The sequence below is a fragment of the Thalia democratica genome, chromosome 8 (genome assembly GCF_965202585.1).
Source record: "Thalia democratica chromosome 8, ktThaDemo2.hap1.1, whole genome shotgun sequence".
Classification (NCBI taxonomy): Eukaryota; Metazoa; Chordata; class Thaliacea; order Salpida; family Salpidae; genus Thalia; species Thalia democratica.
In genome coordinates this window covers 15,850,652-15,922,740 of record NC_139172.1, presented here as the reverse complement: position 1 = coordinate 15,922,740, position 72,089 = coordinate 15,850,652, and the positions used below count along the sequence as shown (strand labels likewise).

General features: G+C 24.7%; 3 protein-coding genes across 3 annotated transcripts in view; 1 reads left to right on the top strand and 2 right to left on the bottom strand.

The window, feature by feature from the left end:
• LOC145842459 (ephrin type-B receptor 3-like) overlaps positions 1-5,265 on the bottom strand; it is a 15,748-nt gene extending 10,483 nt beyond the window's left edge. The window contains exons 1-5 of the mRNA XM_082949912.1: positions 5,171-5,265; positions 2,778-2,842; positions 1,722-1,876; positions 603-726; positions 1-53 (exon numbers count right to left, since the gene is read on the bottom strand). The exon at positions 1-53 is cut by the window's left edge and continues 76 nt beyond it. Coding sequence (XP_082806038.1) covers positions 1-53; positions 603-726; positions 1,722-1,876; positions 2,778-2,842; positions 5,171-5,237 — 464 coding nt within the window. The 5' untranslated portion in view covers positions 5,238-5,265. The remainder of the gene's footprint in view (positions 54-602; positions 727-1,721; positions 1,877-2,777; positions 2,843-5,170) is intronic.
• A 12,422-nt stretch (positions 5,266-17,687) lies between these two features.
• Positions 17,688-25,587, top strand: LOC145841942 (receptor expression-enhancing protein 1-like). Its single transcript, XM_082949255.1, has 7 exons — positions 17,688-17,830; positions 18,088-18,164; positions 18,356-18,476; positions 20,027-20,228; positions 23,165-23,320; positions 24,790-24,851; positions 25,377-25,587. Exons 1-7 carry the CDS (start codon positions 17,726-17,728, stop codon positions 25,440-25,442), a joined length of 789 nt encoding a protein of 262 aa, XP_082805381.1. The 5' UTR covers positions 17,688-17,725; the 3' UTR covers positions 25,443-25,587.
• Positions 25,588-33,270: 7,683 nt separating this feature from the next.
• Positions 33,271-61,662, bottom strand: LOC145842255 (uncharacterized). The gene is made up of 16 exons (XM_082949675.1): positions 61,481-61,662; positions 59,920-60,078; positions 59,105-59,237; positions 58,962-59,020; positions 56,703-56,812; positions 55,057-55,382; positions 53,012-53,078; positions 52,349-52,593; positions 51,583-51,738; positions 43,323-43,380; positions 42,772-42,838; positions 42,520-42,597; positions 41,924-42,038; positions 41,409-41,543; positions 39,614-39,637; positions 33,271-34,149 (listed from the first exon to the last, which is right to left on the bottom strand). The coding sequence occupies exons 1-16, from the start codon at positions 61,567-61,569 to the stop codon at positions 34,066-34,068; spliced, it is 1,905 nt and encodes a 634-aa protein (XP_082805801.1). The 5' UTR covers positions 61,570-61,662; the 3' UTR covers positions 33,271-34,065.
• Between the last annotated feature and the right edge of the window lie 10,427 nt (positions 61,663-72,089).

Genomic DNA, 72,089 nt, shown 5'->3' with positions numbered 1-72,089 from the left:
AGGCCTCTTTTGTTGTTTGCATTCCACCTTTTATCTGCTGCTATGGTGTCAACCTAAAAAATTCGGCCATATTTTGAATAAAACTTTAAAAAGTCATAATGATAGAAGATTTCTGTTTTAAATGCAAATTATTCAGTAAAAGTTTAAATAGATACTTAAATCCATATCTCAGCTAAAAGAATTAAAGAATATAATTTTACTTTAACTTTAAGTAGCGTTAAAAAAAGAATATTTTTATAGTTTTTAAAAAAGTATTAGTTTTATCTTATAGTGCTTAAAATAATTTCAATTAATTAAAAAATACTAATCAGTTTAAAAATTAACTATTTTTATGTAGTTTAATCAAATTAAACCAACAGAAAATGGCTTTGAAAAAAGTTTATATGCCTAGATATTTCAATTAAAAAAAATTGTATTACAAAAATTTTAAATAAAATTTCGTAGTTTCGCCAAGTACAGTTATCTAAACTTAAAATTTAGTATTTGATATACAATGGTTAAAGTAATTCGTGTAAATACTTATCAATAAAATAATACGCAAAAATGACCAAGGTCTTGTTAAACTTAAATGAAATTTACTCAACAATTTTATTACATCTTACTTTAATGTAAGCATTTTCACTCCAAGGTGGATGTGTTGAGGTAGCTATGTCTCTATCACTTTCAAAGTAGTATAAATTGAATGTTTCTTTGCAACTTGCTACGTTTTTAACTCCATCACAAGACCTTTAATGAAAAGTATTTAAACTATGCTTATGTAGTCTAAGTGATTTTTAATGTAAGAAATTTTACTTTCTCTGAAAGTTAAAGAACTATTTTAAATTAAACATGATAAAGTGTTGGTAACATTTAATTGGTGCGAAAAAGTATAGAAAACTTAGAGCCATACAAAAATAAAATATTTAATAAATACAAAACAAACTTTTAACTTACTAAATAAAGGATTTAGAAATAGACGAACAGAAATTAAAATGTTTAAAAAGCTTAAAAAACTGTAAATTTTAAAACTCTAAGTGTGAAAATTATATCTACTAGAATACTTTGAAATTTATAGACTTGTATTTTGTTTTATAAAAGTTAATCTCAAACAATATGTTTTAATCAATTATCAATCTAAAAAAAGGTGTTTCGATTTTATTTTTGCAGATTATTTAAAATAATACAATGTTTTATTTCTAGTTGAACAAATTTTACTTAATAACTAAATATCTCTTCTATATAGGTGTTAAACATTATATTGTTATTAATAACCGTCACTAATAAAATCTAATTCATCTCCCAAAAGCTAAATAAGTTGAGAAATTTATGCTGTTAAATTTAAAGCAAAATACACGATCCTTTAGGTGTTTCATAAAAAAGCTAAATGTTTTAGATAAGTAGTATGTTTTTTTGTAAATATTCAACTTGATTAAACAACCTTTAAAATTTTATGTGTACAAGTTTTTTTTGAGTTAAAGATGCATTTCTTTATTTTCTACTTAATTGTAATCCATTTAGTCATAGAAAAATTTAATAATGGAGTTTTAAATCTAGTTATTTACCACAAAAATTTCTCGCTGCAAAACAACCCGTGAGGACATTAAAAATTATAAATGAAAACTTTTATAGCTCGTATTAGTCGTAAAAGAATTGCATGTTGCTACAGTTCAACAAAAATTTTTGTAACAAATTGTGCATATAGCTTAATACTGTTATTAATTTATGCTGTAAAAACGCCTTACCTCATTACGAACTCTATTTCCACACTCACTCTTCGTGCTTCTTTAACGTTCACGTACTGACTTCTAATCCAGTTGTCGTTTTTCTTGTCTCTTACTTGACACACAATAAATCCCCTTACGGCTTCCCCACCTCTCTCCATCGATGTTTCTTCCCACTGGTAAAAAATGTTGATGTTTTTTAAAGCTTTTATTTGAAGTTAGTTTTTAATCTAAGGGTTTTAAGGGAATGTATTTACATAGTTATTTTTTTATAGTAATTATTTTCAATATTTCATAAAAAATGCTTTGTTGATAAAATTTTTTAGACAAATGCAGTTTAAATTTCCTTTAAATTTGTTTAATATTTAAATTTTTGTTTTATTTGAAGTAATTACTTAACTAACTTTTAAACTTTAAGTTAAGCGTATAAAAATTTTTTTTAATTTAAATTGCTATGTAAAACAACTTATTATATTTAGGTGAATTTTGCTTAATAAAAGCATTTGTTTAAGCTTTTGAATATTTTTTTAATGCGCGTATGCAAGTAAGATGAAGAACAAATTAAATAGATAACGTTTATAAAACTTTACAATGTGAAAAATTAATTAATGTGAAAAATAAACACTTGGGCATTTTTTCATTAATTTTTTTATGGTTTTTGAATAACACTAAAACAACTACCAGCGATATACCTAGTAGAATAATTTTGATTGCTGATATTTTAGATAGAATTTAGTTGTTTTAAGAATTTTTAATTTAAGAATTACTAATCTATAGATTGTTACATATAGTTTAATTGAAGTTGAATGTAGTTGACTGATACTACTTGTAGATTATTATAAAGTTAAATTAAAATACAAAACACAAATAGTTATTGAGGCACAATTAGGTATATACTGTAAGTAAAAAGTCGGTTTATTTTGTATATGCAATACAACTAAAATGATGTTTTTAAGAAGTAAGTAGTTTTAACTAAAAATTTATTACATAAAGTGTTTTACTTTTGAATCTCTTTATATAGTAGAAGTGAGTTTTTATTTTTTGATTAGTGTTTCACACTAATAGCGTTTTACTTACTTTAGAAGACTGTTTTATATGAAATCCAAGGTCTGACAGAGCTTTTCTTGTGTCCAAAAGCGTTTCTGTAAAATTGATTTATAAGAGTATAAAACTTTAAAGCAATTTTGTACTTAAAAAAAGTAGGTCATGTCAATCATTCAGTTTTATAATTTCACTTATTCATATTTAAAATCTAATTCTTGTTAGTGTCACTTTTCTAAATAATTAATTTGCTCGTGTATTTTTCAACTCTAGATAGAATTTTTTTTTAATCTAAATCTTTAAGCCTTCATTATAACATACATCACCTAATACTTTACCGCAACACGAGAAACCTTGATCCTTTGCTTATAAGTTTTACTCTTGAAAGATATGCAACTTTAAAGTTATGATCAGTGTAAAGTTTCACTAATATGATGGTGTTTTAATCTATTTACAATACTTTAGCGTTTTAATTTTTTTTAAATATTTTTATAAGTTGGTTCAAACTAGTACAGGGTCGGTAACTTTTCGTAGGTAACGGGTAAGATTACTAATAAAAAGTCTCCGTAGTCCGTAATAAAAGCAGAAGAATAAACAACCAACAACAAATATAGTATTATGTACCTAATTTTAAAGCTCGATTATTTTAAAATAGCTTAACTTTTATAAAAACGTTTGTGATACACCTTACTTATAAAAACTTGTTTAAAAACTATTCGAGTGGGTATAGCTTCTTATAACTACAAAAAAATGTTGTTTTTTATAACTAAACAGTTTTTTTTTGCATATGTTTAGTTAAAACTAGGTTTTTTAAAACAAAAATTGTTAATTTATAAGTACTAAGTTAAAATAAAAAAATTTCTAAAAATTTTTAAAACTAAATCTTTTTTTTAGAGTTGTTACGGTATAGATTCGATCTAACTTGTTTATAAAGATCCTTAATTCTAATAAAAAAAAAAGTTTTTTTTATTTTGTTACAGCTTGGTTAAAAAGCTCCAATTATTTTTATTTTTCTAGTTTTATTAGGAACTACCTTTTAAATAAATGTATGATAAATTTTCAAGTTCATATAAACAAGTTTTTAGATTTTAATTTTGAATATAATCTAAATGTTAAAATTAGTTTCAAAAGGTCAAAACAAAATCGAAAAACTTATGAAATGTTATTACACTTCGTAAAAGTACTTTATAGATGCCTATAACCGTTACAAACTAAAAAAAAACTTGTATTGTAAATTTCTATAAAATAAATACAAAATCAATACAACTGAAAATGTACTTATTAATAATTTAAATATATTTGTAAAACTTTCTTATTTAGATTTTAGTTAGAAGCCTTTTACAAATGTACAAAAGTTCATCTTAAATGCAGAGATAGTAATTGTTTCAACTTTGAATTTTTAAGTGCTTTATGTTTGATTTAAGTAACTTTTTCTTTGTTTTAAAACTAAAGAAAGTTTATTTATGATATGAAAGTTTTATTTTAGACTAAGTTGTATTTTATGAATTGAAAATGCTCAAGTATTGCAGTATTAGATTACTCACAAACTTTTTATAATTGACTAATTTTCAATCTGAAAAAATATATTTAAACTAGTTTAAAGCTTTATATAATGATTTTACTTTTTAAAATTTTGATTAAATTTGAGCAAAAAAAAAAAACTCATTATTTTACATCGTATATGCTTTCTAAAACTAACTTTATTTATTTTAAATTTAAAATTTTTTAATCAAACCACTAAAGTATTAAATTTTAAAAGTAAGCTTATTGAAAATAAAAAAACTAATTTAAAAGTTGCTGTTATGTTTTAGAAGTCGTTGACTACCGTCTGTTTATAAAAAGCAACTGTGTTATAAATTTATATTGTAATACTGCTAATAACATTTAAAATCCTTTTATACCGTTAACAATTATTTATTTTAACTACACAATAGGTTTTTCATAGAAAGTTTTTACTTTTTTATAATTTTCTGATACTGTACAAAATTTTTTATTTGAAACTAGCTGTTTTTTAGTAAGAAAACAATAAAAAACCATAGCGTTGATTTTAAGGAAACCGAATTTTTTAAATAAAAACAAATTTATTTTTAGAAGCAAGTTTAGAAATACTACTATAAAATAAAGCTAAGCTTAACTACAAACAATCTGATTTATTGCTTTGATTACCGACTGCAATAAATAAACGCAGTTTTAAAATATATAGAAACTATTAACACCTTTTTTTACTTGAGCTTTTTATCAATTTTGATTATTTTTGTGTACATTCACACAATTTTATTTTAAGATACTTTACTAATTACTTTAAAAAAAACTGTAAAATTTTGTTATACAAAGTCAATTTAAAAGTCTTACTATTAAAAAATCTTTAAATTTTTACATAAATAGTTAGCCACTTAAAAAATAGCCTGTAAAAATCTATTGAAACTAACCTTGAGCTCCATGTGTTTGTAAGATTATATTCAGTTTAAGTAAAACAATGCACGAAAACAAATTCATTTGATATTTTTCCTTAATTTTATTAAAAAAGGCTGCATTTCAAATATTTCATTATAACACTGGACTTAATCTAAAACAATTTTAAGGTTTAATAAATTTCTAACTTAAAATGGTTAAAGTTGTATTGAAACAGTTTTTGTATACACTCGGTAGTTTTTTTCAAAAAAAAAAAAAAAGATAAAGTTTAAACTGTGTGTTTAAACTTGAAACAAAAACTCAGATCTACAAATTTTCAAAGGCTTAAATGTTAAAGAAGTCTGAAAAAACCTCGAGGCATGTGAACAAAACAAAGCTTTTCTAAATATTCTTCTTGTAACAAAAATACGGTGTTCACTCGACTATGAATAAGCTTTACAATTTTTTTCCTATTCTCTCCTCAAACTTAGCTTTGTTTGATTATGCTTTTTTTTTATTCTGACTCATTTATAACCAAAATCAATAAATTATAGATCTCTTTATTAGGATAAACAAGAAAAAGATACTTATTTTTTTTTATATTTTAGAATACTGTTTTACTCTTATAAATTTAAGTACTTCATTTTTCACTTGTTATAGAACACAAGTTTGTTAACATTTTAGATGTTAATTCTTTAAATATTTTAAATTGAAATGACTAAAATCCAGCTAAATACTTTTAACAAATGGATTTAGTCCCATTTCAAAGATTAATCTGTTTACTACTAAAAAAATGCTAATTTTTTTTCTGTACTTACTTAAAGACTTTAAAAACTTAAATAAACTTTGGTACAGATAAATGAAATTTTGGGTGGTCTGCATCCAATGAAAAGTGGGTAGTAATTTGCATAGAAAATTACACGTTATAGTCAATTTTGTGTGGGTGGTACTCCTCTATATAATTGCAAATTTATGATTTAGTATAAATGTCGTCTTTCGTTATTTCTGTGGCAACAACATTTTTAGAAAAAATTTGAACATTTGAGACTTGTTCTTGAATTATTACAATTTAGACTCTGATTTGTTTTCTAATAGTGTTTTAATAACTTTAAAACTAAAGTTTTAACTCAGTACTTCAGTGTAATATCAAATTAAGACGTTATTGTTTACTAATTTTTCTTTCAAAACACAAAATATTATTTTAAGATTATACAATTTTGCTATTTTCATTTTAAAATCATAAAGCTATACAAACTGAATTTGTTTATTTTTACATGCAATAATAACAACATTAAACATAAATACATTTCCTCATTTAAAAAAACGATTGTTGTTCAATTATCCTCTATTTAAACGCTGAAAGTTTAAGAAAGCGTTTAACTATTTAGAATTTACTTTCTATATCGATATAATTTAGTTTTTAAATGTTTAGATACTTGAAAGAAAGCTTGTTTAATCTGCAATAGTTTTTGTAGTTTAGGACATAAAATTTCTAGATTTTTTATATTATGCTTATTTAGAACTTAGTAAAGAAAGGCGTGATAGATACTACTTTTTAGAAAATAGGCTTATTCTATTTATTTCGAACTTGAGACTTAACTTTTAGACAACGATTAAACTCGGTTTAAAAATAAAAAAATAATCCTAACTAAAGCTTCTTTTAAATGTCCCCTTAAATGATAAATAAAGTATTATTAACTTAAATTTATTAAAACTTAGCTGGAAAAAACTTTTTAAGAGTAAAACAAATAAAATAAAACTAATACAAACTTTAAAATAAAGATTAATCTAGATGCCGAGATTTTTTCTAAGTCGTAATAGATATTTTAGTATAAATGTCAAGTTTTAAATAACTAAATTAAAAGCTTCAGTATAGTTACTGAATTCATGATCAAGGTAAACGTAGATTTGTTCAGTCTTTTAAAAGTCTTCGGTTTAAAATAAATTGTATACTATTAGTTCTTATAAAATTTTGACTTCAATCATATTGTTATACCACGTTTTTTTTTTATAATTTAAATTAATTTTTGAATGATAGTTAACAACTATTAACAATTTAAAAATTATTTTAATGTTTATTTTCTTAAGAAAAACCTTTAGTTTCAAAGTTAGTCTACTAGAACTAACATAAAAAAGTAAAAATTGATTTTAATTCTTTAAAAATATGTATAAACAAGTAAAACTTTATTTTAAACTTTCACTTTTTTAGTTTAATAAGATAAAGAGTCTAAATTTAAAACCAAACTTATCATATTAGATATTTTTTTTATCGTTAATTTTAAGTTAGATTCTTCTGTAAAAACCCTTTATTTCATTAAAAGAACTTTGAGCTATTCTACTATTTTTCTAGTAAATTAATTAATCAACAGTATATATTTTGATTTTCCAAAAATAGACTCCAGGTTCTTTGCATAGATAGGTCAAGTATTTTTTAAGACAGCAAAATATTTATAAAACTATTATTTACATAGTTAAAAAAAAGTCGTTTGCTCAAACAATCGAAATATTTTTTTGTATTAAATGTTATACTTTGATGATATAACTATTTTTAAACCATTTTTTAAAGCTTGTAACCTGATTTTATATAATCGTATTTCTGTATTGTTCATATTTTATAATGTGTATTAAAATTATAAAATCCTCCTTAGGGAGAGTATCTGACTTTAAATGTAATTACTAATGATATTTTTATAAAATTTTTGTCTTTTCTTGCTATACTGGTTCAAAAAAGCACAACAAGCTTTTAATTTATGTAAAAACAACATTTATTTAAATTTGAATTTTAAGTAAACTTAAAGACAGAAAATTTTAAACTTTAAAAGTCTATTTTATAAAAAAAAATATAAAGTTTAAGCTTTGTTTTTTTTTTAACTTTAAACGTGAGTTCTTAATGGTATAATACACAGAAATTTAAGACACGATTCATTTAAAAAAAATTTTATTCAAACAAACAAACAAGTTAAATCGATTTTGGCTATCTCTTATTAACTACTTATGTTAGCAACTTATTTTAAGATTAAATTTTGAGTAAATAAATAGTTAGAGGTTTCATCAGAAAAACAATCAATTAAAACTAGTTAGCATAACAGAGCAAAATTAATTAGACATTCACAATTCATAACTACATATTTATAAATAGTTAATCAGTAGTTTAACTAAGATAAGCAACAATAACAAAACAAAACAAACAATAAAATAAAAACAAAACAAAATTCAAAACAACTTATTAAGATTAGAATTATAAACGTATTGTTTCTTGCACAAACTAGGTTTGAACGTTATTATAAATAAAGATTCTAAAACAGTTGGATGATAATCATTACGAGCTTTACTTATAATTAAAAAATTACTGTCACTATAACTCAGATCACAGTCAGAATTGTTTAATAAGTGTTCGGCAATCGCCGATGATCTGTTAGATAGTATTTTCAAACCCGTGTCCATCCAAATTCTGAGGGATTAAGAAAAATGTTGGTCTCTTCTAAAATGTAATCTCTGGGACGTTCTGCCGATGTACACACTATCACAGTGGCATTTGAACTTATAAATTACTTTACTTTTTTCAAGATCGGCAGTATGATCTTTATAAGTTCAATTCAAGGGTTTTCTTGTAAGATGACTAATTCTTAGTTGTACAGAACTAAAAGTGGAGTTGACTGTGTTTTTGACATTATTTTCAAGAACAATTGCTACTTTACCTAAATATGGCAGTCTTAAATATATAGGGCATTTACTAGGACCAAGTTTAACATGTTTTTCAAGTTTTGAGGTTGTATTGTTAGTTGTCTTTCTGATGATATGTGATGGATAACCAGGAGCTTCAAAAATATTTTTAACTTTATCTAATTATTCCTTAAACAACTTTTTCGAACAAATCTTGTGTGCTCTGAATACTAAACAGGAAATTAAGCCAAGTTTTTTGGATAAAGGACAAAATGACTGAAAAGGAATATATTGGCCAGCAAATATTGGTTTTCTATAAACAGTAGTAAGCAACTCAGAAGATGTACGCAACAAATGAACATCTAAGAAAGGTAAGCAATTATCCTTTTCTTTTTCAATAGTAAACTTTAAATCTTGGTGTAAATTCGAAATTTTTCTAAATAGTTCCTCAATGTCGTAATCGTCATTGTAAAACAGAAATTTTAATCAACATATTTAATATAGTTTATTGGTTTTCGAAACTAAGAAAAGAGCATTGATTCAAAGTATCCAACAAAAATGTTGGCTTAAATAGGGCCAAGTGGACTACCCATTGCCACTCCATCTACCTGTTTATAACTGTAAGAATTAATACTGAATTCAATATTTTTTACTGCCATGTTTAACAAACTTAGACAAACATCTTTTGGAATAGAAGGAGTTCTGTAAGACCAGAATTATAAAGCTCATTTAAACACATGTTCATAGTTTATAGTTTCATCTACGGGGACATTAGTAAAAAGGCTTTTTATGTCAAAAGAACATATGTTATTTGGTATTAAAACATTTTTTCTTACGACTTCAACGATGAGAAAGAGTCTTTTATACAAAAAGTGGAAAACTTACTGGAAACTGGTTCAAGGATTTTGATTATTAGCTTTGAAATTTTATATTGTACAGAATTACTCATATCCAAAATGGTTCTAGTTGGAATACCGGTCTTGTGATTTTTAGGTAGACCGTACAATTTTGGACACTAAGAACCTGGAGGTCTAACAGATTCATAAAAATCTTTAAAAATATAACCTTTGGCATGCCAACTTCTGAGTTTAAGTTGAGAGCTTGCTCTATTTTAACAGTTGAAGAAAAACTTTAAAAAGGACCTAGTTTAATAAATTTATCTTTATTTGATAAAATATCATTCATTTTCTTTAAATAACCTCTTTTATTTAACAAAACAAAAGATGAACCCTTAACAGCATTTAGAATTACTATATCAGGATTAGATTTCAGAAATCTATAGGCTTCATTGCAGTCTTTAAACACTCTAAAGTCAGAAGAGTTACATTTTATATTAGTAAAAGAATGAGATAAGCTGTATAGCTTTGCACTACAACCGTCTAAGTTCTCTTGGGATGTTGGTCGATGGTGTCTTTGTTATCCTGATAAAATTTCAAACTCAGAGAAAATGTTTTCACGTTGCAGGTTATTAAAGAGGATATAATTTTTTTTAATGGTATAAACTTAATTAAATTTAAGTAAATTGAAATAACTTTTTTGATTTGTTACATTCTTTTTTTTTCTTACTTTTTTGTTTCCCAAAGATTTTTAATTTAGTAATTGAAATTAATTTGTACTAAAAACATATAGAACTATAAAATACATAATTTCTCATAGATGGGTATTAATTTTAGTAAATTAAAAAAAGTTAAAGTTTTTATATATGTATTTACGTGGTACACAATTTGATAACCGAAGGGTTCTTTCTACATTAGGTCATTAGACCAAACGTTTCTATTATCGTTCAACAAAAAATAATGTATCAAATATTTGTTTTATCTATCATCTCAGTTTAACTACGGCAATCTTTAGAATATTTATTTTTTCTTTTTTAAGCTAAATTTTTCTTCAAATAAGTTTTTAACTTTTATCATATATCAAATAGTTAAATATATATACTTCATATTAGTATTATAAAAACTAAAAAAAAAACCAACAGCTCTCAATTTGATATTTTTTATGTAAACAATTTATGCTACCGAACATATCATATGAGTTTTTGTTTTATTCTTGATAGATCTTGCTTTACTTTATTTTAAAAGTATCGAATGTCGAGCACTTAAAATAAATTTTGATAAAACATTATATTATGTTATTGTAAGTTAAGTTTAACTTAATACTTATTTGAGTTTCTGTTAGATAACAAAAAAATTTGAAAACAGGCAAAAATAGTTATTTATTATGTTTTTTAAACATTTACTTAAAACGATTAAAAAATGTTACTAATAAAAATTTAATGTTAATAAAATCTTAATAATCTAAACTGTTTTTTTTTTCGATTGTCTAAATCAAAAATTAATTATGATCCATTAAAACTGTATTTGTTTTTTTATAAAATATCTACCAGTGATAGTCAGCCTCAGCATGTTATAAATCAAATAAAACTATATTTTAAAAGAATTATGTCACAAAAATAAACTATATTTTCAAAATAAAAAAACAACATTTGAATCAAGTTATTCAATTCAAAAAATATTATTAATACACAGTAGTTTTAATTAGTTAGACTTAAAAAATATTTCTGTTCTTTGTATAAATTAAAAGATTATTAATTATAAACGATTAACGAAAACGAAATAACTTATTCGTTTATTTACTTCTTCCTATTTTTGATTTAAAAATATCGTTTTATTAGAAATTTTGTTTAGAAAAAAACATTATGTTTGAAAAAGTTTGAGTTTTTTTTTCGAAGTTGCATAAGACATAGCTTACTGTTTTAGCATTCAGGGATCCAAATTTCACAAGATTTTACTACTATAATTAAATCAATTCAGCTCAAGCTTTACTATATTTTCATTAAGTTGTTTAGTTTTATGTATGCTGTCCTATTAAAAAAACACTTTTAGCACAACTCTAACTAATTTCAACTCAGTTATGAAAATATTAGGTATTGATAAAAATCAAAAAGCAATTTTGAACGACTTTTTTTGCTTACATTATTATTGTTTTATTTATATTTTGGGTAAAAGAAGTTTCAACCAGTCATTAATGTAGCTATTAGCTACCAAAAATTTTTCTTGGTCGTGTTATGCTTTTAAATAGTTTTAACAAAAACTCAAAGCTGTTGTAAAAAAATAATGTGACGCGTGTAAGTCTTTAAAATTTAAAAAATCTTATGATGCTTGACAAGAATAAGAAAAAGACGTTATGTAATTGTTCAGAGCTGTGATAAAAATTAAATAAATGAACAAAATTTTAGTAGATTCGGCAAATATATTAATAGCTTTGTTAGAGCTGTTTTTAATATAATATAGTCTCACTAAACGTCGTATTTTTTTACTAAACTTTCGGCTAGAATGTTATATTCTTCAAACGAGATTGATAAAGAATACGTTATTTAACAACTTTAGTTATATCAAACAGAAAAACAATCGATAATTATTTATTTTTAACTTAGAAAGTCTTGGAATTTTCACATATAAATAGGCAGTTTTTATTAATGTAAATATTATTGTTTTAATAAAAACATGGTTTTAAAAACAAAATAACTTGTTTGATATGAACTTTTTTTCTTCCCAATTAGGTTGTCTTGAAAAACTACAGTTTCACTTATATGCGTTATTAATTCTTTTATATAGCTTTTCCATTTGTGTACAGTACACTACCGCTTAAGTACGCAAATTGAACCCGACCAAAAAGTGCGTACTTAGCACGGGTAGTGCGTACTTTTTGACGATATAGTATAGTATGAAACTTAGTTGTTTGTTTTTTTTTCTTACAACTAGCCACCAAATAATTAAGCCAAACAAACAAGTCTTTTTATTTTAAATAACATTTAATACATAATTCTAATTTGTAAAATTTTTTAATAAATCTTAAAATGATTTATTTTTTCTATAAAAAGTTTCTACATAATTAATACATACACTTAATATAAAAAATCAATGTCAGTCAATGATTTTAAAAAAATATTAAGCTACATTTTGTTTTGTTAGAGGAAAAGTACCAAACTACATTGTGTTTACCAAACATTTTCAAAACATCAATGTAAGTACATTTAAATTAATTTATGACTTAACTATTTTGTATTTGTAGGTTTTTTTAACTTTGTCATCTATATTATTTATTTTATAGCATTACAGCTCAAATATCATTATTCTATTTACTTTTCTGGAACCACTACATAAGTTTTTTTTTTATTAACATTTAATAACAGGACTGTCACAATCTCAGGTTACTTTGGACTACTCAGGATTACTCACCCTAGTTTAAAAGTTGTGAAAGTCTCAGGCTAACTCAGCAGGTTGGCCATTCTACCTGGAAACATAAAATAATCTGGAAAAACTTGATGATTGAAAATTTAGGCAAAAAAACTGGAATTTCTTATAAGTTCTAGTATAACATCCTTTACTTTGTCTTTCTGGATAAGTGCGTACTTAAGGCGTGATGCGTACCAAAAAAAGTGCGTACTTAAGCGGTAGTATACTGTATTTTAGTTGAAAATAGTTCGCGTTAAGTAAATATTTACACAATTTTAATAAGTAAAAATTTACTATTAATAACAAAACAAATAAGAACTTGTTCTTATGAATCAAGAGACTCAAATTGTATTGTTTTATTGCCATCAAAGGTACATAAATTATTGTATTTCTATACATAAGTATAATAGATTTGAAAACAAGAACTACTATTTTGTTTTATCATAAAAAAGTTTTATTTAAAAATTTAAATATTATTAATCTAAAGTTTTGAAACTCAAAAAAGATAATATATTAGTTTAAATAACAAGAAATATTGCTCAATACTATTTTTTTTTGTTTAAAAATACAGACCAAGTACTAGTTTTCACAATTGACTAAAACAATATCTTTCAAATACTGTTATTATTTTAAAAAATTTTAAAGTTCTAAAAGCTTAATAACAGCTTATTATTAACTTTAAATCTGATTATTTCCAAAACAAGTTATTTCCCAAATGATCATTTCTAATCCGAGTATAAGGGTTTGAAAATAACACTACAGTATATAACCTATAAAAAGTTTTTACATTTGTTTATAGTAACTTTAGGGTGTTAAAGTTTACATAGGTACATCAGTCAACAATATGAGCTTACTTTGTTTTAGTTTAGGTTTTGTATGAAAACATATTGCGCGAAACAAAGAAATATGAGGGATTTCATATTCAAATAATGATAGCTTTAGTATCATGTCTTACATAAAATATGTTTAGATAAAAAAAAGAGTAAACCATTAAGAATAGTCATAATTAAGTTTATTAAAAAATCAATTATTGTTTTTTGCTACAGTTACCGTTAGAAAATTGAGGGTCTTCGAAATTTATGTATATATTATTAGAGTATTAGATATTAAAAAAAAAAAACAATCCTTTAAAACACAGCCAAGTAAGAATATTAAAAAAAAACATAATATTCTCTGGCTAAAACATCGGTAGAAGTAAAAACATCCAAAAAAACATTTTTCTCCCATTAAAAAAATTCAAACCTTAATTCAATGGATTTTTTATATATTATAGGCAAAGGAGCGTTTTGTAGAATGAAAAAAGTCTTTGTTAGCTTTAAAGACAAGGAAAATAATTGGATTTAAAGTTTGGAAATTTATTGAAAATTGCAAAAACAAATGCCAATTAAGCTAAGTTAACGCTTGTTTTTTAGAAAACGAATTTATTTGGTCTTGCCGACAAATATAAAAGCTTGTCTTAAAGTTCGATAATTAAAAAAATAAAGTTAATTATTTGTGATTTGTAATTTTAGTTCTTTATTTCGAACACAGCTAGGTATTTGCAATTGAATTTTATAATCAAGTCATAATATTTTTTTTGTCTAATTAATTTATTACATTAAAGTCAAGATGAAATAATAATCAAATAAGTACATGTGTACATTAGAACAATTTCGAATTCAATCAACTAAGGATTATGCAAAAGTATATATTAAACATTTTTAATGTTTTTTATTTATTTACGTTTTGCAATAAGTTATTAAGGAAAAAAAAGACTAGTTTAGTATTAAAAATTACTTGTACAGCTGTTTTAGCACTTTATTCCGCTTCTTTAAGCAATGTTTCAATAAATTCAACAATAATCAGTTTACTAGTAGAAGTACAAAATTTTTTAACATAAGATATTATATATCATAATTTTACAATCACATATATACTTTTTTTGTACATCTATATAAATGTTTCAATTATTTTATGGTATTTGTTGCAAGATTAAATTTTGACGTAAAGTAAAAAAAACAATTTATCGGTTAATATCTGAACAAAATGTTTTGAAAAAAAGCAACCTAGTTTTATTTGTAAGTGTACCATGTGTAGTGTACTAAATTTTTTTTGAATTTTAAGTTAATGCTTTTTTATTGTTTTTTACACATTAGCTAATGTTGAAACACATATGGTCAAAACAGGGATTCAATCCCCAGCTCGTTTGAACTCTTTAATTAAGAATTATCTTTAAATTAAAAACTTAATACTTGCAGAAGAAGAATCAATACCAAAATAATATTTTGTTAAATTTAAAATAATTTGCCTTAATTTTCATTTTGCAGCCAAAACATAGCCTAATATAAGTTTGAAGCTAGAGGAATACAAATACTTTTTTAAATTTTGTTATCTAAAAACAGAAACCTAACTCATGTGTGATTGATATCTATAGGAGTATTACCTAGGCTTAAATATAATTTTTGTTATTTATTTATTAACCAAACTTCGAAATTTATGATTTTCATTTTCTCTGATGTTAACTTGGAACTTTTTATTTATTCTAAATAACGTTTTTTTGCTTTGCATTTCACAATAAATTCCATGAGTTGGGGTTAGACTTTTGTAGTGTGACCCCTTTAAAAATTTATTTTTTTTTTGCATTTTTTAATTTATAAAGTTTTTCTCCAAAAATAACTAATATCATATATATTTTTTTAATATACTTATTTAACTTAGTTTTAGAACAAAAATTTTTTTTTATACTAATTTTTTTTTTAATAACATATGCCCAAATCAATTTTTCAAAAAAATTCAAAATTTGCATGGCTTTTGATTTTTTTACCTGGTTTAATATTTATTAAAAAACATTTAGAATTATTTTCTTTTTTAACATAAATATTTAATTAAGTTAAATGACAACATGTTTTTTTCCAATTTATTATTATTTTTTAAATATATGACCCATGTGAGTTTTACATAAATTTATAGCATCTGAGCAATAAATCCCTCAATCTCAACTACAATAAACAATTTGCTCAAGTGCTATGAATTTAGGTAAAATTGCGTTTTTAAAGTTCCAACTTAACATTTAAAAAATTAAAAATAATAGGATTTAAAATTTGGTTTAAAAAACTATACAAAAAATTCCATTTGAGCTAAAGGTAACCCTGATATCTATACACTAATACAAAAGAAAAAATGTAAATGCTTACAACTAAGCTCAATAGATTGGTGTGACCATTTGGTATTCGAGCTGCACACCATTTGCTTGAAGTTAATAATTTGAGCCAACTTTAAAAAAAAAAAAAGCTTAAAAAGTAATTATATATACTTAAATAAAAAACTACTTAAGTTTAAAAATGTTAGGCACCCTTTTTTAACCCATTACTGCCAACATTAACCATAAAACCATGGGCTCCACACCGCCTCCTCCCCTATATTTAAATTTTTATGATCATTTACATTCACATTTTTTTGTTGTTGCCCTTTCTACAAGGGCAACCAAAAAAAAATGCAACAAATAACTCAAAATTAAATAAGATGGGAGAATTGGTATAGTCACTATAAATAAAACATTAAGTATTATCATAAGACTGTAAGAGCACCATGTATTTTTAAATAGTGTCTATAAATTTTTAGTACATGTGCTTGTAGGTAGATAAAAATTTAAAATATAAAAAAAATTTGCTAAACCGCTTTTTAAATATGTGTATCATTCATGTTGACAACATAAACGAAACTTGATCAACTTTAGTGCTTCCTTCATGACTTATACTTAATTATTTTTGTAATTTTTTTTTTATAATGATCTACAATGATCAAAGATTAACGAACGAGCTTCTTTTATCTTTTAAGTTGTTTTGATTTTTCCAGAGAGACGTTTTTAAAATTAAACTAAAACTTGTCAAAAACGGGTTATTCTGATAGCCAGAATTAAGCAATCTTGGATTAGCGCTTTTTATTATTAGCAATTATTTTTATTCTCAACATAAATAGTTGCATAAAGTTAAATTTAGTTAATATTCAATCAAAAAAAAAAAAAAAAAAAAGATTTTAATCGGTTTTGAACCTGCAATGCAACCTTCTAATTACTATTGACGATAAATACTGATCAACAATCGTAGAATAATAATTGTAATAGTTATACTTTATTTACATTCCAAATAAACATCTTAAGCTAAAATATAAAGCTAAATAAAATAATAACGCAACTATTTATGTTGAGAATAAAAATAATTGCTAATAATAAAAAGCCTAATCCAAGATTGCTTAATTCTGGCTATCAGAACAACCCGTTTTTGACAAGTTTTAGTTTAGTTTTTAAAACGTCTCTCTGGAAAAATCAAAACGACTTAAAAGATAAAAGAAACTTGTTCGTTAATCTTTGATCATTGTAGATCATTATAAAAAAAAAATTACAAAAATAATGAAGTATAAGTCATGAAGGAAGCACTAAAGTTGCGTTTATGTTGACAACATGAATGATACACATTTTTTAAATTTGTCAACAATTCAGTTTTAATCAATAAAATCTAGCACTTGTAATTGATTGAAATAGTTTAAATTACATAAAAAACCTTGCTATAATAGTATTAATTAGAAAAAACCTACTTTTATATAAAGTTAACCTTAAAAGTAATTTTTTTCAAATATATTTAATAAAATTTTATTTTCTAAAAATTCGCTTTAAGTTATAGAATCATCTTCTTGATTGTTGTACATAAATTCATAATGGGAGGAGTAGTAGTTTCAAGATTAATGATTATGGGAGGTGGACTTCTATACCCAGCTTATAGCTCATACAAAGCTGTTAAAGCTGCTAAACTCAGAAGTTATGTTAGTCAAATTAAAATTATTGTTTAAAGTTTATACTGAAAATGATCCGTTAAACATTAGTTCTGTTAATACAATTTTTAGAAATATAAAACAACTAGTTCCACCTACAAAACTAGTTCCACCTAAATTATAAATCAATGAGATAAATTAAAAAAGTACTGATATTAGGTTTTGTACTGAGAAAACATAAGCTTTTACTACATCACTAACTCTATTTAAAAAGTAAACTGATTTTTATTAAGTTAAAAGTTTTTCAGGTTCGATGGATAATGTACTGGATTGTTTTTGCATTGTATACAGCTGTAGAAACATTTACAGACATTTTACTATCATGGTTAGTTAAATAATTTCACTTTCATTTTTCTTTGATAAAAATATCACTGACTTTGTTGTTTTAGCATACACACTTTAGTTATAAGTTCTACTATTTCATTATAAAATATTTAAAGTTTTACTCATTGTACCCTTCTTAGTTCTATTTTGATTTTAGTAGGAATTATAATAAAATCACTATAAAAATTTTAGGTTTCCATTTTATTATACTGTAAAAGTCTTATTTGTCCTATGGTTATCAATGCCTTATACAAAGGGATCAACTATTATTTATAGAAAGTTTATTCATCCAAATTTCAGCAGACGTGAACAGGTTTGTTAAATCAAAAACTAAATTAGAAACCATAATTATTTAATTAAAATAGTTTATTTTAGTGTTTTAGAATAATGCAAATCTAAATTTTAATTATACTGTTTTTTTGCTTGTCCACATTTTTAGGATAATAAGTTTATGGGTTTATAATTTAGGTAATAGAAAATGATAAAGTTGTTAATATAATTTTGACATGCTTTTCAGCACAGTTGAAGCTGATAAATTTTATTAAAATAAGTAAAATAGGGGTGTCAAGAGCACATTAAAAAATGTTTTTTTATATAAGCACTCAATTTTACTTGTTTTGTACAACATTTTTTTCATGCTAAAAATGCATTGCTTTTCAAGTATTTTTGCTTGGTTAGTTTGTTGTAAGTTGCCTATCCCTTGGTTGTAACATTATTTAAATACAACAGAACTAAGATTCAGTAAGTAATATTTCTTATGTGTTTAGTTTTAAAATGCATTTTGTGGATCAAGTAAAAAAAAGGCCCCAAAGTTATTATTTAATTATTATTATTTTTTACTAACACTATTACCCCTTACCCTTGGTCGGTTTTTATTTATTTATTTATTATTGTTTTCAATGTTTATATGTTTTTTTACTATCACTGTTACCCCTGACCCTTACTCAGTCAGTATTTTTTTCAACTATTTTATTTTAATTTTGTTTTTGTTTTTATTTTTTACTCTTATCTAAAATTGTCACTAATGCAAAATAAACCTAAGTTAAACTTATTTGAAAAAAGTTATTTTTTTGCAAAAATATAACTGAGGTCATTATTTTTACCTGTTCAAACTTTTGGGCCCAATTTTTTTACTTGTTAAAAACTAGGGTCATTTTTTTACTTGATCCCATTGTTTTACTTTATTAAAATAGTTTTACTATGCATTTTGATTTTAATTAAAGTGTAAACAATGAAAATCAAGTATTTAGTTTTAACATACTTGACTGATGCATAACTAAATTATTATATTGAAGTTTGTATAATAGCTATTGTGTATTTTTTATTTTAATAAAAAGCAAAGCTAGTGCCTAATAAATGACATAAATAAGTAAAAATTTTGAACAAATTCTGCATAGAAATTCCTTGTTTTACAACTTGAATTACACTTGTAGTTGTGTTTCTAAATATTTAAAAGTAAGATTCTTTTGATAAAAAATCATAATAAAGAATAAATGATGTTTTACTTCTTTTATGAGTTTTTTTACTTGTAGTTATGTTTTTTTACTACAAATACTAAATTTTATACTATTTCTAACCAAATAACAAGCATTAAAAAAGTTATATAGTTTTAATTAATATAGCCTGTAAATAAAATTAGTTACAGAAAAAGTAAAAAACCAGAAACTTAAAAGTCTATATATAAACTTCTTTATAATGTGATTACCCTCCTACAAGACTAATGACCCTATAACTTTTTTATAATTTTTTTATTTGTATACAAAGTTGTATACATATATATTTTACAATTTTTATCAATTAGCATAAACTAAAATGTTTCAAAATTGTTTTCTGATACTTTTAATTAAGTCTTTTATTATGCAGGAAATTGACATGTTTCTTGAGCATGCAAGGGATAAAGGTTATCAAGTTGTGCTTGATGTAGGTAGCAAAGGACTGCAAGTTGCAGCAAACGTTGTTGTAAATGCTGCTGTCAAGTCACAGCAGGTTGTTACTGAAAAACTTAAAAGCTACTCAACCATGGACCTTACATCACTACCTGATAATATGGATATACACTCACAAGGTTAGTAACTGCTTTATTTATTTTTTGAATATTGCTTTTAGTCTACCTTTTTTTTGTTGTGTTTAAAACTTCAAATTAAATATTATAACTTTGTATAATCATATTTAGTTTTTAGGTACTTTTAGAAATAAAATTATAATATGATTCTACGTTTTACCTTTAAGCTAGTAGATATTGTATGACAATTACTTATAAAAGTAAACAACGTTTTTCTATACTTTAGTTTTTGTTTTAAACAACTTTGTTAAACTAAGGTCTTTTTTAGTTATGTGGAGCAATAGTCAAAAAATATAAGTATTTACCCTAGAGTTGATACATAGACTTATCTAAGAGTTGTTAATAATAACATTAAAAAATATTTTTTTAAATAAAAAAAATAGTTAAGTGTATAGTAAGGTTTACACTATTTGTACAATTTAGTATTGTTTTATCTGTTTTTATATTAACTTTGAGATACTAACCACAGCTTAGAAATTCTATTTTATCACTTTGAAATTTAACTGTTCGAAAATGGTGTGCAAAAAATCGCAAACTATATTAGTTTTAAAAATACTCGTTAAAGTATATTTTTTTACAGTTTTTAAGAATTAGACTTTTAAGTTTTAACAATAACTAGTTTAAGAAATAATAATGATTAAAAATGTCAAAATTGAACTATTTTCTATGTAAATTTTTTCAAAAAATTACACCAAATAGGTTGTTATTTTACTTAATCCTTATTGATAAAAATGTTCATATCTGGTTTATATTTATAAGGTTTATAAAAAACTACTGAGTTTAAACATTTACTTTAATGTCCTTCATTCTGATTCGAATTACAAACTATCATCAAACATACTAAAATCAGTCTTTACAGTTTAATTTGATCAAAGTCTGTATTTTACCTAAAAGGAACTATAAATATTTTTTTTAGTTAGTAAAATGATTGAAAATTATCCAACAACTAAAAATATAATTCTACTCAGTTGTAGACTTGTAGCTGTATTTTTATTTGTTAATGGTTTTTGTTTTGAATTGAGTCTAAAGTTAAGTAAGTTTTATATTTTATTTATATAAGTTATGTATTAGAAACTTTCAGTCTAAGAATACTAGAAAACGTTTAGAATAACTTATTTATAAACTTTAGTTTTGTATAATTAATGTACAAACAATATTTTCAGATAAAAACAGTTGTATTAAGTTTTAGATATGGGTTTGTTGTGAAATAATAACATAAATTTTTTGTTTTATTGTTTTTTATTCTTAATTTTTTTAAACCTGTACATTTTAAAGTGAACTAATTAGTTAAAGTGTTTAAACATCAGTAAAGCCTTAGTTTGTATAGAATTATTTAAAATAGAATACAAAATACACTTTAAGTTATTGTTTTTGAAAATTATTATCGAATAAGTTGTTCTTAATGTAGGTCTTAAAAAGGATGTCAAACATTAAGGGGCAAGATATGTTTAAAAATCATCAAAACGCTGTAAAAATTATTCTTATGTAATTACAACCAAAATTTTGAAACGCTTCGATTGTTTCAAACGATGTTGTGTTTCTGGTTAAATGAAGTGGTTGTTATGCAACTAAATGTTTTCATATATCCTTTTCACAATAAGTACCTTGTTTATTGTTGAACTCGTTTTCAAATGGTATAGTAAACTAAATCCATGTTCTGAAAGCACGCATTATCGTATCTTTAACTATTGTATTGAACATTAAGTAGTGCATAATGATTATTAAAAGTATTATTTTTTTGTTTTTTGAAAGATTAATAAACACAAATAAAAGTCTCTAGTAAATAAATACAGCTTTTGATGAATATATCTGTTTCTTCAAAAATGTGTTAAAGTATGTTTTTTTTTGAATGTAAAACTAATATCAGCCATATAAAAAAATACTTAAACTTCATATATGAATTTCATTTACAAATTAAACACTGTTTTTACTTAATATTTTTCCTTGAAAATAGTTACTTAAAAGTATTTCTTAAAAAGAAATTTATTACTTACGCCACGGATTTCTTAAGTAAACAATCATGACAGCTTGAATTTTTTGTTTAGCTTTAATTTGTTTCTTAAGAAACGCATCAGGAAAAAAAAACGTTACTTTCAGGTTTTTATACAAGTAAACTAATGGATTTTAACTATTAATACAGGTTTTATCTTTTATATACCTTACGGACAAAATTTATTGAAATTTTAGTAAAAAATAGTTTTTTCCATAAACTAAGTCTAAAACTTTGGCCAATATCCATATTAAAGTTGCTTTTTTATAAGTATATGTTCTACATTGGTGTTAGATTTTTCGGTTCGTTAAAACAAGATATAATTTGTAATGCACACAAAATATACTATTGTGATAAATGTAAAAGTTTGTAATTCTTAATGGTACAAAGCAATTTAGAAGCTACACAGCTTGATTTTTTTGAAGTTTTTTATCACCATGGATCAAACAAATAAAAAGAGAATAATTTTTAACTTACTGATTAAGAAATTAATTTATGATAAATAATGAAATTGCATATATAGACTTTAAATAACTCATAGCAACCTAGTATACAAAGTGTCTTATTCAAAAAAAAAACCTTGATAAACTTAATTATCTTATTCTATTAATTAGTTACAGTAAAGTATAACAAAAGTTTTATTAAAATTTCTTTGTTTATTTAAGTTTATGGAAAAGCTATAAAGTTTTCAACAAAAGATTTTTTTCCATCAAAATTGTTTTTAATTGTTCGCTTATAGTAATTTTTATAGTTTTTTTCAAGTAGATAACAGAGCTACGATAAATTTCAAATCTTTAAAAATAAAATTTGTTTTTAATTGGCGGCTTACCGTAATTTTTTTCAGGTATGATGGTTTTAGTATAGATAACAGAGTAACGATAAAGCTTAGAATTTACTTTATTTCAAAGAACTATTATTAGTCTAACATATGACCGTTGTTGACTTTTAGGAAGACAACTACCGAGAAACCGCCTTTATACCAGTCCTAATCTTGAGTACGAGGAACAAGATTTGCTGACCGGTCAGCAGAACCGGTTAGTTGGTCAGAGGCTTCCCAGAAGTTCAACTTACTCAATGTACAACTTGCAGGATGCCGCATGCGAAGGTTTGTAATGAAGAATAACGCTTTTGTGTAGACCTTGGTTTTTACAGAAAACTATTTTCATTTAAGTGTAATTTTAATGTTAGTTTACATGTTTAGTTTTTCATTTCATTTATTGTAATTTTCAAGTTGTAATTTTAATTGATATCTTCCGCAAGTCAGGGGTCGGCAAACTTCGGGCCAAGTGCGAAAAAATCCGTAATGCAAAAAAAAAATGCGGCTTCCTTTTTTGCTGAAAACATTCTTTTTTGAAACATTGAAAAAAAAAGTTATTGTGGTAAAAACTTACAGTTAGGCTCTTAATTTATAAATTTGCAAATACTATTGCATACTTTATCACTTTTTTGTTTTAAATAGTACTTTTTACTGTTACTACAAATATTTTAAGTAACTACAGCCCATAGCAATTTTTTTTCTTAAAGTACGTCCCGCAAGTATATTTTTCTAGAAAGTTTTGCCTGTTTCTTATAAAAAGCTGCCGACTAATCTAAGTAGTGAACATATGTGCTTAATTTAAAGAGTTTTTTTAGTCAATATTTTTTTCAGTTATTTCCTTTTTTAAAGAACAAGTTAAAATTTTATTTCGGTGCTTAATTATTTTAGACTTATATAATGAAATTTAAAGTTACAGTTTTGATTGTAAAACAAAAAGTTTTACAAAATTCATATTATTTCATTCAGTTTTAAATATTTAATTGCATTAGAACCGCATATAAAAAAAAGCTTGTTTATGTATGGATTTAACTATCAATATGTTTTAAATTGAATTACAAGTTGTTACGAAAAGTTAACATAATTTGATAACATCGAAGTAGCTGGGTGATCTTGGATAACATTTAACTAATATAGTATATATGTTTTAGTGTTATACTAAGGAAGTAAAACGATATTTAAAATATTTGTAATTTAAGTTCACATATTAATGTAAGTTTATTTTATTTTAAATATATTTCTTACTACTTTTATTTAAACGTTTCATAATTCATGTTGTTATATAGTTTTAAATGATATGCACAGGCTCTTATGGTTTTTAGATGCTTAAGTAAACTTGTTTATATTAAGAAGCAGAAATTCTCCAATTCTTATAAATATGTGTACAGTAAATGTTTTTAGAAAAATCTATGCATACATACAAAAAATTTTTAATGCTTTTAAAAATATACTACTTTTATTAAAACGTAGTAGGAACTACTAAACGAATATTTATATCAAGTTTACATCTTGATATAATTTTTTATTACTTATATAAGTTTTTGTCTACAATAAAGTTATTTTTAAGCCCATTAATGTGCATTAGTGCATCGTTTGAAAAAAGCTGTCGTAAGCTATAACTTTTCATCAAAATCTATACATTTTTGAATGTAATTTTTTGTATATATCAACTTAAGCCCATAAATAATTTGTTACCACTTTTCAGTTAAGTAAAAATTTATTTTTTTATTTTTATATATATGATTTAATATTTTGTTTAGATGATGAATATAATACCTACAGTCGATCTATGCCTAAAAACACGAAGTTAAACGGAATAAAGGTAGTTATTTAGTATCTACATTTAAATAAATATTTCTTCCATCAGTTAAGCTTTTTATATGGTATATTTCAAAAATTAGTTATCGAATAAAAATAGCCCTTTCAAAACGTATTATTGTATTATTGTTGCAAAATTTGTTTACTTATAAACATGGTGCTACTTAACATCATATAAAATTAGTCATTTATAAGCCTTTATTTATGTCATAATTAATAAAACGTGTTACCTTACCGCTTTTATTACTTAACAAAATGCTGTGTGTATTTATTTATAGTCAAGTGTTATTGATCATTTTTTTGAAGTATGCGCTTAAAGTATAAAACTTTTATAACACAAAAATTTTTACCTTGGAAAATTTTAGCTTTTTAAAATTTTATCATTAAACATACTGGCGATACTGTAGTTTTAAAAATTGTATTAAATTTTGGTTCCTTTTTTTTATAAAACACTTTTAAATTTAAGATAAAAATAACAAATTATTTGATATATATATAAATTAATACTTTATTACTTTTATACTCATAGGATACTGAAATACCAGATAACCAACAGTTCAAAAGACCTACGAGAAAGAAAAGTTATGAAGATTAATTTTCATCTTTTATATCAGTCAAAGCTATTTTATTAAATAATCTGTTAAATGAAAAATTCGAACGGATTCATATAACTGTTTGAATACTAAGTCTTTTAATTTTAAAAGAAAGAGGTTATGCACAAATAAAACAATACCTTTTTATTTTCTATTGTCGACGGTAGCTTACTCTAAAAAGTGTCTTTTGCATTCTTACATTTTAGAATAACATTCTTGGAATTTGTCTGCCTTATTTTTATCTTATCGCACTATTATTTCTACGTTACTGTGCTGTTTTTAAATTTCTTTATAAGTGAAGTTAACTGTAGTGTAAACTTTAATATAAAGATTCATGTACCTTTTTTATTACTTTTTAATATCTTATACAATCCAATCGTTATTACAGTTCGATTTTATTGCTGTTTTACATTATGAATAGAATTAAAACTAACTCGACTGTTCATAATGAGAATAACATTTGAAAATAAAGTAACTTACTAATTACTGTTGTTGCAATCAATATATTAATACAAAATTGAGTTTTCTTATTTTTTGTATTTTTGGCGATAAAAGTATAACTTATAAATTTGCATTTAATATTTATTAATAACAGAAGACTGCGAAAAAAATCAATGTTGATCAGATTCTTTTACTATTTAAGTCAAAAGAAAGTTTTGTATACGTAAAGGATTTTTTTAAAGTTCTTAGATTTATAAGTTATTATCGTAATTTTTTTTTTAAATAAGACATTTATGCAAAAATCTACTTCAATGAAGTGCTCATTTCATTAGCTATCATGTACTAACTATAAAGTATTATACGCTGCTAAATTAGTTGCTATGAAGACTATACTCTCAGTGTTATTTAAAATTGTAAAGGAAAAGCTGATAAACATATAAACCCTGTGCAAAGTATATAACAGGATCAGTAACTTATTGTTTATTAATTATGTTTAATTTGGAACTTTCGTGGTGAAAAAGATATAGTTTCTTGAAAACTAAATTCGTTACAAATGTAAAGTAACGTATATGAAGTAACTATGTTCATAGTTTTAAAATAGCCTGTTTATTAAGTATTACTTCAAGCTGATTAAATCTAAACTGTGTTTTTAAATGATCACAATTAGTATAAACAAATTAAACTACTATGTTAAAATAAAACAAGCTATATTATTTTACAAAACTAAAATAGTATAAATAAAGTTTGTATCCAAAAACTGTTTCCTAATAAAGTTTTTCTTAAAAATTAAATGTTCTAAACATACGTAACACATAACAGTTACATGACAATTATGACTTACGTGGTGCCACATCTCAAAAATAATATTTTTTTAAAAATGTAGCTGGAAGTCAATTAATAAATTTCGTGAAAACTATTAGAAATTGAATTGTCCTGCATACTGGAATAAGAGCTGTGCCCCGAAGAATTTAGCTTAGTAAAGAATTTTCAGTGCGTGCAATCATATATAAAAAAAGAGTACGAAATTTAGCTTTCTAGCTATAAGGTAATAACATTTAAAATCTTTACTAAGTTATTTTAATTATGCAAAAAGTAGTTCAAAAAATTGTTTTTCACAAATTTGTTTTGTAGACTTTTAATCTTGCTTTAACTTTCTTTCTGAAGTTTTTCCAAAATAAGCTTATTTCAAAATTATAAAAATTCTAAGTCGAAAATTTCAATAGGTTTCTTATCGAAGAAGCAAAGAAATTATTTTATATTTAAAACTTTTCTTCTACAATTTAAACAATCATTTTTAATCGTTAATTGTTTAGTCTTTATTTAATAAACATTTTTTTGTCAGTTATTTAAAAAGATAAAGACAAGGCCTTTATAACCATCAACAAAAGAAAAGTTTTAAGGAGAAGTATCAACTAAATAGATAACTTCTTCATAAAACTTTACCAGGCTGTAATTGTGTTAATAACAATTGTTAATTTTTTAATTTATTTATTTACAAGGCAACAATGTTTCTCCCCTAAGGGATCTTCAGGCCTGTAAAATAAGATAAACATAAAACGATGGACAACTTAAGAAAATACAATAATGCAAAAAATTATAATTGAGTTCAAATTAAAATAAAAATGTATAGCGCTATTACTAGATAATTAGTTAACAAAATTAAAAGTTTTATAACAATGAAAAAGACTTTTTTTTTAAATTTTAAATATGATTTATACTTACAATAGATGATTTGTTCTATATAGATTTGGATTTAGCTTATAACAAAACAAAATAAAACAAAATGGCGCTTAACAAATGAGGGTACGAGTAATAACAAAAACAGAACTAAGTGATAGAAAAATTAATACGCTAAGTTTTAAAATAAAATTTCCTAAAGTGCGGGCAGGTGTAGAAGAGCTCTTGTCTTTTGTTTAAAATTCGTTTCTTATTAGCAAGTGCTATTTCTATCTTTTCCAAATTGCAAGTCTTACAGATTTTACCTATATTCTTCATTTCCCTGATCTTGTGCATTATGCTCCATCTTAAATCGTAGCTGGTGTTATTGTTTTTTAGCCTCCAAATGTACTTGGAAAGCTCTGTTCCCTTGTTATTTTCATTCTTAATATCACTAATGTGCGCATACCATCTCTTTTTGAACTGGCTTCCTGTGGATCCTATGTATTCTTTTGTTTCGTTCTGACTGGTAATCGTCGCCTTATAAACAACATTACCCTGCAAACATTTGCCTCATAAATAAATTAAAAAATTAACTTTGTCTCCAATTATTTAAATTGTCGAGACCTCTTGTGCCCAAGGAATAATCCTTGCATATATTAATAACAATTGTGTCTGTTTTGATAAATATTGGTGGTGGAAGTATAAAATCTATCAATTTATGTAAAATGCATATACGAAAGTATTTTTGCAAATAATGATCATAGTTTTTTCTATTAGGCAAAAATGAGCTGCTTTAAAAAACCTTCTGGTGCATTAGGACGACAAAATTAAAATTGGATAATTGTTTAAAGAAAAAAAGGTTGTCCGTTTTTTTTTCACAGGAATTAAAAACATAATCTATTAAGAGTTCAAGCATTTAAAATTACTTTTCAAAATCAATTATGTTTAAAAAATTTTTTAAAAAGTGATGAATCTTCTGGAGTAACAGAACTGTCTGAACAGCAATTTAAAATTAAGGTTTTTGACTGCAGTAAAGAAAACATGTCATGGAAAGCTGATCATTTCTAACCTGAGATCATTTCTAACCAGCAATAATTTTTAACCCGACTACTTCTAACCCGATAATTTCTAACCCGATTTCTTTTAACTCGATCACTTCTAACCCGTTCACTTCTAACCCAATCATTTCTAACCTGATCACTTCTAATCCGATCACTTCTAACCCGATTAGTAAAAAATTGTTTGATTTTAAATCAAGTTTTTTTTTTTAGAAACTAACTTATCTTAACTGAATTGTTCTTATATACACTTTTAGTTTATTTGTATCAATAAAACTTAATGATTAGAAAGTTTTACTATTAATACATTTTTTATACAAGTTTTATCTTAGCTAAAAATAATTTCAAGTTACTTTTATTATTTATACTCTTTGATATTAACCTCATTAAATGAAACTTTTAGTTTGACTATATAAGATTTATAAAAACAAATTATACAATAATCTTCCTTTATTCTACCAAATTATGTTTCTGTGTGTCAACGAATCAACACACTTCAACTGGGTTGCTAATAGGAAAGATAAGTTTTTTTTTAATTAATAGAAATCCAGTTAAATAGAACAAAAGAGATAGAATATAATCCAGTTAAAGTGTGTTGATTCGTTGACACACAGAAACATATGTTGGTAGAATAAAGGAAGAATACTGTATAATTTGTTTTTATTTATATTTCAGTGAAGTTACTTCACTAGGATCTTTTGTTAGCAAACAATTAAACCTATATTTTGAACAGTTATATAAGGTTTATATATTTGGCAGTTTTTTATAGGATTTTTTTTGTAAGATTTTTAAAGTAAGCTGTTATAACTATATCTAAATTAGATTTTCTTGTGATTTACGTGGCTAGAATATTTTTAACGCAAGTAAATTAAAAAAATTAAACCTTTACAAAAGTAATGTTCAGATAAAAAAATCTTCATATGACAATTTATAAGCTACACTACAATTCTAGCGCAAACCTTGTATAGTTGTTAACTAATCTTTTACTATTTTATAGCAGGTCAGTTTTTTTTTCAGCTTAAAAACTTGCACAAATTTTTCTACAACTTGGACAGACCTTTAAGATAATGAAACTTACACAAACATTAGGCAGACTTAAATACTTTTGTTTTAATTAGTAAAACAACACGATTTTTAGATACAACCTAGCTAAATACAACTTATAAACATGTCAAGTAACAAAACGCAACATCATTTTATGTCGCTTGATCTTCTAGCTTTTGATTCATTAGTTAATTTCTACTTAGACCTAGACCAAAAAAAGTCACTGACACTTAAACAAACTTGTTATTAAGTTAAAAAGTCTGAGAGTGAACAAATATTTTTTAGTTATTCTTCTAAAACTTTTCACTTAAGTTTGTATGATATCGAAAATACTTTGATTATGACTTAAATTAGTACTTAAATGGTATATTTAAACTAATTTGTAAAAAAACTTGAAACAACGAAAGAACAAACGAAAAAAAAAAGACTATTTTAAAAGAAAATTACGAAGTTACTTATTTAAAAAAAAAGTAACATTACGAGCAATAGCGAGTTGTATATAGAGTAAAATTAAGTTTTATCTTAAATAACAGTTTTAAAGATGCAAAAATAATTTTTCACAGTTAATGTTAGAAACTTCTTTAATAATTTTTTAATGTTATACTTTCACAAGTAGGAAGTAATGACAGGAAGATCTAACTTAAATGTAGTTATAACAACTTATTTTACAATTCCTAAAAAGCTGAATTGAAAAAAGTTAAAACAATTTAGCAAATTTTATACAAACAAAAAAATTTTAGCGGATTGTTTTCAAAAAAAAAAAGTCGACTTTTATTGTGTTTTTTAAAAAGATAATCTATCGCCTTTTTTTTGTTGAAAAATAAAGTAAAAAGTTTTTTTGTAAGCATGTTAAAATTGTTCTTTTTTCGACTTGCCGAACCCTGATCTGAAAAAAAGTTTTGTTTGAGAAAAAATAATTTTAAATATAAAAGTTAAGAACAGTCAACTTTTAAATATCGCTTAATTAAAAAAAAATCTAAAAATAAATAAGTTTTTACTGCTCGGATTACATATGACCGGGTTAGAAATGATAGTAAACCCAACTCAGGTGCTTGAATGTCATTATTAAAATGACTTGGCGAGCTATATTATAGAATGGATTTGAGGTATTATGTACTAGAGCTGCTCTATAGCAGTAGAAGAACCTTCTCTTTATCTTATATATCTGACAAAAAGTTGTTAATTTTGAATAAAGGCTAAACTTTTGACGTTTAAAAATTGTTTCTTGTTAACTGTAGGAGAATATAAGTTTCAAATGTATAAAAGTCTTTTTTGCTTTGTTGATAAGAAACCTATTGAACTTTTTATATTTGAAAATAAGCTCATTATTAATTTATTTTAATAAGAAACTTAAAGCTTAGGCTTAATAAAAGTAACATAACTTAACTAAGAGATTACCCACACTTTACCTTACTAAATTTACCGATAGAGTAAAATTTATAAAAGTTGTTAGCTCAAATTGACTAACAGCTAGAAACAAATTTTTAATGCTCTTTTTTTTATATGATATCCTCACGCTGAAAAAAATACTGAGCTTAACTATTTTATTTTCGAGAGGCGCTGCTTCACCCCAGTGCTAACGAATACAAAATGAAATATTTAGTACTCCATATTTTTGGATGTAAACAGATAACGTGACTTTGCACACTGATGCTTTGTATACATTCAATTATATTAGGAATTACAACTTAAATATTATGCATGTTAGTTTAAGTTTACATTAACGATCCGTCAATTTAGAACAAATTTACATTCCACACCACTAAACACATTAAAAAAACAGAGCCTTGAAAAATATTCGTTCTAATAGACTTTATTACCAACTTGTAACTTTTTTTCTTTATATAAGTATGGTTACAAACAAATTGACTGAATACCTTAAAACAGTTGCAATTATTGAATATATGTAATATATTTAGAAACTATTCAAATCAACAGAATTAATTTCACACAATTTAGCTTTTTTGACTTTTCCTTTTACAAAGAGCCAAAATACAAATTGTAAAACTTTTTTGTTGCTGTTATTTTTCATTACAAAGTAAGCACATAAAACTAATTCAATATTGTTACCAAAAACTCACTAATAAAAATGTTCTACAACTTTTATTTAAACACAACGTTAAATAAAACTAAAAATAGGATTATGTTTTGATATCCTTAAACTATTTTAAGTACAACCCAAAGACAAATAGTTTTGTTAATTAAACTCATAACTGCTTGATAAAATTATTATTTTTTGTTAAAGTTTGCTTAGTTGAGCTCAGTTAATAATTTAAAAAGAAATATACAACACCAGAACTATCTATGGTTTTATAACTTAATTTACTAAGCTATCTATAACAACTTCAAATTCTATAAAAGGTCTGCTCGAGGTTACTTTTAAGCTGACTTTTTAAGTTGTTATTGATATTGAAGTTTTGACATTGTAAACAATGTAGCAAATTAGTTCGTAAATATCACTGCATTTGTCATTTTCTTTGTGATCAGCAACTCTTCTAAACATTTGACGCGATGTCTAAGATGCTCTGGTATCATTTGCATCATTGTATACAATGTCAAAAATCCAATATCGATAACAACTTCAAAGTCCTTAAATGGTTTATTTCATGGTGATCTTTATAGTTTGGAATCAATGCTCATCGAAAAACCATAACTAAAGACGCAAGCAATGAAAAGATAGCCCTATAGGCTACTACTAACAATATGTTAACTCAATTTTCATTATTTATTTTAGTTTGAATAGCATGTTGGCTTTAACTTTGTATACTAACTACGTCATAATTAAACATCTATCATAAATTTGAAATTTTTATTAATCCTCAAAACTGTTTTACATTTTATATAACTTTTAATAGTTTGGTTTTGGTACTGGTTTTAATTAAAAAGTTTAAACATAACTGACTCATTTTCGAAAAAAGTTTATTAATTTCGTTTAGCTCTCTTCAGAATAACATTGCTAAAAACTATGAATATTGTAGAGTAATTTTAGTTATATATAATGAATTTGAAAAGTCTAACAAAAAATAGTTACGTCATAAAGTATAAAAGTCTGTTTAGAAAAAGTTTGAAAAATAGAATAGAGCTGTACTGAACTAACTTGAAGTAATTTATAAGACAAAATTTTAAATGTTTTTGTTTTAGCAATTTTGTCTTGTAAATTACTTCAAGTTAGTTCAGTACAGCTCTATTCTATTTTTCAAACTTTTTCTAAACAGACTTTTATACTTTATGACGTAACTATTTTTTGTTAGACTTTTCAAATTCATTATATATAACTAAAATTACTCTACAATATTCATAGTTTTTAGCAATGTTATTCTGAAGAGAGCTAAACGAAATTAATAAATAAACTTTTTTCGAAAATGAGTCAGTTATGTTTAAACTTTTTAATATAACTTTTAAAAAAGAATCAAGTAGATTCGAAAAGCCTTAAGTTTATAATTTTTTTTAATGAAAAATATTTTAAAAATAGTTGCAAATGGTATTTAAATACAAAAAATTTGCTTCCGACAAAGGTTTAATATTTTAATGCTAAAAATTACTAAGTTTTACTGCAACACCCGAATATAAAACAAAAAATATTTTATTCAGCTACTTGCAGCACTATATGATTACAAACCTTCCTTAGATAAAAAGTTTTATTATCAAAAACAAACAATGATAAAATTTAAAGTTAAACTAAACAATTAAACTAAAGTTAGTTCAAAACTTGATGTTAAACAGCAAAAACCACAATTGTATGAGAAGGTTTTTACGTATTGTTATTTATCAGACGGTGCATAAATTAAAGCGACCTATAAATGTTGAAACACTAACAAAAAAATTATTTGTAAAGCTTTTTATATTTCAACAACAAAGTTTATAAATGAAAATCTTAACCCATTTTCTTGCTAGAAATCGATCTAAAGAACTGAAAATAGAACAAAACTTGTATTTAGTTCTTTTAATTCATTAAATTTTTTAAAAAGAACAACTACTTAAAATAATTGTCATAAAGCAGCTGTCAAAATTGTAAACCAATATAAAACAAGTTTATCAACGTTTTTAAAAACGATTTAAATCATAAACACTAATTACTACCAGTATGAAAAATTCTTACCATTGATAAAAACCTGCAACAACTAATCAAAATCTTATATACACTCAACAAATTAGCAGAAAGAAATACAATACAAAATCTCGGTTTAGTAAAAAATATACATATTATATTTTTATAAGCACCAAAAAAACAGCACAAAAGAAAAATCTTAATAAAACTTTGATTATTTACACAGTAACACAAGCAAAAAAAAAATCATTTTTGTGATAAAAAACTCTTCAAAACTTTTTTTATTCAAAGAATTGGCCTTGTTTTACAAGAACAATCAAACCTAAACAGCTATCTTTTTCACCCATTCTAGTACATTCTTCTTAGAATTTGTGTTCAGCGGTTGTCTGCAGTCTTTTTCATTTTTTCCGTCGCTGTGATTGCAGTTTGCCGCTTGCTTCTCTTTGCTGATTCCGACTTCTAAAATAAAAAAAAATCACTTCATAGCTGCGTTACAATACAACTACATAGTTGAAATAACCTTTAGTATTTGAAAAAAAAACATATTTCTAAATCAAAAACTTAACAAGTTTTTAAAATGATCAACGTTTTTTACCCTTTAACAAGCTTTCAAGATATAACTAAGCCATGTAATCTACTTGCTAGTTTTTAAAGTAAAAAATAATCATTAAAAACTAGTCTGAGTTGTCTTAAAATTTCAATTAAAAAAAAATTAATAACATTTCAAGTTTAATGCAAAAAAAAAGTTAAAACTTTATATGTTTTTGCAATTATACTAAAAATCAAATGTCTTAAAAAATAAAAATATTTTTTTATTTATAAGCCAGTAGTTATTTGGTGAAAAAAAAAGAAGTTTTATGATAATCTCTTACGATAAAGATGTTGTAATATACAGTCAATAACACAGTATAGATATTTGGACCTGGTAGTAAGCGAGTAATAAACTTCAAAATAAAAAAACAAAAGAACAAGTTATATTGTTTAAAATATGTTCTTCAAAACCTGTATTTTGATTTCAATTTATTTTAAACATACAGTAACCTCTCGCATCTTTACGCACTCGTGACGTTACGCACTCTCGCTTAGTTACGCATTTTAGAATTCTAAAACATTCAAAAAATAAAATTCTATTTTTTTTAATATTGCACAAATTAGGTTTATTAAATATCTTTAATTTAAAATATGCTTTTAAATGCTAACTCACCTCATTATATCTTTAGAATTTGTAAATTTATGTTCCTTGACTAATTTATATACATTTAGTTATACCTCAGTATATTAGAAATTTTGTTAACAATAAGAGATTAAATTTAAGCTTATCCTTATGTTGACAATTAAAAAAATAAAATTGTAGAAAAAAAAAATAAAATTATTAAATTAAAAAAAGTTGTAGTAACATAAACAATTTTTATTAAACATTTTTCCTATATGTTATATATTTTTGTTCAAAAAAAATAAATCCATTACAGCACCAAATGCATATTTTCGTAAAAGACTACGGAAACAAACTTTAATAAAAACACCACGCCATTTCTTAATTTTAAACAAATGCTTAATTATAAATTGAACTTGCAAAATACAACAGAATATAAATCTTAAGTATCAAATAAGTCGAATAAAAATAAAGATAAAATTCACATATTATTAGAATTAGTAAATTTTTCTGCGAGTATTATAATTTTATATAAATTTAAAACCTTTTTTTATTATTATATGTGTAGTTTTATCTTTTGATATCATATTTATAAATAAAGTAAACAAATTGTTAAAAGTGAAAATATACCCAGTATGATGTTAAGTAGAACAATATCAAAAAACAGCCATCATAGTAAGTAAATTTGGTACCTCTCGTATCTATACTATCTCTCGTATGTTTACTCAGTTTTTCTGTGGACACAATGTGCGTAAATAAGCGAGAGGTGAGTATCTCAAGAATTTAAATTTAGTTTAATTTTTGGCTGATTTATAATTAGGTTTAATGTAATTTTGTTTCAACAAAATTATTATTTTTTGCTTGACTTTTATTTATAGGGTGGCCAGGCCCCTGGTTTTTTAATTTTTTTCCTGGCTCTTGAAGGTATTTTTACTCTTTTTTATACATAATTAAATTTAGCATAAAATCAAATTTACGGTAAAAAAAGCTTTAAATAGTATAAAATATTTAAAAAATACGAAATTGCCACTTCAAATATCTTTGTAACAAATAAGATTCTGAAAAACGAGTAAATAATTGTTGTTTCTTATCTTGTCTAAATTTCATTATACTACTTGTATAAATTGTAAAAAAAAAACTAGGGTTTTTCTGATTTATTCTTTTGCCCAATTTTTGGAATTCCTGGTATTTAAGATTACATAACTACCCTGAATTTAACTCTATGTTTACTATAATTTTACTTTCTGTAACAATTTTTTTTTCTAATAAATTAAATTTTAATTTTATAAAATTCAACCGTGTTGTAAAAGTGACGTCATGCATAATGACATCAACAACAATCCATGTGACATTCTGCGACCTGGTTTCTCCCTCATTAGGAGTCATCAGGTAGACATAGTCACGATGAACCGTCGTATTAACCTAAACAAACGTGCTCAAACATATTAGCACTGAAGTAACTATAATCTCACATTGAAACTGACAATGTTAAAGAAATTGAGTTAAGAACGAACTAGTTGTCAATGTTTTCGACTGAAGCCCCATCAGTGCTAATGTAATTTAATGCATTTGGTTCTATTGATATAGAAGTTCATTGTGATTAATAAAAAAAAATTAGGAAAAATTAATAATTAATAGAAAATTAAAAATTAAGTATAAGTTATAGAATTTGTACTCATAATAGCTAAATATTTAAAATCGATTTTTTTTAAAAACAAAGCAAAAATTGTGAGCAGTTTTATAATCAATTCTAAAAAATAATAACTATTTATTTTTGAAACATTTAATTTTAACTAGCAATAATTAAAGGTATAATGCGATTTAAAACAATAATGAACCAAACGTATAACAGTATATAAATATTTACAATAGATATGTATTAAAAATACATGAATAATAATAAACCATATAATATCATATCAATCTGAAAAGATTTTTATAATGTTTAAAAAGTAATTCCAAGTTAATTTACCTGATACAACGTTGTAATGATATTAGCATCTCATTTTAGTATTTTAAAGCTCGTGAATAAATATGGAATTTTTTGTAATAATAAAAACAATTTTCATTATTCTCAAAACAAGCTTTTGCAAAACAATTTTTATAACTCTTAAAACAATTTTCTAAAACAATAAACAATATTGTTTACTTAAAGGAGTTACATTTGTTTTAGTGCTTATAAAACGGAATTTGACTTGCAATTACAGTGCAGTAGCAGTTTCGGCAAGTGTGCTTTAAGTTAAAATGCATTTTAAACACGTTAGATTTAAAAACTAATATTTTCTTGTGTGTTTAACTTTAGTTCTCGTATAGAGTGATGTAATTGTATCTTTGTGTTTTTTATTCTATGTAAATAAAATATAAGTGTTGTTTTGATTGTTGTATTAATATACTATAATAATCCTATTACCCCCTTTAGTAACATATCTGTATCGAGACATTGGAAACCATGTGTGGCCTGTATTTTAGGAATCTTCTGATATTTAGGAATTAGGTGCTTTATCAATTAAAAAACGCAGCGAAAAAAAAAACTTTAGTTTATTACTAAACAACTTTTTAACGAGTTTAAAATTTTGACAGTATAATTTGCGATAATACTTTACTTTGCGACATTTCACTATGATAATAGTAAGAAAAATTGTGTGAATAACTTTCTACTTTGAAACAGCAAGTCTACAATTATAATACAAGTGTGTGGTAGTGGTTTATTTAGTTTTGTTAAAAGTGAAGCTTGATGTCAAGGATTTTTTGCTGGAAGTACTATATAATTTTTGCGGTGATTTCTATGTATAGTTTTATATATGCTTTTTTAGTGCTTAGGTGCTTATTTTATTTGCTAATGAGCATAATATTTCTTCTTCTTAGTGCACAATATATGTTGCAACTAACATAAGTCGCATGGGTGCGCAGTATTTCGATCCTAAAAAGTTTAATCTTTTTAGCTAAGGTCTCAATATAAGTTGCAACTAACATAAATCGCATGGGGGCGCAGTATTTCGATTATAAAAAGCTTAGTCTTTTTACTGTAGTGCACAATACTCTTTTGAAGATGTTGTAATTTACATAAGTCGTCAGGGGACGCAGTATTTTAGTGCAAAATTGCATTTTATAAGTTGCCAAGAGAGCGCAGTTATTATATTTTTCTAAGCATAGAAATGTGAAGTAAGAACCGCATTAAAATTTAGAATTACAACAGCAGAATAGTTGTTCTCAATAACGTCTGAGTTTTAGCTGATAAAACAAATTTGTCTATTTGTTTACTACTACTACTACTTTATTGTTTTGATCTGCTGATTGATTGTTCTAAAGTATAGATTGTATTTGTTTTAAACCAGAATGTTGCTGAAGTTTAAAAATATATTTGAATGAGTTTTCATCTTTCTTAGTCGTAAAATGGCAAGTTTCTTGCCACATTTTATTACTCGTTTCAAGTTCAAGTATAAAGTTGTGTTAAAATTTTCCCTTTGAAAGAAATCAAAAATAAACTCCCCTTAAATTTAGCAGTCGTCGCTTGTTATATAAATTGTTGCGTTTGTATCTTTTTAACGTTGTTTGAAGCAAATTGTCGTTTGATAACCACAGCTTTAAGCACACCTGACACCTTGCTACTGCATGAAACTTTAAAAGTTTTGTTGTTTATAAGTACGACAATAAACAAAAGATTGAATGAAGATTTTGTGTTTATTCTATGACGTCACGATCAAAATTCCTGCTGTCATTGTTTCCGAAGCCAATCGATGTGATGTTTTTCTGATTCAGAAACCAGCTAGAAGACAGAAAGTCAAATGTTTCCTAAAAGAAACAAGACGTTGTCAATGATCCAATTGATGGTTCATAAGCCTCTATTAACAACCTGAGGATAACAGCCCGACGACGAGCCCGAGGACAACAGGCACAAGGACAAGAACCCCAAGGATAAGAAGCTGGAGGACAACTAAATGACTATCATTGTTACTTACTTTGTCTTTATGTTGTGTTTTATCTAAGTTTTTGTAGATTATGTAATTTTTGAGATAATAAGAAATACAGTTTCTTTTTCTTACTTTTTTTAAACCGGACTTTTGATACTGTCTAAAAAGTTTAAAGTTAAGTAGAATTTTAAGGATTTTAATTATTTTTTAATTAATTAATTTTACCAGGCTTTAAACGTTAAAATTGAAAATTTAAAAAGAAACAATGTAATGATATTAGCATCTCATTTTAGTATTTTAAAGCTCGTGAATAAATATGGAATTTTTTGTAATAATAAAAACAATTTTCATTATTCTCAAAACAAGCTTTTGCAAAACAATTTTTATAACTCTTAAAACAATTTTCTAAAACAATAAACAATATTGTTTACTTAAAGGAGTTACATTTGTTTTAGTGCTTATAAAACGGAATTTGACTTGCAATTACAGTGCAGTAGCAGTTTCGGCAAGTGTGCTTTAAGTTAAAATGCATTTTAAACACGTTAGATTTAAAAACTAATATTTTCTTGTGTGTTTAACTTTAGTTCTCGTATAGAGTGATGTAATTGTATCTTTGTGTTTTTTATTCTATGTAAATAAAATATAAGTGTTGTTTTGATTGTTGTATTAATATACTATAATAATCCTATTACCCCCTTTAGTAACATATCTGTATCGAGATAACGTATATTTGAGACAAACTAAAAAGACAAATGTTAATTATTTTATTTAAGTTACAAATGTATGTTAAATTTATCATGAAAAATGAGTTAAATGTTTTATATAAAAAATGAAGTCTACAGCAACAAAATAAACTTACCTCATCTGCTAATTGTGGGTATTTCTGTAAAAACAAAAACTAATTTAGTAAAAAGTAGCTTAATTTTATATAATGCTATTGATATTTTGAGTGCACGACTATTCAAATTCGGACAATTCAAATTGTTAAAAAAGATTGTAACAGCTACTAATAAAAAAGTTATGTATATTTGTCAAATATAAAAATACATACGTAGGTCATATTAATATCTACAAGCAACTTTTTTCTTTTTGCAAAAGATTAAATATTTATTGAGATATGGCTTAAATAAAGTAAAAAACATAGTTATTTTTAGTAATTTTTAAATATCTTGAAAACCATTTTAGATAATTGAAAAAAAGAAAAAATAGCTCGTAGATATTAATAAGATCTACATATTTATTTTTCGATTTTTTCAAATTTATTTTATTTATTGAGAAATAATATTTTAAACATTTTTTTAAGAATTTGAATTGTTGGAATTTGAGTTGTCCGAATTTGAAATGACATGTAACCTTATATTTTAAATATCAAAACAACATTAGTAAACTGTATCATAATAAACTAATTAAATTTTGATAAATTAAAATCTTATGCTTGGCAAGGATGCCATAGATTAAGAAAATTTTTTTTTTGAATTTTTCCAGGTTTTGAAGGTATAAGTTTTTTTTGTTAATTTTGAGTATAAAATTTAATTTAAGAAAAAAAACAGTATTAAATAGTAAAAAAAAGATTTGAAAATATATTCAGGGTTTCCACTCTTGATACAAAAAACTAACCTTAGTGACCTGAAACTGTCTTGAGTCATCCTAAGTTTTTTATTAAAACCTTAAAAAAGTTATTTCTTTAATAATCAATTAACTTTAAAAAAAAAAGGTATTGAACAAAAATGATTTTAACTATAAAATAGCAAAATGTAGAAACTGGCACAAGTAAGCATTGTCCAAGATAAAAAAAACTGGACTGAGATTTTCAAGATGTTTATCCTGAGTTATTTATGTATAAAAAAACTGCCCTCAGTCATCCTGAGCTTTTTATATAACTTCAAACTGTCCGGAGTCATCCTGAGTGTGAGGCAACCCTTCATTCTGAATTGCTACTTAGATATGTTTTATAATAACTATAATTCAAGTAATACAAAAAAATATTGCATATGATATAATTTTTTTAGTTTATCAAAATTTTATTATTTTGCATATAAAACTATTTTTTAAATTTCTCTAATTTCAGGTTTTTCCAAATCTTTTTTGCTTAAAGTGTCGAATTTTAGGTTATTCCAGGTTTTATAGCAACCCTGAGTTGACTTGTAACAAAATTATTGTTAAAACAGGATTAATTTTCATCGAAATATTAACATATTAAAAATACATTTAAATATTTAAATCAAGAAAATTTTTACATTAGCAAGTAATAACATTTGCTAAATTGCTAATCATTTTGAAAACAGAAAAAACATGAACAAGTCTTTATACATAGTATTTAAAAGGTCTATTTAGTATTTTTTAAATTTAAAAAGAAGATAGTACTATTTTAAAATTACAAGGATCCATATAAGACTCGACATTTTAAGAAGTACAATAAATATTTTTTTTAACATAAAAAAATAGTTTCAAACCAAAATGTATAACCATTTAGTTTTTAAATGTGTTAAAATCTAATAATTTCTGATTAGAGCAACTGCTATATTTACTTGCTATTAAGCTTTATAAACATAATATTAAACAAATATAATTTATTTCAAATATATTAAAATTAGGACCCTAAAACTAATGAAAATATATTATAGACTTTAAAACAAGTATTATAAAGTTATTACATTGTGCACGATAGATCTTGCACTTTTCAAAAATTGTTTAGCAGCCAGAAAATAATCGTCGCCGGAGTTGTTGTACATCAGTGCGTTTTGTATGATGGTGATCACTTTCATTCTGTACAGGTGCCATGATGTAATCTAACGTGTGTTTAAAAGTTAAATTTAAACCAATTGATTAAATTACTTTAGAGACTTATTGAATATAAATTATAGTTATGAACAAATGTACTAAACAAAATTAAACCTTTAAATATTCTATAAATTAGTTGAGGCTCTCACTGTTTAAATTAAAAAATAATACCATTATAAATAAGCTTAGAAAAAAAATTGTCAAGTTTTACAAGCTTTGGTGTCACTGAACTTTATATCAGAATTGTATAATATATTCTATTTATTATAATATAATATATTTATTATAGTAATATCTTTACATAGACTAAAAATTCTTATTTTCAATAAAAACAATTATACGTAATTTATTTTTAAATATTACTTTTCCTAACTGCAAAAAAACTTACTTCTCCTTTTTCTACATCTTTTTTTAAAGTCTGCAAGTCAAACTTGTTTTTGACAACGTCAGAGTAATTCGGGGCTTGTTTGTCTTTGACAGGAGTCCTGAAGTGTTCACTTGACCTAGAAAATTTACAATATTTATTAAAAACAGCTTGCTTAAATTAGAAACAAATTAATTGAAAAGTTAAAAAAAAATTTAAACTTACACTAAAACAAAATATTATTGTTGCTATCAAATGAATGTTATTTAAGTTTTAATAACTTTAAGTACCATAATATCTGCTATTCTATAACAATAATACAATATATACTTATTAAATATAGAATATAAATATTTAACATAATATTTGTTATTTGTTAACTTCGACTCTTATATGGGTGATACATAATTTATCTAAGACTATAAGCTAGTGCTAGTCTATAAATATACTTATAATATAAAAAACTGTCATACAATTGTCTCAACTTACTATCAAACTTGATAAAGTCTTTTGTTTGTCTTATAAAAACTACACAATAAAATTAAAATTATAAAATTCTTTAAAAATAGCTTAGTATGTAAACTAATTTTCAACAAATTCAATTTAATGATTATACCAACTCAAAGCCTTTAAGTTGTTCAGTAATAGTAATGAGTTGTTGCTTCAGAATTTTTCGGGTTTTGTCCTCATCATCAGTGCTGTAGAACATAAAACAAATTCTAACTTCAATCATTAACAATATTTTTAAAAGTAAAAAGACTTAAATAAATAATACAAAACAATATAAGTTCTTAAAAAGCATAAAATTATAATCAATTTCAAAATGTCCAAAAAAAAATTGACTGTTTATAAGGTATATTACTTGAACTAACTGTGAATCAAAAGAGCTTGTGGTATTTCGTGCTGGCGTCTTGATACTTGCACTGCTTCTGTGTTTACCTGTTAATTAATAAATATGATTTTACAACTTTTAAAATATCAAAAAAAAACATTTTTTCAAAAAGTATTTTGTTAGAGTAGATTAAATGAGTTTCTTTTGATAAGTCAATCCTTGCAGATTAAAAAAAAAAGTTAAAGACTCTTTTAAAGATTCAAAGAAAAAGAAAACGTTATTGCTTTCTACAATTATCAACTTTAAAAAAAATGTTTTTATTTTCTAAAAATTTTATAAAACTAAAGTTTTAAACATATACAACAAAATTTTTTTTAAATAATTTAAAAAATAGAAATATAAATTATAAAAAAGTAAAAATGATAACTAAAATTTATTTTTAATTAATATTGCCTTCTTATATATTTAATTCAAAAAAAGGTCTTACAAAAATTAAATTATTCACGTTAATATAAATATGTAATTCAAAGTAATAAACAACGCACTTAATTAATTTATAAATTAAAATTTAGATAGTAACAAAAAACTAACGTTTTCGACCTCTTTTTTTAGCTGGTTTTTGAGTAGGGTGCTCTTCTTTCGTATCTGGCTGTGAATTTTTAAATCGTCAATTTTATATTTAAAGTTGTTAATTAAAACTTTATACATAACTACACTAATCTACACTAATAATGGCAACAGGTCAAAAAAAGCACGAAGACAATTTAGCACGATGGTTCACTTTACACGAAGGGTCACTTTTGCACGAAGGGTAATTTTTGCACGAGAATTTAAAAAAACAAGTAAAGTACAAATAAAAAGAAAATATCAATAAAAAATATAAAAGAAAAATTAAAAATGAAGAATAAAAAAGTTAATGACCGAGGGTAAGGTTAGGGGTAAAAGTGATAGTAAAGACAAAAATAACAAATAAAATTAAAAGAAATAAAATAAATAAAAAAAAAAGAAAAAAAAATCAAGAAAGAAAACTAAAAAAAAAAAAATAGAAGAAAGTTACTGACCAAGGGTAAGGGGTAACAGTCATAGTAAAAATATAAAATAACAATGAAAATTAATAAAATAATAACAAAAAACAAGAAAAAAAATTAACAAAAAAACGAAAAAGAAGAAAAACAAATAAAAATAATAAGAATTAAGACTAATTAGAAATTTTTTCAACCGGTGCAAAAGTGTCTTCAAGCAAAAATTTCACTTCATACAAAATTGTCTTCATGCAAAAGTGTTCCTTCGTGCATAGTTGACAACTACCCAGTCTACACACAGGGTTGCCACTTGTTTTTTCAAATTTTTTTTCCAGGTTTGCCAAATTTCTTCCAAGTTTTTAAAAGTACACATTTTTGGGTCTATTTTTAGTTTTAAATTAATTTCTAAATAAGAAACTATGTTATGTAGTATAAAAACATTGAAAAGATCCTGCTGTAACAAAATGTATATTTTGTTTTGTTAAATGACCGCCAGGGGGCGTTAGACGATTTTTTATCAAATCACGCGATAAAACTTTAACAATGTTTGTTATTGCGCTCATTAGCCTCTAGCTCGCGCACTACGCGCAGCTCGACTATCTTGTTAAATATTTTGTTTTTTGGCTCAGTTAAGCCATAAGACCGTGCGAGAAGCACATTAATTGATTATAAGAACTTTTTTATTATTTTCATTATATAAGATATTGATGTTCATTTGTATTATTGTATTATATTGTGCTTAGATAAGCCATAAGATCGTGCAAGAAGCACATAACAATTTAAGACTATGAGTTACTAGTAAGACCTATTTTTGTATTTTAAGATTGTGACATTCAGAACATTATTAAGAACATTTTAATTTGTAGAATTTGGTGTTTATTTGTTTTGTTTATTTTCGCAGTTTTATTCTACTGATAAATTGGCTGCTTTATCACTTCTACTTTCATTTACAATAAAATTACATGTTCAATAAATTCACTTCATTAAAGAAATTATTTATAACAAGTTTATTACATATTTGTTAATTACTAAGTTAAACCTAATGAGTAACGTAAATTCAGTAAAACCCTTAAGAATAAGTCACAAAAAAGAGTACTTCCCCCAATTAAAGGTAGTTCCTACACCAGGCCCTCGAGGACTACACTGTGAAGTTACTTTAAATGTATTTTCAATAAAAATTTTTTGATGATGACAAAAAAATCTTATTTATATGTTAGATTTTTTGTGTGAAATCAAAATTTTATTACTGAAAATGTTAAAATTATTAAAAATTTCCATGTTTTTTGATCAAAATTCCAGGTTTTTTTTTGTTCAAAATTTCTTTTATTCCAGGTTTTTCGAGGTTATTTTTGCCTAAATTGTCAAATTCCAGGTTTTTCCAGGTTTTCAGGTAAAGTGGCAACCCTTTACACAGCCTAGACTCTAGTGCTTATATATATAACTACATAAACACCACGTTACTTGTTATTATTGAAAAAATATCATTGATAAATATTATTAGACTTAGTAGTGTTACAATAAATAATTTAATACTATTGACAAATTAATTTCTTTAATTACGATTTCAAGAAAAATTAAAAAAAAAAATTTCAAGCTGAAAATAACTTATTTCGAAGAAAAATCAGTAAACTAGCAAAAACTAAAACATCAATTTATATATCTAGTAACATTAGAAAAATAGCTCCAGTTTTCTATAACCTAGTTATAGGTAAAAAGAAATTTAAGAAAAAAGTTGCAGTAAAAATATTACATAAAAATAAGAAAAACAAAGCTGTATCAAAAACAATACAGTTTCCAAGCTATCTACTTAGATGTTAGAGTTTTAATAACATCTTAAGATTTGTTTTAATCATAGTATTAAATTTAAATCAAATACTTTGAATACTTTCCGTTGAGCTATTCTTTATTTTGTCTTTTGAATAAATGTTTCTCTACAAATAATTTTATTTAAGTTACTTTAAAAGGATGTATGTTAGAATGTTCAAAACTATATTTCTTAAATTATATCACAGATGTTCTTGTGCTAAAACTTTATTCCGACTAACGGCGTTTCACTGCTCTCAAATAAATTTAAGAACAGATCCACGGAGTCTACAAAATGTTAACACACATTAGAAAAAAAGCAGAAAAAAGCATGTATAATTATGTATAGTGTTTATCTAGGTAGTAACTATAAATGGACTTTATGGTTTAAAAACAAAGTTTGGGATAAAAGCGTAAAATTATAAAATTGTCTACAAAAAAAACAAATTCAATAAAAGTAGGCACCAACCTCAAAAAGCTCTAAGAATAGGCAGGTTTTAAAAATGAAAATCAAATTGAGTTGTGCAGAAACGCCACGTCATAATAATTTTAACAAATTATTCAATAATTTATACAGCTTGAAAACATGAAGTATTAAACTTGCAAGAATATATAAGTTTTGTGAAATAAATTAGTACATAAATAGACAGAGTTATTTAAAGTAGAATCGTCGGTTATGGGGACAGATATTCGATAAATCTTGCCGCTTATTCAGAAGTAGGTCTTTATCTTCTGCTGCAATTACTGCTCTTTCTGTATTGCAAGTTGGGCAAATTCTACTTACTCCGTTGGATGTATGTTTTATCTTTGAAACAATACTCCACTCCATGTTTGGCCTTTTACCGTACCTGTGAAAAAAACTCCAGACATAATCCGATAAACGCGTGCTTTGTTTTTTATTTATATTTTTAAAAGTATGTTTATGATTAGCATATCTATCCTTGAAACTCCCTGCTGTACTTCCGATATAAATTTTATCTGGGCCCTTACTTTCAACTTTAACTTTATAAATTACATTTTTAATTAAGCAATTACCTTTTAATGGGCAGTTATCTTTGTTTAATTTACGGCAATTACATGTTTTAGGCATATTACTTAACTTATTACTATTAGTGTTAGTTGGTTTTGAATATTTATTTATAGTTTTATTGTTATGCATTTTGCTTATACTTTTAGCGCTATTGTCGCTTACTTGTTCTAAGTTTTCTTTTATCATTTTAGAAATACTTCTAGTTATACGTTGATTATTATAATCTACACTATTGTTAGTACTATTGATATCGATATTTTCATTATCATTAATATTAAAGTTATCATTATAGCTTATATCTTTAATGTTAAAAGTTTTAATATGTTTTACATTATTGTTACCATAATTAAAATTTTTACTATTAGGATTATTATTATTATTACTGTTATTAAAATTATTATTATTATTATTATTATTATTACTGTTATTATTAATTTGATTAGTATAATTAGAAATATTGTTCATATCTACGTTATTACTAACTTTATTACTAGAGTTATTATTTGTATTAGCTTTGATATGTCTATTTTTAAAATTTGAAATTACTGTTTTGTTGTGCGATTGTATTAAAGTTTTAACATTACTCATGCAACTATAAGAAATTTTAACTGTCTTTCTATTAAAAATTTTGTTATAAAAGTGGCTATCGGGGAAGTGTTTATCGACTAGCTTTAAAAATTCTTTACCTAAGTTTATATTAACTGAAGAGCAATATGGAGGATTATACCACATTATATGTCGGTTACGCGGTTTTTTGCGTTTTTTATCTACATCTAATTTTTCATACTTTAATTTACATTTAAAACCTCGATTTTTTAATTCATTTTCGTACGGTGCTTTTATTTCGTTAAATATCTTTTCGTTCGAAGAGAGGGTACTTAGACGTTTTTGTGTCATTACCGGGAGACATTTTTTTACATGGTAAGGGTGGTCAGAATTAATATTGATAAAGTTTAATAAAGAATTCGGTTTACGGTACGGACGGTAAGTATTATTAGATAAATTTAAAGTAACATCTAAAAAATTCGTTATTTGCGCTCCTATTTCTAAAGTTATTTTAAAACCGATATCAGACATCAATCTAAACGTTGACTTTTTAATTTTTTCGTAAACAAGAGGTTTTGAAAGATCAATAACACCGAGTCCATCATCTCTATACAACCCACAATTATCAAAAATACTTTTGAGTTTATCTAGGATGTATAAGCCTACAAGATCGCATACCTCCGCTCCATGAAAACTACCCATTGGTATATCAAAAAAACTATCGGTATCATTTTTCTTCCATACATCATCACCCGAAAAAAGCAAAGAGTCGCACGAATGGAATATAATGTCTGTATCAGATTTATTAAAATTAGAAAATTGGGATGCATAATCTAGTGCGTTAATTAAGTGCGCTTTCGTAATAGACGGGTAAAATTCGACGATATCAAAGCTAATAAAACGCTTACTACTTTTATTGTTAATATTATTAAACCATTGTAATAGTTCACCAGTGTTTTTCCATTGGATTAGACTAGTGGCTGTTCTTACGTCTTTAATTATACTAGTTAAAATTTGTTTAGATATTTTACCAATATGCGTTTTACTTTTACTTATTAGTCTGCACTTGACTGTTGCAGGAAAATTATCTTTATGATCCTTTACTGTTATATATGCTTGTGATCTTTCTAACTTAGGTATACGTTTACCAGTAATATTATTTTCATTTAAAAGTTCTTGTGCACGGGAGTCTATCGTATCAGCCGGATTATTGGTACATTTTTTATAGTTTTTTGTGATATTATCTAAAAGTGACGCACTAGATTATGCATCCCAATTTTCTAATTTTAATAAATCTGATACAGACATTATATTCCATTCGTGCGACTCTTTGCTTTTTTCGGGTGATGATGTATGGAAGAAAAATGATACCGATAGTTTTTTTGATATACCAATGGGTAGTTTTCATGGAGCGGAGGTATGCGATCTTGTAGGCTTATACATCCTAGATAAACTCAAAAGTATTTTTGATAATTGTGGGTTGTATAGAGATGATGGACTCGGTGTTATTGATCTTTCAAAACCTCTTGTTTACGAAAAAATTAAAAAGTCAACGTTTAGATTGATGTCTGATATCGGTTTTAAAATAACTTTAGAAATAGGAGCGCAAATAACGAATTTTTTAGATGTTACTTTAAATTTATCTAATAATACTTACCGTCCGTACCGTAAACCGAATTCTTTATTAAACTTTATCAATATTAATTCTGACCACCCTTACCATGTAAAAAAATGCCTCCCGGTAATGACACAAAAACGTCTAAGTACCCTCTCTTCGAACGAAAAGATATTTAACGAAATAAAAGCACCGTACGAAAATGAATTAAAAAATCGAGGTTTTAAATGTAAATTAAAGTATGAAAAATTAGATGTAGATAAAAAACGCAAAAAACCGCGTAACCGACATATAATGTGGTATAATCCTCCATATTGCTCTTCAGTTAATATAAACTTAGGTAAAGAATTTTTAAAGCTAGTCGATAAACACTTCCCCGATAGCCACTTTTATAACAAAATTTTTAATAGAAAGACAGTTAAAATTTCTTATAGTTGCATGAGTAATGTTAAAACTTTAATACAATCGCACAACAAAACAGTAATTTCAAATTTTAAAAATAGACATATCAAAGCTAATACAAATAATAACTCTAGTAATAAAGTTAGTAATAACGTAGATATGAACAATATTTCTAATTATACTAATCAAATTAATAATAACAGTAATAATAATAATAATAATAATAATAATTTTAATAACAGTAATAATAATAATAATCCTAATAGTAAAAATTTTAATTATGGTAACAATAATGTAAAACATATTAAAACTTTTAACATTAAAGATATAAGCTATAATGATAACTTTAATATTAATGATAATGAAAATATCGATATCAATAGTACTAACAATAGTGTAGATTATAATAATCAACGTATAACTAGAAGTATTTCTAAAATGATAAAAGAAAACTTAGAACAAGTAAGCGACAATAGCGCTAAAAGTATAAGCAAAATGCATAACAATAAAACTATAAATAAATATTCAAAACCAACTAACACTAATAGTAATAAGTTAAGTAATATGCCTAAAACATGTAATTGCCGTAAATTAAACAAAGATAACTGCCCATTAAAAGGTAATTGCTTAATTAAAAATGTAATTTATAAAGTTAAAGTTGAAAGTAAGGGCCCAGATAAAATTTATATCGGAAGTACAGCAGGTAGTTTCAAGGATAGATATGCTAATCATAAACATACTTTTAAAAATATAAATAAAAAACAAAGCACGCGTTTATCGGATTATGTCTGGAGTTTTTTTCACAGGTACGGTAAAAGGCCAAACATGGAGTGGAGTATTGTTTCAAAGATAAAACATACATCCAACGGAGTAAGTAGAATTTGCCCAACTTGCAATACAGAAAGAGCAGTAATTGCAGCAGAAGATAAAGACCTACTTCTGAATAAGCGGCAAGATTTATCGAATATCTGTCCCCATAACCGACGATTCTACTTTAAATAACTCTGTCTATTTATGTACTAATTTATTTCACAAAACTTATATATTCTTGCAAGTTTAATACTTCATGTTTTCAAGCTGTATAAATTATTGAATAATTTGTTAAAATTATTATGACGTGGCGTTTCTGCACAACTCAATTTGATTTTCATTTTTAAAACCTGCCTATTCTTAGAGCTTTTTGAGGTTGGTGCCTACTTTTATTGAATTTGTTTTTTTTGTAGACAATTTTATAATTTTACGCTTTTATCCCAAACTTTGTTTTTAAACCATAAAGTCCATTTATAGTTACTACCTAGATAAACACTATACATAATTATACATGCTTTTTTCTGCTTTTTTTCTAATGTGTGTTAACATTTTGTAGACTCCGTGGATCTGTTCTTAAATTTATTTGAGAGCAGTGAAACGCCGTTAGTCGGAATAAAGTTTTAGCACAAGAACATCTGTGATATACATTCCGATAAGCTTAGCTTGTCAGGATCTCCGGGATTTAACGCCTTATAACGTTACATCTTATCTTTCTTAAATTATATATAGTTATCAGGGTTGCCGAAAGTATTTTGAATTTTTCTCTAAGGCGTTCTAAGTTTCTTACAGGTTTTTAAAAATATAAGTTTTTTTGTTCATTTTTAGTATAAAATAAATTTTAAGGTACAAAACTGCCTTACATAAAATAAGCACATTGTATGGATATTGCAAAGCTATTTTAAATATTTTTTTTCAATTAAGAGGTCTTTAATACATTTTTATAATTTCTATAAGATAGATTTTTTGTACCTATTCTAAATTTCATTACTTAAGATTATAAATTATTTGAAAATCTAGATTTTTTAGCGATTTTTGTCCTAAACTCTAGGTTGTTTTTTTTAATTTCTCAAATAATAGGTATTTTCCATCTAAACTGTCAAACTCTAGGGTTTTTGGCAATCTTGTGTGTAGAATAATCGAACTGTAGCTCGTTTTATTAAATATAAATTTTTATATTACATATGTGTGTCCATATTTATTTTTGTTGTCGTTTCAGACTTTTTATTATTAATAAAATATTTATACACAAGGAGCTTTTCTTCACTGTGTTTAGAATATATTGTTTATATAAATAAAAATGACATAAAATTTTCCTATAAATTATAACTTTGTAAAATAATTTTTTTATTTCACATACATAAATTACTTTGATTACCTAATTAAGTTGACATTTAAGAAGCAAACTCGTATATATATAAAATGACTGTAAATTTTCAACATAAAATTTTATTTTAAAAATTCCTAAATAAAAAAAAGCTGCTAGTGAAACTTTTGATTTACAATACGTTATATTGCACCTTTGCAATTGTATACAAAACATTATTGTTTATCTTGCGTAAAAAAAGGAGATAAAAAAAACTCAAAATATTGTACAGAACTTTCAAATTTGAAAACAATAATTACCATATCGCGCGTGTCAGCATCAGTTACAGTAGACATAGTATCAGCATCAGTATCGGCTTGATCGTAACTTGGCTCCTCCTTTATAACTCCTTTTTCAGTGCTAAATTCTTCTTTTAAATCGGGTAGATCTTCGTTAACTTCTTCAGTTGTACTTTCCTTGTTAAACAATTTATCAGAATAAAGTAACCTATTTTAAGTAATCACATTTATCAACAAGCTTACAAAAGTTTAGCTACAGCTCACCTACGAAATTTTGTTAGTAATGTATTCAAACTTTAAACAAAACAAATGGGCTTTGTTAATTATTTTAATTTTTTGTGCCCTTATTTGTAATACTTATCTTCATTACTTTTTAAATCACAATTTATACGTCCAACTAGTTGTGTATACTAATATATTTTTTGTTATAAAACTTGAAGATAAATCATAAGAAAAACATTGATCTGTAACATTCGTCTTCAATTTTTTCAAAATCTGTGCTAAGTAAATTGCTGGCAAATAGTTTTTGGTCATACTAAACTATAAAAATTATAAACACTTATTTTAAAAACACGATACTTTTTATGTTTTTACTGTCTTAATAATTAAAAAATGTTTTATGAATTATAATTTTACATTATAAGCAGTTTTTTCTAGTAGAAAAAAACCATAAAAATAATATCTATATTACTAAACTTTCTATGCACAGTAAAACAATTTCTATGAACAATACTGTGCGCATTCGTAAGACCCTGGGTCTATAAAATAATTTAAAACAAACACTAACTACTTTGATGATTTCATCATTAAACTCAAGCTGCCGGTTTACTGATTTAACAACTTTGCTTTCTTCTTCAACTTTCATAACAATTTTAGGTGGAATGGAGACTTCAGGACTTGAACTTATTTTTACAGGAGAACTGGTTTCTAAAGATGACTTCGGAGTTAGACTTTCTGTGTGAGTCGCTTCGGACGTAGACTCGATTGGAGAAACTTCATGAACAGGACTTTGCTCTTTTTCAATACGAGCTTCTATAAGTTAAAGTAAACAATGTTAACCAAATAAAAGTTTATTCTTACTACTAAATATTAAAATTATTCAAGTAAAAGTGATCTTTGGACACTATTTAAATATTTTAGGGTTTTTGTAACATAGAAAATAAATATAAGTACAAAACATCCAAAAGATGTTAATAGTACTTTACGAATTTATAAATACTAACTTTTATTATACAAGATATCATTAAAAAATTTACAAGAGTTTTAATTTTTTTAAATATACTTTTAAAAAATAAAAGTTAACATAAAAGACTAAATAAACAATAAAACTAGTACAAAATTTGCAAGTAAATATAAGAAAACTAACTTAGTTAACAACAAAATCTATAAATTCGTGGATTTAAATCTACCGTGGATAAAGTATCTTAAAACTTAAAAATAAAAAACTTACTACTAAAGCTTTGATATTTCCCTTCAAGATTCTTAGTTTCTTTATTTTCTTCCGTTCCATCGTCCAGCTTTGAGTAAAAAATTGTTAGATTTTAGAAAATAAGTTCAACTTAGGGCTATAACAGTTTTAAATTAAACTTTTTGCGAAAATTAACAGTAAACTTTATAATTCGTATAATTTTTTAATTACTGTAAATATAAAGTATTAGTCACATTTTATACATTACCATTATTAAATTAAGCTTTTAAGATTTTTTCGGTTTAGTAAAAAAAAATCATATATATATATATATAAATACCACAGATGTTTTTGTGTTAAAAATTTATTTCAACTAACGGCGTTTCACTACTCTCAAATAAATTTAAGAACAGATCTATTCTTAGAGCTTTTTGAGACTCCGTAGATCTGTTCTTAAATTTATTTGAGAGCAGTGAAACGCCGTTAGTTGAAATAAAGTTTTAACACAAGAACATATGTGGTATATATTCCGATAAGCTTAGCTTATCAGGATCTCCAGGATTTAACGCCTTTTAACGTTACATCTTATATATATATAAATATATAATTTATTGAAATGTACTATTTTAAAAATATGGAACATATATTTCATAAAAACAAAAAAGATTGTCTTTAATCTTCAGCCAGATCAAATTTAAAATAAAAAGCACTTTGGTAAACAAAGATGCAAAAGTTTTTTATTTTATGAAACATATGTTCCAGTATTTTTAAAATCGTACATCTCAATAAATTATTTAAAAGCTCTTTAAGTGGGCTCAGTAGAAGGTGTTCAAGTTTGAATAATAACTTTATTTTATATAAATATATATATATATATATATATATATATATATATATATATATATAAAATAAGGTTATTATTCAAACTTGAACACCTTCTACTGAGCCCACTTAAAAAGCTTTTAAATAATTTATTGAGATGTACGATTTTAAAAATACTGGAACATATGTTTCATAAAAACAAAAAACTTTTGCATTTTTGTTTACCAAAGTGCTTTTTATTTTAAATTTGAACTGTTATTGTATTTAAATTTTAAAATTATTATTGTATTGAACTGTTTGTATTTGAAATTACATTTGTAGCAAAAAAAAATTTCAGATTCTTTAAAGAGTGTATGTTTACTGAAACTTTAAGGCTATAGCTCAAAAGTAGGATAAAGCATGATTTTTCAACTTTCTATATAAAAGTTTCCGCTTATACATATATATATATAAAATAAGGTTATTATTCAAACTTAAACACCTTCTACTGAGCCCACTTGAAGAGCTTTTAAATAATTTATTGAAATGTACGATTTTAAAAATACTGGAACATATGTTTCATAAAGACAAAAAAGATTGTGTTTATAAAACATATGTTCCAGTATTTTTAAAATATTACATTTCAATAAATTTATATATATATAAATGTATAAGCGGAAACTTTTATATAGAAAGTTGAAAAATAATGCTCTATCCTACTTTTGAGCTAGAGACCCTAAATTTTCAGTAAACATACAGTCTTTTAAGAGTCAGAAAATATTTTATGCTACAAATTTTAAACGCCTATTTATTCTAAAAAGTCTACTTCTCAAATTAAAAAATATGTTAGTAAACTAAAATAAATATTAAGTAAATTAAAAAAAAAAAAATTTGTTAAATATCTTTAATGAAACACCGTTTTTAAGTGTTTTTTGTTTGCACCCTTTATAAGGTGTCTGTTTAATGCTACAGTTTACAATGAAATACCTACTTAGACTACTTTATCAGAAAAATTGTTCTGTAAAAAAGGTTAATACAAAAAAAACTTTACAAATAAGCTTAACTTGTAAAAATTTATTGTAAATTACCTTAAAACTGTAAAACATAAGTTAAAAATCATTAAACATACAACTTTTGAAGATTTCTTAGAAGAAAAACCTAAAGTATATGATTCAGTTTCAATTACACTTATATACTTAAACCAACTTAATTCTTAACAAAACAAATAGCCTAAAAAGCTTATTATTAAAAAATATAAGGATAAAAAAAAAACTTTAAAAACAAACCTTTTGCAATTCTGTTTGTTTTGAATGTGTATTTAGATCAGTTGCGCATTTAGTCTTGTCAGGGCTGTTTATCTTAGCTACAGGAGTGACCTCTATTTCTGGATCGCAAAACGCATCGCTAAAATGTCTATTAATGATCGGACTCTTTATTTTCGAAGCTTTTTTAATCGTTTCGTTATCTTTTTTGGGAGTGTTTTCTGAACTTCTACTTGATTTTTGTACATCAAAAACATGACATTCATCTGTTTTTCTTTCAACTATCTCGTTTGAATGAGGTCGTGTATCTTCATTTGATTCAAAAATTTCATCTTTTGTTACATCAGTGCCTTAAATAGAATAATCTTTGATTTTTTATCAATTCTTATTTTACAACAAAAAACTAATTAAAGTAATGACAAACACAGTTATAAACTATAACAATAAATTTAAGTAATTTTTTGTTAATATACGCTCACCAATAAAAATTGTTTTAATAATTTTTTTTATACAAAAGCATTGGTGTATGTCTAGATTAAGATAAAAAGATTTAAAGATAAAAAATAATTTGAAGCAATTTATATAATAAAAAACTTTCAACACAAAACTTGAATAAATAGAACTTAGAACAGTCAATCCAGTTTTAATGTTTACAAATGTTTTTTTAATAACAATTGTAATTTAACTTTCTAATTAAAAGTGCCCTGTATTTATAATGTAGACTTAATTATACAAACACTTTAGCCTTTCACAAAACTTTAAATACAAAATATTCAGAAGTATAATAGAAATTAATAAGAAACAGTAATAACGAAGTACTTCCTTTTTAGATTTAAGTCAAGATTTTAATTTTGTATATTTATTATAAACAAATATAGTATAAATTAAACAGTGAAAAAAAACAAAAAAAAAGAAGATTATATATAAATCATAGTCTTTTAACTGAGTTTTTTTAACTATATTTGTTCTGTTTAAAAATATTAAAATTTATTTGCAAATCGATGTCTAATATAAAGTTAATTTAATTAAAAGTATGTTAGTGTAAAATATGCACGAAGGGAAAATTTTGCACTAAGGGTCACTTTTGCTCGGGTTGGTATATTTCAAAACTTATTTTATTTTTTTTATTAATTTTAATTTTTTTTTACTATAACTGTTACCCCTCACCCTTATCGGTCGGTAACTTTTTTATTCTTTTTTTTCATTAGTTAATTTATTTTTATATTTTCTATTTTTATATTTTTCTTTATTAACACTTTTAATTAGTTATTTTTGAATTTTACTATCACTGTTACCCCTAACCCTTATCAGGTAATTTATTTTTTAAATTTATCTCTTTATTTATTTTTTCTCGTTTTTTTTTCAATAATGTACTTTATTTTTTTAAATTATCGTCTAACAATACTCTTTAAACAAAAGAATACTTTGTGCAAAAGTGACCCTCCGTGAAAAGGTGTCTTTTCGTGCATATTTGACCCTTCGTGAAAAATGTCTTCGTGCATATTTGATCCGTTACTGTTTTAAGTATTGTATTCTTAAAAATCACATATTTTACATTTTTTTGTTCTTCTCATATTTTACTACTAGGCTTATCTAATTCTTAGTACTTTTATACTTAGATTAAATATTAGTTTTAAGAATTTTTAATTAGAAAAAACAACGAATGATACCTTCCTCAGAAGAATTAAGAGAATCTATTATAAGTTGTTTTTTTAAAACATCTGGGTTAGTAACTTCTGGAACTTTTAATTTAACTTTAGGTTCCTTTGATTTCTTGTGGCTGTAAAGTAATTGCATCTTAATAATAGTAATATAAATTAAGATTATTTAAGTATTACGTAGATTAAAAACTAAAATAAAAAACAAACAATTTTAAGTCATTTAAAAAAAATCTCTATGTAATGATTAACAAATTGGAAAAATTTCTCAAAAACTAAGTATATAAAAATACAAGTAAAAGAAGAGCATAGGTAGGATTATAATCTATTAAAAAGTAACAAATGGTTGATGAAAAGACATACTTAAATTGTTTTAAATAGTATAAAGTCTTTTAACCACTTAAAATTGTATACTGATCTATAAAAATCACTATTTCCAGCTGCTTGAACTCTTCCCTTTAGGTAAAATATCATTTACAAAACCAGCAAATCTAAGAAAACTTCTAACATTTATAGTCAAATCGCCAAACAAAAACAAACAAAAACTGTTTCCAGAAAAAAGTGCAAAAATACGCACTTTGTGTAAATCATGGCCAACATAAAACATAAAGTTTGATAAAGAAGTTTTAACCATTCAAGGTTTAACAGTACAACTGAAACTAAATCTGAACTGTAAGAGTTATGGTATTTATGTAGCAGTATGCTCAAGATGTGATAGCAATTATGTAGGCCAAACTAAAAATATCTTTAGTAACAGATGGAGAGCAAACAAATTTAAGTGGAACATATCAAAATCAAATTTCAATCCTAAAGATATATCAGATGAATATGCACTGTATAGACACTACTATTTTAAACATAAGAACAACCTAGAGAGACTTAATTTTAATGATACATACGGAATTGCTTTTTTGGAACAACCTAGTTTTATGAGTTTAGATTATAGAGAGCATTTGTGGATGAGTAAACTTAAATAAAATATTAATATAGCTATAAGACAATACAGTGGTTTAAATGCAGTATAATAGTAAAAGTACATTTTGTAAGATGATGCATTTTTTGTAGTTTTTCATATGAATATAAATTTTATTATATGTACATTTGTACTTTTATTAACCAGGGTTGCCACTCGTTTTTTTCAAAAATTTTTCCAGGTTTTCCAAATTTCTTCCAGGTTTTTAAAAGTACACATTTTAGGGTCTGTTATTTAGATTTAAGTTAAATGTAAGAAACTGTGTTAAATATTATAAAAACATTGAAATAATACTGTAAAGCTGCTTTAAATATGTTTTTTAATAAAAAACAAATTTGATGATGACAAATGTATTTTATTTATATGATAGACTTTTTGAGTCAAATCAAAATTTTACTACTAAACATGTGAATATTATTAAAATTCCAGGTTTTTCCAGGTTTTTTTTGCCTAAATTGTCAAATTTCAGGTTTTTTAAGGTTTTTCCAAGTTAAGTGGCTACCCTGATTAATTTTTATAAGCTAAGTTTTATTATTTTAAGTATTAAGTGAAATGTTTTGTTGCTTAATACAGAATTATTAATTTTGTTTGTGTTGATAAGTAAAGCTTAATTTAATTAATTTTTGTATTTTTAGTAGTTTTGCCTATATTTTGTTTTAAATACTTTGTGTTTATATTTAAATATTTGTTTGTGTTTTTAACAGCCGTTTATTTTATTGCATTGAAAATTTCAATAAATTTATGAAAGCTTTGTAAACGATAGTTAGGTTTACATTTTAAAATTGACATTTTTTTATGAGCTATACTAATTTGATATTTCAAACTGCACAACTGTCTGAAATAGTAGAAAATTGGCTTTTGTTTTGACCCCGGATACAGCTCACTTGATTTCCTAATAGATTAATTGTTTATTAATTAATACAGTTTCTTTCCTCTTTTTTGAGACCAAATAGTTATCAGTTTTACTTACAAAGTACTTTAAATTTATTTAAGTGTGTTATAATTTATGACTTAATAATATAAGTAACTTGTAAGTAAGACATATACTATTTGTAATTTTAGTACTGTACACTACTTGTAAGTAAGGCAGCCAGTTTAGCTTGAGTGCTTGGAGACCATATATTTAAGAGCTCAGTACTATATAACCCCATGTACATAATGATTATTTTATTAAATATATCTGGTATTTACAAAACTATATTTTGACTCAGGTGGGTTATATATTCTCACTTTGAAAATAAATCTAAAAAGTACTTATACAGCACTTATACCGACTCATATATAAACAAACAACTTACATTTCAATTATTTTTTTAACCTCTTCTTCTTCTTCAGTGCTTAAAGATTGTGATTTTACCTGAAAAAGTTTAAAAATGACAAGTCTAGTTTGAAGACTTAAAATACTTTTTGTAAAAGAATTTGGCTTTATTGTATAACTAACCTTTAAAAGAAGTGACTTTTTCAGTTCAAGTGATTTTTTGTTGTCTTCCCTTTCTTTATGAACCTGTTCGATTCGAAGATTTGTATAGTACTTTATCATTTCATCAATAACTTGCTGTTCTGTTAGCTTGGAGCTGAAAATAATAACACAATAGGAAAACTTTAATAAATATGACATATTCAAAAAAATACTGTTTAAAATGTAATTAAAAAAACATTGCTATAGAATATATTGAAAAAATAATTTAAACTTTAGCACTTAATATTAAAACTAGTAATAAAATTTTCTAGTGGTAAAATTTCAAACATTAAAAGTTTTCTTTTTGTAATTCTTCAGCTTTTAAATGTTTACAATATCAGTTTTGCAATTAGAGCTCAAAACTTATATTTTAGTTTTCAGAGCACCACAGCATTTTATCCTTTACTGTTGTGCTTTCTATTAGGCAATAAGCTAAAATGCAAAAGTTGCTATAAAATAAGTAAGCAGGAGTTAATTTTTATAATTCTAAACTAACTTTTTTTGACAAACATAAGTTAATAAAAGCACAACCAATGCTTTCATATATAATTATTTAAAATTAGTAATTAATTATATGTACTATGTAGATTTTTAAGGTAAATTCCTAGGAATTTTTGGTACACACTGCTAGTTGGGTACTCACTTTTTTGCTATTTTCAAAATGCGTACCTAGGTGGCAGGTTACTGTACTTTTTTCTAAAAATTTAATCTTAACTAAATTTTAAGACTAACTGGAAACTGAACTGATCAGCTTATAAAACAAAAATAATATAGAATTCTAGTTTTTAAAAACTTACATGTCATTTTTTTCAATAAAGTTAGCTTTGATTCTCTTAAATTCAGCTTTGCAATTTCCAGGGTTATACCAGCCTAATGGTCTCTCAATACTCTTTTCTTTTAAAACATAAGTCATGTTCACTCTGATAGGATTTTCTAAATCGTCGTTATCACTATCCCTGAAAAGATTAAGTAACACATGCAAAGCCAAACTATATATCAAACCAATACAAACTGCATAAACACTCATTTAAATGTTTTAAAAAATTAAAACTTTAGTATTTTTTGATATAGCACAAATGATTTGTTAACAAAACTAACTATTTAGCACAAATAAAAAAAATAAAATAATTATACTAAAACATTAAAACTTTACTTATTTTGTAATCTAGACAACTTGCAGTCTTTATATTGATCATGTAGTTTTAAACTTGAACCATTTAAACATTTATTTAAACTAAAATAATTTTTTGAGATATAAAGTTAAAAACTAACAACAAATTTTCAAAGAATTCTTTCTTTATTAAACTAACATATGTTTCTGTGTGTCAAGCAAGTTAATACATTTCAATGAAGTTAAGCAAGTTCAAAAGCTACTCAGTTTAAATTTTATAAACTTAAACCTATATGAATATATACAGACTGTAACTATTTTAAAATGATGCACTTAAAATTTAAACGTTTTTAAAAATTTTTAACTAAAGTATTTTTTACTATAATTAATTAAAATCTTAATTTAATGTCCCGAGTAAAGTTTTTAAAATGCTTTTATGGCAATTGAGTACTGAAGCTTATAAACTTCTGTTTGTTTAGAATAAAATGTTATGCTATATTAGTTAAAGAATTCGTTTTAACAAGTATGGTACAGACACAGGAATATTTTTTCAAATTTTAAATCTTAGCTTTTAAAATGTTAAAACACATTTCAAGTATATCTTTAGAATGTTCAGAAAGTTTTAGTACTTTAATTTTTTTATATATTTTTTCTACAAGCCTGACAGTTGTTAAATGTTTATATTTAGTTTATAAAAAGTTTCTAAGGTTATACTTAAAAATTTTTAAGTTTAGCTAATGATAGTTTTTATAAACTCATTTTATAACGCTATCTAATTTGTATGTATAAAAAAAACTGTTAATAGTCATGATTGCAAACTTTTAAGCAAAAAATACAATTTAAAGTTGTGTATAAATATTGAAACATAGCTATTCTAAATTTAGTCAAATTAGTTTTCCTAGTTATTTACACAAAAATAGTTTACAAACTTTTTTTACATAAAAAAGTATTTATCAGAATGTAAAAAAAGTTATAAATATATTATACTATAATTGTTTTTTAATGTAATTTAAAACTAGCTTAAGTAGGTCAAGTTTTCTAAACATAATTTCACTTTACCTGAATTGTTAAAATAATTTAATTTAAAAAAAATAAAAAGTTAAACAATCAGTTTTTTCTTAAGAATGATAAGTATTTTAAGTTTTATTTAAGTATAACAGACATTTATTTTGCAACAACAGCAATAAAAATAGCATTACACCATATACTTCTATTAACGGTCATTTTTAGAGTTAAAATAAACTTACCAATCATCTGTCCCATGGGTGTTAATGTGGTGTAACAAATGAAGTTGTTCACTATATTCCCATTCTGGATCATGGCTTAAATCTTCCATTAAAATTTATATTTTAAAATATATTGTTTAGTAATTGAGATCTAAACAAAACAAGCTCTTGGTATACACGGTTTAAACAAGTATAAATGTCTTACAACTAACCTACATAAAATAAAACATGTTATATATAAAACTAAAGTATAACTTTATTATTGATTAAAATAACATTATCTCCTAAGTTTATGTTTAATGGATTTCAGTTTGTTTTAAAATAGTATATAACTAATTTAATCAAAAGTTAGTCTACTATGTTGTAAAAAAAACATTTTAATTACATATTTTCTACTTAATTACTTTTTTAGTGTATAAAAAAAATACTATAAAAGAACTAAATTTAGCATAAGTAATTTAACACAATGTTTTTTGGACGAAATCAGCATTCTTAACGGGAAGTAAAAAAACAGTACTCACGAGGAAGGTGACTGTAACTATGACTGTAAAGGATAGGTGTCAAATATGTAAAAAAGGACAATTTGCACATTGACACTTTTGCATGAAAACAATTTTGCCTGGTGTTAATTTTACACCAGAGGTCACATTTGCAAAAAGACAGGCTGAAAAATTGTTTAATTTATTTTAATATTTATTAGTTTTAATATTTTATTTATTTTATTTTTACTACCACTGTTACCTGTAATCCTTACCCTTGGTTGGTGATTTTTTTTTTTTTTTCAAATTTTATCTTATTTTATATAGTTTTTACTAAGCTACAACATGCTTTTTACAGATTATAAAAATTCAAATTAATTTTTGAGATATAGCCGGTCAAAGTTGAAGGCAGCAATAGGATCCTTATGGGAGGCACAAGCTAAAACAACATATAACTAGAAATCACTCACTAAAAATCTACTTTCTCCTACGTCTTTTGTGATAACTACCTCAAATTTTCAGGACATGTTCCTTGCAATATTTATAAAATTCTGTCTGAACAAAATTTGAAAAAATAAAAAAATTAAAAATTTATAACAAAAAAAAAAAAAACTTTGACAACTTTGCCAGATAACTAAAAAAGTATAAGGTTATGTTAGAGTAGATTCTTTCATTTTTGTGTTTGGCTTAGAGAATTATTCAAGGTTTACTACAGTTTATCAGGGTTGCCACTTTTTAAACCAAAAATCTATTCTGAGTGATCTTAAATCAGCTTGGGTTATCCTTGAATCCCAGATTTTTAAATCTTTGAAGAAATATTTTTTGCATTTGGCACAAGCTACTTATACCTCACAATCATTCTTATTCTAAATGATAAAAAGGAAAGCTGTATGACTATTCAAAATACAAATTTAAGTGTTTGTAAATAAAAGATCCTAGTGAAACAAGTTTACTTGAATATAATTAAAACAAATTATATAGTAATCTTTCTTTATTGTACCAACATATGTTTCTGGGGAACAGGTTTAAATTGCAAGAAGACAAAATGCACGAGTTTACTAAGTTGCACAAAGCCAAAATTACACAAGGGCAAAAAATTGCAGGAAGACAATTTTGCACGAGTTACATTTTTGCACGTGAGTAAATAAAAAGAAAAAAATTGAAAATATAAAATAAACAGAAAAAATATTAAAAAATTATTTAATAAAAAGAAAGAAAAAAAGTTACAGACCAAGGATAAGGGTTAGAGGTAAGAGTGATAGTAAAAATAAATAATAAAAATTATATTAAAAAGAAAAAAATTAAAAAACTAAATAGCTACTGACCAAGGGTAAGGGTTAGGGGTAACAGTAATAGTAAAAAAATAAATAAAAATAATAATAATTTACTGACCGAGGGTAAGGGGTAACAGTGATAATAATAAAAAATGATTTAAAAAATTTAAAAAAAAAGTTTAAGCAGTGCAAAACCGTCTGATCGTGCAAAAGTGTCTTTGCGCAAAAGTATCTTTGTGCAATTTTATTCCCTCTTGCAAAAGTAACTTTGTGCAATTGTGTGAACTCATGCAATTTTGTCCCCTTGTGCAATTTTGTACGCTTGCGCAATTTAGACAGCTACCCATGTTTCTGTGTGTTAACGGATTAACACAATTCAACAGGGTTCTGTAAAAAAATAAGTACTGTAATGAAAGAATAGAAGCTGAAGTAGGTGTATACATGTTTTCATTGCAATAAAAATAATTTCTACAGATTTTTAAATGTTAATAGTTAATTATAGGTAAAATACTTAATGTTAAATCCAACTGCTATAAAACCATATAATAATTGTAATTATTAAGTCTAAATTAAGTAAAGTAAACTAAAATACACAACAAAACAACAGATCATAATATAAACCACTTACTTGAATGGAAAGAATAACTGATTCAAATTTATTTACCATTGTTAATGATTGAACAAAATATATCTAATAATTAAGTCATAATATATATAAACATCAGGACAGTTATTTAATATTTACTATAAAGTTAGATAATTATTCTTTATGTTTGGAAAAGCAGTAAAGCGTTTTGATATGAAAAGTAATATGTAATCTATATTGAATATAAAGTAAAACAACAACCATTAATGAGTGAATCAATAAATTTAACAAAGGTAAAGACAATAGAAGTCACAGGAACTTGATATAATGTATATTTTATTTATTGAATGTTTATAATAATTTAATCCAAACCACAACAAAATCAAAGTTACCGTTGAAAAAAGATGCATTTCAGAAACAGACTTAATCTAAATGTAAAAGTTTAAAATTTAAAAAAACAAAGCACAAAAAAAAAAAATTGTTATTAAGCTTACAAAGCACTGAACAATAATTAAATTACAGTGACATACATAAAACCACAATGACTTAAATTAAATATATATTGTATATAACAATTAAAATTATTATATACAATATATCAATATTAATATTAATATCAATATTAAATAATTGATTTATAAAGAAGCAGTCGGGTATTTGAAGTAAAGAACTCATACAGATATTTTAAATATTTAATAATTGGGTTGTATTTACCAGATCACCTGGACACGTAAACTTATGGACTAAACAACTTAGATACAAACAACTTATTGAGTGCTTTAGTGAGAAATATTTCCCTACTTTTTCTGTATTATATGCAAAACGTACTTTTACTCCAATGCCTTTGAACATAGCTTTTATGTTCCTAAAGAATTTTTCTGACGTCTTTTAAACATATGGTATTGTAATGTAATGTTTATTACCTTTTTTTTTCAATTATTTCTGTCTCAAAGTTGTTTTTCTTTTGTATTTGGTCATCAACAGTTCTTTGACCTTTTGCCACTTCTCATTTTGTAGATCTTCTGAGACAAGATTTTTGTTTCTGTAATAAAAGTTAAAACTAAATTTCTCTTCCATAACTGCAGAACACACAAGTTAAAGTTCATAAGCACGCTTGTACTTTTTGGTTTTCTGTAGATTGATGTTATAATCTTGTTGTTTTTTATTGCCACCTGTGTATCAAGACATGGTAGTTTACCTTCTTGACAAGTCTGGATTACAAATTTCATATCTTTATGCATATTGTTGAGTTTTTCATCAAACTGATGTATTTATTCTTTGTTTTGAAAAATGCAGAAAATATCGTCAACATTCTATTTCTGGTCTAGTACCATACCTAAAGCTGTATATAAATGCTTCCACTTTTGATGTTTACTATCATACTTATGAAAAAAACTGTTTTCAAAGAATTAACCTTTAAAGTTCAAAACAGATATTTTTCAAACAATATTTTGATAATTTAAGGTAGGGGGCGGCAGGCATTTGGTAATTGTAGGCCAAATTTCAAAAAAATAAATATTATTGGGTGGCAGTTGTAGTTTCAATTTATGATCTTCCAAATTATCTAGTGTAAAGTTGTATCTAAGGCATTATATTTGTCCTTTGCTTCAAATTTTAGAGTATCTAGTGTAAACTTTTAACTTCTTGTATATTTAACACAAGACCTTTTTTGCTCTTCTTTTCAAATCTCAGAACATCTAGTGTAAGTTTTGTTAATTTTGTAGTTGTGTGCCTCATTTGCTGGCCACGAGGCTGAGTCATCCTTACATTTTCATAAAATTTAAAACTATTTAGAGTATAAAAAACAATCAGACTTGCTTGAGTCAGCCTAAGTATCCTGTTGAAATGGAAGCATCAACTTGTCAAGAACTTAAAAAATTAAGACATGTTAATTTTAAAAACAAAAAAATTAGTTTCAATTATAAAATAACGCTCTAATAATTGTTTTTAAACTACTTTAATACAACCTAGAATTAGAGAAAAACTTAAAATGTGGCTAATTATAATAATATAGCTTATATAAAGGTGACCAATGACTTTTTCTTGATTTTTAAAATTTTTTTTCAGGCTTTTGAAAATCTGAATTTTCTTGTCCTTTTTTAGTACTAAATTAATTTTAAGGTAAAATTACTGTTTTAGATAGTGATAAAAATATGTTGAACATAAAGCTTGAAAATGTGCAGTGATCAGCTTTAATATAACTAAAAATGTTCCTGTCAAAATAAATAGATAAAAAGCATGAAGATAAGTTGTGGGCTACAAGAAAATATATTTATGTATACAAAATAACTATTGAAATTAATTAGTTTCTTTTCTTGATCTCAGGTACCTTTTTATAAAATCTAAAGTTTGCCTTTTAATTAAAATTAACTTGAAAAATAAAAACCAATACTTTTAAGACTTTTCATAAGTTAATACAAAAAACTTTTAGCAGATGCTTCACTTATTTTTGGCATACATGAAACTAACAGATTAATTCAATCTTGAAAGTTCTAATGATACAAAGTTTAATAACTTGATAGAAAAATAAAAGAATTAACCAACAAAAATGTTCTAAACACTAAATTATCTAAAGCTAAACTAAAGTTGAAATCAAAACCTTGGATAATTAAAGCCATATTAAAATTCAATAAAACAAAAAAAAATTATACAAAAGTATCTGCATAAAAAATTAATAATCCAATAAGCATAGTCTTCTTCAAATAGTTTATAACTTTATTTTACAATTTTTTTTAACATTACTTCTTTATTTTGTTATATGTTATAATTATATTTTATTATTACTTATTTAGTGATGAGTTAAAATAAGTTTATAGTAGAATCCAAATTCCTAAACAAACTTTTTTAAACTTTAAAATTTATTTTTTTATCGTTTAAAGTATATAAAAGGTTAAACTGTTTGATAAAACTATTGATAAATTTAAAATTTAAAAACACTTAAGAATAAAATTATACCTTTTAAAGTAGAGTTTAGTATATATTTTATATGTGTTTAATGTTAGATACTCTAATAGTCTGTTTTTTTTTGTGTTTAGGAAAATACTTAACGCATAAAGTTTAAAAGTCTCATTTTTCTAGAGCTTTTAGTTTTTTTTAGAGCTTAAATTTTGACAGTTAAGTTTTTTATATTCATTTTTAGCTCAGTATAAATTCGATTAAAATTGGGTATATTACTCAATTACCGAGAGGTCTTTTTGTGGTCCTTGGACAAAAAAATTGAGCATTTTTTATTTCCTATTTATTGTTTTTGTTCAATAAATATAATGCTTGAAAATTAGTATTTATACTATTTAAACCATAAACTACACACTTTTAAAAGTTAAAACCGGTTTAGGGGATTTTGTTTTATTTTTTTTTAACTATCCAGCTAGAATTTACATTTTAAACCTTTTTCATAACTTAATTTTACTCTGTCTTTATAAAGAGTTGGCTTGAATGGATTTTTTTGTAATCTTTTTTTTAAACCAAACTTTAAAATCAATTGTTTTCAATTTCTTAAATGCTAACTTTAATTTTTTTTTTAATTCTAAAGAATGCTCTTTTGTTTAGCTTTTTTACAATATTTTCATCGAATTGGGGTTTTAGTTTTGTAGTAGGGCAATGGGCCCTTTAAAAATTTAATGTTTTTTTGAATTTTTGACTTTGCAACGTTTTTATCCAAAAATAGTTTTTTTTCAAATTTTTTTATTATTAACATACTTATTAAATTGAGTTTTAAGACGTTATTAATTTTTTTTCAAAAAACTTTTTTTTATAACATATACTTAAATAAATGTTTTAGAAAAGTTCCAAATTTGCACGGTCTTAGTTTTTTTTTCACATGGTTTTATACCAAAAGTAAATTATTTTTTTTAAAGTTTTTTTATTAACAGACTTATACAATTAAGTTTTATAACTTTATTATATTTTTTTCCCAAATTATTATTTTTCAAATATATGACCCAATTAAGTTTTACCTAAATTCTTGGTATTTGATCAAGAAATCCCTGAAATTACGTAAACATAAAATTTAGGTAAAACTTGTATGGGTCATATATTTGAAAAAAAAAATAAGTTATGACAAAAATATTTTAAGGTTAAAAAACTTAATGATGTAAGTCTGTTAATAAAAAAACTTAAAAAAAGAAAGGTCATCAGACACATGGTAAATTGCTACTTTTGAAGGTAAGATTGATTATGGAACAAGGTAGACCACCTCATTAGAGTTATAGCTGGAAAATTTTGAAGAAAAAATGCCCACCTAAAAGTTATTTGCTGATCTTGCATTTAGGATCTAAATTGTAAAATTAGTTGGGAATAGAATGTTTTTAATGAAAAATCTATTACTAATTCAATAAGAAATCATACGCAAATAGCACCATTAGTAGAAGGTCTAGGTTTTAGATATTTAAAGGAAAGTTTTTTTTAATATTATGTTTACTTAATTGTTCAAACGGATATTCCCTTAGATTTAAGCAAATATTTTATTGTGTAATTTTAAATAATTAGCTACTACTTAAGTCGAAAAATTGTAAAATATTTGATTTATAAAGGTCAAATCTGTTTTTTTTTTATGCGAATTTTTCTTTGCTTTAAAGATTATTCTTAATGAACACATCTAAATTACACCAAACACATCCAAATTACACCAGTGCATGTGAATTATACAACATGAAAAAAATATGTGCTGTACTGTCTACCTATACTTAAGACATAACGGATATCAAGTTACACTTGGTAAACCGTTGTAACCCACCAAAGATTGTGGGTTACTTACCTTAATTTATAGAATAGTCGTAGTATAAATTTATACCTAAATCATGAATTATAAATAAGTTAAACTTAACTATACTAATAATACTAAGAGCTACTTTAATTGCTACTCTATGTAAATTGGGAATAACAATTGTTTGTTATATTTTTGTTATAGAACAAGTGCACAATTTAACAGTAATATAAAGACCATAATACTTTAGAAAGTACTTTAAATGGAGTAAAAATCTTAACACATGAATTAAGTGTAAAATAGTATATTTTAAGAAAATGATAAGCTGAAACTTTGAATTTACTAGTTAAGCTTTAAATTAAAGAACATATATAAGAAAACACCATTGTTTAAAATAATAATTTTACAACAAAAAAAATAAATTGTAATTAAGTTCAATTTCGGAACTACGTGTTAGCAGCAGCGCGGTGGTCACTGTCCAAACTCAGTTTTATGTTGTTACGCTTGATAGGGTGTAACAGTCCAAAGTGGCTTTCTTTCTTTTCTCTCAAATTATTTACCTTAAATTTAATCAGCGCGCTTAAAACAGGCTTGTTTGTTTTTAGTCGCTGACGCTTCCGTTGCTTGTAGTTTCAATACAAACTTTAAACAATGGGTTGCATTTGTTTCAGTAAAGATTTTTTTTTTAAGTGATGTTTTTCACCTTGATTTTTGAATCAAAGTAGTTTAATTGGTGTTGTTTTAAGCAGTTTGTTGTAACTTATTTTGTCGCTATTTTATTCGTTGTAAATATATCTTTTAGTTTTGAGACTCGATATCTATATATATATAAGTAGTTTAGGCGTTCTAACAATCTTATTACTTCAACATTAAGGCTAAGTTTAAATGGTAGTATAAGTTTAATTTGCATTTGATAAATCGACTTTATTAGTTAGCAAGTAATAAAATATAAAGATAAATACTTTAAATCTATGCTTTTAATAAGAAAAAAAGTTTTTAAGTATTCTGAGTTCAAATCAAAAAAGTAATTTTAAAAGAATAATCTCAAAGTATAACCAGATAGAAAATGCTAAAACCTAGACTTAACCAATGTTAATGTAACCAAACAAATCAACTTTCGAACAAAAAGAAACAAAAGTATAAAAAAAAGTATTAAATTTTTGGTTATTAAATGACAAATACTATTAACTCTTAATCAGAGTAAACAGACGCGTAGGAGTGATCACTAATGACCTTGAGAATCACTATTTAAAAGATAACTTTGAAGTTCATCTTGAAACTTTCCAAAATTATTTATATTTTTTAGATGTAATAGTAGCTTAATCTATAACTTACTTCCTTGGTAGGATAGCGATTTATGACCTATTTGCTGTTGAATCTAGGTAGGAAAAAATTTGCTTCTGAAGACCTCGTATGATAATTATGGACATTTTTTACGCTTTTATAGTAATTATAAAAGTTATCTGGTAACAAGTTATTGTTAAACTTAAACATAAACAGACCTTTTTCACATAGATACAGACTTTCAACATCTAATATTTTTTTCTGAGTTTTTAATTCTCTTACACTATCGTCAAATTTCTTATAATGTATGCATCTAAGTGCTCCGTTTATGAGAACATTGATATCATTTATACATTTTTTATTTGCTCTTCCCCAGCACAACAAGCCATATCTAATATTGCTGATAAATAAAGAATTAAAGATTAAATATAACGCTTTTGCATTTAAGAATGTCTTGTTTTATATTATACACCCAATGTTTTTTGTAATTTTGTTTTTATAGCTTCTATGTGTTCTGTCAATTTTAAATAATTTATGTCTAAAATTATTTCCAAACATTTATAGCTATCTGTGTTTGTTATAACTATTTTACCTATTTTAACATTAAGTTCTATATTTTGCCAAAAACTATTTTTTGATTGTTGTAGAATCATGCTTCTTGTTTTGTTAAGGTTTAGTTTAAGTTTGTTTCCCATAAGCCAATCTGATACCTTTTTTAGTTCTGTGTTAAAAGTTTTACTGTCATTTAGGTATGTGTCTTTTGTGAATGTTTTGTATAACATTGTATTATCTGCAAAATTGAGGACTTTGAGACTAGTATTATTTTGTAAGTCATTTATGTATATAAGGAATAACAACGGTCCTAATACTGAGCTTTGTGGTGCCCCAACTTCACATATTTAAGCATTATCAAAGCATAATAAAAAAATTCAATATATAACCAAAAAAACAATCACTAAAATTTTTATAGATTATGTAACTAAGGTTAAGATCGTTAAATTAGCTCTAATAGCCAATTTTAAAATTAAATAAGAAACTCATAAATCATTTTTCTATCCTTTAAAGCTAACTTGGAATTTTTTAATACAAAAAAACGTTTCTTTGCCTTGCTTTTCACAAAGTTTTCAATTAAATTGGGGTTTGACTTATGTAACGCGGCTCCTTTAAAATATGTGTTTTTTTGGATATTTTTACTTTCGGCAACTTTAGAGAATTCAGATGAATAGCAACAATAATATTCCTGTAACACTTTTTGTAAGTTGAAAATTACCGGAAACAAGCAGGTCACTAAAGAGGACGTACTCTACTGAAACGTAGAATTTTTTAGATATACTAAACTTTAGATTAGTTTTTTTTCTTATAAGAAAGTCAAGTAGTTTGTTCCAGTGACTTGAGCTTTTTTAAACATAAGTTGAATGTATAAATTTAATTGTTGAGTAAAGTATTTTTTACAAGTTTATCCTTAACACTTTTGTTTATATTTTTGTCTAATTTAAAATAAAGCGATTGAAATGAAATAAAATAAAGGATTAATTACTTCTTTTTTTTGATAAACTTAATCATTTTGTATAGTAGACTTGTAATAATTATAAATAATTTTTGAATAATTTCAGAAAACTAATACTAAACGACTACAGCTTATATTCACGGGTTTAAATTAAAAATTATGAGTATAAGCTATAAATTTTAAATATGTAATAAAAGGTGGTTTTCAGGTAGTTGAAGAAAGATAAAAAAAATATATAAATGAAAACTACAAGCGGTATTACAAATCACAAAAAAGTGTCAACATTTTCTGCGAATATAAAGTTGACAACAAATGAAATAGAACTTAAACAAAAGAAATTTAACATAGCTGCAATTTTATTGCAAGATGTAGGTTATTTTTTAATTTTATTTTTTTCACAACATATATTTTTATAAATTTATGTTTAAAGCTTACTAAATAATTTATATGAAATAACTAAATAGAAATACTTCAGAGTGTATAACAACACTATTAAATACAAATGCAACCATGCCGCTCCGTCTAGGGACAGTTTTGGAAAAGTACCTGTAGTTAATTTGACTTGCTATATAAAACTTAGAAGTTTCTTACGGTGTTGATTATCTGCTGATATAAAACAATAATAGTTTGCTTTATTTATTGTTCAAAGGAGATTTTTTTAAACGACAAAAAACAAGTGCTAAAAACGTTTGGTCCTAAGACTTGGTGGACGAAAAACCTTTCGGTTATCTAGACATACACCGCGGATACAGTTTATTTTCTTCTTGCGTGATATGAAAGAGCACATAAGAAATT

Bases quoted from the DNA above. Each gene is read 5' to 3' on its own strand.
- LOC145841942 (XM_082949255.1), top strand. From the start codon at position 17,726: ATGGGAGGAGTAGTAGTTTCAAGATTAATGATTATGGGAGGTGGACTT. The intron at 17,831-18,087 runs GTTAGTCAAATT...AAAGTTTTTCAG, and splicing joins CTGCTAAACTCAGAAGTTAT to GTTCGATGGATAATGTACTG. The intron at 20,229-23,164 runs GTTAGTAACTGC...GTTGACTTTTAG, and splicing joins TATGGATATACACTCACAAG to GAAGACAACTACCGAGAAAC.
- LOC145842255 (XM_082949675.1), bottom strand. From the start codon at position 61,569: ATGGAAGATTTAAGCCATGATCCAGAATGGGAATATAGTGAACAACTT. The intron at 51,739-52,348 runs GTTAGTGTTTGT...TTGTTTAACAAG, and splicing joins ATGATGAAATCATCAAAGTA to GAAAGTACAACTGAAGAAGT. The intron at 42,839-43,322 runs GTTAGTTTTTTG...ATTAATTAACAG, and splicing joins TAAAAAAAGAGGTCGAAAAC to GTAAACACAGAAGCAGTGCA.